The sequence below is a fragment of the Vulpes vulpes genome, chromosome X, assembly GCF_048418805.1.
Source record: "Vulpes vulpes isolate BD-2025 chromosome X, VulVul3, whole genome shotgun sequence".
NCBI classification, from domain to species: Eukaryota; Metazoa; Chordata; class Mammalia; order Carnivora; family Canidae; genus Vulpes; species Vulpes vulpes.
Window position 1 is genome coordinate 98,963,011 of NC_132796.1, and position 72,089 is coordinate 99,035,099.

Here is a 72,089-nt window from a genome sequence, read left to right on the forward strand (position 1 = left end):
ATATAATAAATAATTTCATAGAAAAAGAAGTGTGGAAAAATACTATTCTGTTAATAATTACCTTTGGGGTTAGATGTTGGGAGAGAGTCAGAATGCCAGTTTTTTACTTTATATACATTGGCAAGTTTTTTTTTTTTTTTAGGAAAACATACATCTGGGAGATAAAAAGGATCTTGCCCAGAACTGAATCCCATTATGGCCTAGACAATGAGAAATAGTCAAGTGGGAACATGGTTCTCTATTGTTTCTAGAGAGGCACACTGGCTACAGTGGGAACATGGTTCTCTATTGTTTCTAGAGAGGCACACTCTGGCTGCATTTAGATTCTTCTTCTTCTTCTTCTTCTTCTTCTTCTTCTTCTTCTTCTTCTTCTTCTCTTTTTCTTTTTCTTCTTGAAACTGATGCTGTCATTTTTATTACCTTTTATTTCAGCTGTCAGTTGCTTATAGACTTTCACTCAACATGGCCCCAAGCAAGGAAATTGCATATAGCATCACTATTGTACATTGTCAGATTCTCCTATCTGCATAGAATTGAAAAAGTAAAAGAGAGAGAGAGAGAGAGAGAGAGAGAGAGATTTGATTTCTACCTCAGAAAAGGAAAGGTGACCTTACCTTGGGGAGAGAGAGCTTCTTTTGTTTTGTTTTTGTTTTTGTTTGTTCTGCCAGCCTTACCATTCTTCTGACTCATCGGGCTATGTGCCTGCTGACCCCCTCTGCTTTCTACATTTTGATCGTTGCTCTGTATATAAACCTGTATTTGTACTCATGAATTTTGGATTATTAGGGCTGAACATTCCATTTCAGAGGGGTCGGTCAATGTTCCAGGCTACTGATTGCTATTTTATATCCTGAATCCTCACATTTGATCTGTCAGCTGGACTCTCTAGCTCCCCAGCATCCTCACTCTCAGAGAGAATTCTGGCTTGATCTTCATGTGAGCTGTGGATACAATGACTTGACTGGGGCTGATATAGACACCTGTGACCTGTCACTAAAGACCCTGATCTACATATCAGCAGTCTCCTGCTAGCTCTGGAGCCTCACCTACTGCCTGTATTTCTTCACTTGATCTACCAAGGGCTTATGAAAGTCTAAGTCAAAAGCCTTGTTAAAATCCAGATGCATCCTGTCTACAACATTCTCCTGATCCACAAGCCTTTGTAACCTTATCAGAAGAGTAAATTAAGTTAGTTCTGCCATGACTTGTTTTCCTAAAGGCCCTACTTAGTGTTATTACTAAAAGAGATTTGATTTGAACCCAATTGCGGTTTCAATTTAGACATATTTACTGTATTTCCCTACCTGTTCAGTGTCCCTCCCTGTCCCCCCAAGGCATGCGTGGTTGCTGGAAGTAATTGGATATATAAATTCATGCAAAAGTACTAATGGAAAACAAAGGCTTACATGTACTATTTGCAGTGTATCAGCAAGAAACAATTATTCAAAAGTAGAAACATTGACATGTACATGTAAATTTTAGATTGTGGTACTTGGCATTGCATTGTGATAGATGGAAGGCATATTTTGGGTAGAGGAAGATTTTGATGCTCTTCTTACCAAAACAGGAAGATTCTTTATCACTTGACCTGTGACCTAAGCTTAGTAATGAAGGACTATTTTCGTTTTATATGGCTGCTGTAACAAATTACTACAAACTGTCAGGCTCGACACCGCCTCATTGTGTTCCCTCACAACCTAGAGGCCAGAAGTCTGATATCAGTTTCACTGGGCCAAAATCAAAGTGTGGACAGGGCCATGCTTCCTCCAGAGGCTCTATCTAAGAGAGATTATGTTCTTTGCTTCTTCCAGTTCATGGTGGTTGCTGGCATGCCTTGGCTTGTGGCCGTGCCACATCACCTCACATCTCCGCATCCCTAGTCATATTGCCTTCTCCTCTTCGTCTGTCTATAAACTCCCTCTGACTCACTATTACAAGAACACATGCTTGCATTCAAGATATTCAAGATATCTGCCAGATCATCCAAAATAATCTATATCAAGATCACATCTGCAAAATCCCATTTGAGGTAATATTCACAAGTACTAAGGACCAGAATATGGATATATGTGGTGGGAGAGGATCAATATTCAGCCTACCACAAAGACTAACATCAAATGACTGGTGCTTTCCCCTGACATAACTTTCCCAGTCCCTCAGTTTATTTAAGTATGAAGCAGGTAACAGGAGTAGAAAAAAGTAAAATCTTGCAGAAGATGTCACTAGCCATATTTCTCTTTTTTGACCGCTGGTGGTATGTCTACTTATGGATGTTCATGTACCTGCCCAGGTCCCAACAATGTACACACTGCTGGGAAATGATGCAGTATAATCCACTCCCAAAATTCATCTTTGCCAGTTTTCACTCATTTGGATGGCTTTCGACCTCCACAACATAATTGCTGACGCAGGTTCAAACTTTAACAGGGGAAAAGATTGATTGGCTCACCAATAGCATTTGTCTCTTGGGTTGGCAGTGAGCGCAGAGGAGCCATTTATGCAATCTAATTATTACATCAATTGGGGGATGGAGTAATGTTTCCCAGATGCCATTTGGCACCTGGAGAGCTGCAAATCAGCACTCCCATATAAGAAGCATAAATATAGAACATTGATTTGGATTCATTGATCCCACCCCCTTTGGCATCTTATTTTGGTTTGGAGTAAAATGCAAAAACTTTGCCTCTTCTAGCTGCCATGTTCAGACAGAAGATTGAATCGATTAGATGTCTTTTACAATTAAATGTACTTAAGGAATGATGTGCATTTCTGAATCACTGTTCTTTTTCCTGACCTTGTATCATTCAAAATATTCATGGCCAGTGGGAGTGAGATGTAGGCTCCAAAGGAAGCTGAAATAGGCAGGAGGGAAGAGTAGTGGGCAAAGACACTATGATGATCCCTGCATACTTAACCTGTGGAATATGTACTCAGAGCTTCCCACCAAGCCCTCTATGTTCACTGTTACAAGAGCCCCTTGATGTTAAAGCATTGTAAGCCCCAAAGAGGGCTTTGTTTTTTTAATTATTCTTTTTATCAGCAACTATGGTTTAAGATTAGCTTCAACAAAATGCTGGGCCCCACAGCCTGATGAAAGAGGATGTTAGGATATTAGGGATGCTTATTTATCCCCTTTGCTCCTCATTTTGCTTCCCCAAATACTTCTCCTTTTGTAGGCAGATCCCTGAAATTTCTTTACCACCTGACAAAGCTTTTCATTCAATAATTGGAGAGGAAAATAAAATTTTAGCTTAAAATGTAGCTAAGCCCAGGGATAAGGAACACAGATACTTAATTTATACTAAGGAGTAAATGACTGCTACTATAGACCCCTACATGGTCTCTCAGATTTGAAAAGTACTTCAGGGCCCCTACCCCAAACTTCTTATTTTGAGGATGGAATTGACTTGCTTAAGGCCTTACAGTAATCTTTGTAGTATATTCTTTTCTGAAAAAAAATTTTTTAATAGGGGAGAACCTTAAGGGCATTGAAGATATACATTTCTGATTGGTTTTAACAAGAGCCATTTCTGGAGCATGCCAAAGCCAACTATAACATCAGGTCAGTCACTAAAGGACATAAATAATAGTCTGTAACCAATGTTCAAGACACATTCTTCCCTTGGTCCTGACCTGGTGGTATTCATCAAAAGCCCACATGTCTTATTTTTCTTTGTCCCTTTAGCACCTAGCAGAGGACTTGTCACATAAAAGGCTTTCAGTAAGTGTTTGATAAATGACTGAACATCTACATAAATGGGGTAGGCTTTGCTCTAAACCTTCCATACTGTCTCACTCTGCCTCCTGTATACAAATTGCTTAAGTGGCTGCACAGGTTTGGGCTTTGCCCTTGGATGGCACTAATAATAGTGACAGTGGTCAGGGAGCAAAGAGACAGCTACCCAGACTAGTAAGGGCTTAACCCACAACCTTAGCCTTTCTTAAAGCATACAAGCCACTGGTAAGACTGCAGTCTCAGATGTAAGAAACATAGGTCATAGGATCCATGTGTCCTTGGAGTCTAGAGCTACCAAGACATTATGCAGGCATTGTGGGCATCCTAAATCAGGAAATCCAGGGAGCCAGAACACCTTCACCAACAAACTTCTCTCACTCTCTTGGGAGGAACTCTTCCCTAGCTGTGATCTGGACTATAGAGGAAGAATAGAGAGGGCACCACAGGGTTGTGGACAAGCCATTTGGATACTAATGGCTTATGGGAAGGAAGTAATAAGAATTTTACCTGTCAATATCTGCCCTTAGCTTCAATCCTGCAGTGCCCACTCACACCAGTTCAACCTGTTTGTTCTCTCCCTGTGTTGATTCACCTGCACTCACCTGTAAGGGCTGGGCTGGGCAAGGCTCCTGGCCTCCAGGATGCCTACCTTTGATCAGGCTGCCTCGATTAGGTCCCACTGTTCATGCCTTCTGTGCTTCAGGATAAAAATTTTCAGTGAGGAATGACAGTGGGGAGACAGGGCAGCCCTTAAGGCAGGGCTACCCATCAGCCTCAGAGGAAAACAGGATCCAGAAGCCGAGCCCACTCCTGTTGGCTGATAGCTCAGCATTGGCTGAGAGTCCAGATAGCCTTTAGTTGGCCTGAACCAATGAAAAGGAGCCAAAGATGCAGTCTCTCTGGCCATTAAAGAGATACTGCCATCTATGATTGGCCCCAGGGTACTTCCCTTTAGGGTTCTCCCATTGGCTTGGAACAGCATGCTGGCATCTAGGGCACCCTGTGGTGAGCAGGCACCTACGTAGGCACCCAGTCAGGCACAGCCTGCTGCTGGGTACTCAGGGGAAAGGCAAATAGAGGAGGAGGTATCAAGATACTCCTTCTGCTTAACTGGTGACGTCTTGGGGGCATACCCACTTCATTCTGTGCCTCCCCCTGCAGGCTGGGCCTGCTTGATCTCCTGGTCCCATTCCCCAAAGGACTTCGATCCCCAGGTATGGTGGTGACTGGCAACACAAGGGTAAGAAGTAGTCTTTTCTCAGAGTTATTTGCATTGTCATAGGGGATTCCTGAAATCTGAAAAGCTATGATGGTCCAAAGGAATCATAGACTCAGAGTCTATGTGCCAAAAGGGAACTTTGGAATAATTCCCATTTTACATATGAGGAAGAAAACTGAGTTGAACTTAAAGAGGTAATGCAATTATTTGGTCAAAATCATACAACTACTTAGTGGCAAGTCTCTTGACCACAGGCAAGGGTACTTTCTGATGCATCACAAATGAATTTTGAAGTGTGGTATTGTAGGGTAACTTTCTATTGTTTTTCAAACCATAGGTTTCCTGCCCCTAAGAAACTTCTAGTCCCACTGGGGAGCCCTTTCAGATCACAGATGTAGCTTAATTAACTTTCTCAATGAGTTTTTTAGCTGTGTCTTCAGTGGATGGAGAAGGAGGCTTGTGTCATAAGCATTTTTTTTTTCATTTCTCTCTTCTTGTGATTACCAACCCACAGTAGTGAATCGACTGTTACCAGGGCTCTGGAGTCATGTAATCAGCTTCTACATAGGAAGTTGCCCAACTGGGGACTCTAGCCACTAGCACCATGACATTTGAGCCATCACTGCTCAAGACGCAGCAAAGAAAACAGGTATATTACGAAAACGAAAAAAGTCTGAGCCTAAGCTACTGCCACACTAATATGAGTGCTTCATTTTTTCATGTATTTATCCTCCCAATCCCTTTTAGGTTAGAGACCTGGGTTTATTTGTTCATATGTAAGGTGAGCCCCTGGAGTCTGGAAATCCTGGCCATGGGTAGCTGTGTATCATAATCAACAACAAAGCATAAAGGGATTTTTATTGCTCAGTCCAGCCTCCCCCAATTGCTTCTGTTTCCATGATACTTCTGCTTTCTTCATTCTCCTTTTCTTATCCTTTAGAGGCCAGCTTAAGTCCTGCTTTCTCTGGCAGCCTTCCTTTACTAGTGTTGTCCATATCAATTTCTCCCTCCTTTGGATTCATACTGTCTTTCCAGTCTGTCTCAAGAAATGACATTTAATTATATATCTTTCTTTGCTTTTCACTATTGATTTGATTTATATAAGTCTCATCTTCTCAACCAGATTGTAAGTTCCATAAGGGCACGGCACACATCTTATACTTTTTAGTGTGCCCCACAATGTCCAGTGGGCATGCAAATTAGACTAGAATCATAGTTTTTGTGATGACTTAGAAATGCTCACAATATAGTTAAGTGTATTACTCAAAATACAAAATTTTATGATCACAACTTTACAAATAGATGGAAAATAAAAGCAAGCAAGCAAAAGGAAATACATTCATATGTGTGAGAGGTGTGATGACAGGAGAATGTAAAGTTTCATGCATTTACCTAATTTTCAAAATTTTCAATAAGGATGTTGTATTACCCTCATGAGAAACAATAAACATTTTTTAGAAGAAAATTATAGATTTGTGGGTGCTGAAAAGTATAGCAGGGAGAGATCTTAAAGATCATGTAAGTTCTGTCTCCTTGTTTTAAGGTTGAAGGACTTGAGGCATTTCTATGGGCAGCAGTGAGATAGTCACTCATAGTCTCCACTTTCTAGAAGCAAATAGCCCAGTGCCTTGGAGCTCTGAGGCTGAGCCTTCTTACCTTTCCTCAATCCCTCTTCTCCATTAGGTTTTTCTCTCTAGGCATTGGTCCCAGAAGTGGCTGTGTGGTTTTCTCCTGCTGAATTTTCTCATGATTCCATGGCATCTCCTGGGTAGGGGAGCCTGATGGTTTGACTTTGATTCATACTCTAATCCTTTGCTAGCCTTTTCTAGAACTCCCTGCTTTATTTCTGGAGCACCCCAGCACAACAGGATATAGCAACCCTGCCCCCAGATGACTGGAAATAAAAACACCAAGCTCTACCTTTAAGTAACAATCTAAATTAACTGCACTCTGAGTACTTGCTAGGGAGGGTGACTTCAAACTCACTGCCACCCAATAAGTTTCAATGTGTGGTTGGGAGCCATACTATTTAAGGAGGATCACCTCAAGATACACATAGGCCATTCTTTCCTTTCATATCAGACCCAACAGAATAGCCCTGGGTACTTGCCTTGCCCATTTTTCCTTTCTAGTTAGGCTTACTTTGCCCATAGCCTCAGAGTCCAGAAAAAGGCTTGCTGCTTTATGCATAGGACCATTTGACTCAAGGCAGGCCACTCATGATGTGGTAGCAGGCCTATGTGGTAGATTTTTCTAATAGTGCTCCTCTTGCCAGCAGTGGAATCTAAATTGCCCCAAATTGGGCACTCTTGGTTAAAGCTATGAAGACTATTGTCATATGCACATTTGTCACTTATTTGAGAGGATAAACATATGTAATGTATTGCATCCCTCAACCATGCTTCTATCCATCACCAAATAAACATTGGTTTCCTACTATAGATCATCAATCCTTATTTGTACTTCTAAAATGACATAACTGTGAAAACTAAAAACTTTCTCACAAGTTTAATGCTAAAATTCATTTTAACTTACATTAAGATATTGATAGTCTTTATTTGTCCCACCTAGTATGAATATTCATGTATTTCATGACAGAAATATTAATGTATTTGATCATGGGGAGCTATGCCACAAAATGCTAGAGGTATTATGTAATATAGGCAAAGACACAGGATTACCTTGATAAATGTCCCAAATTCTGAATTCTAAAAGACATCTGGCCCCAACGATTTTGGATAAGGCACTTTAGCCCAGTAAGCTCTGGGGGCAGAATGGGGGTGGATACCCTACCTGAGTCCTCGAAGAGCAGAGGAAGCTGTACAGTGAAGCAAGTAGATATTAAAGTATTTGAAGAAGCAGGGTTTGCTCAAGGTCAAGCCAAGGAAATCCAGTTGGGTCACTCAGTCATTGGCCCAAAGAACATGAACAAGGCTGGAAATAAAAGACAAAATAGAGACTCAGGAGAAAGAATTGAAATGGAACAAGAATAGTTTAAAAATGGGAGGAATGAGAAGGAGCCTAGATAGCAACAGGGATAGTATCTCTGAGTCCAATTGGTTGACAGCTGTTTAGGTTCAAGTTTGGGTCAGGCTAGGTATAAAGATGGAGGGTTGTAGTAGATGGATACAGAGAAGAATGAGCCACAATTTCTATCATCTGTCGACTAAAATATAAGATCCTATTGCTGGAAGCAAGATACTGAAAGGATACATACAACTTGGGATCAGAGTCTGAGATAAAGATTAGTCTTTGGCTTATAAAGAAAAATGCACAAATCCTAAGTGTACAGCTTAGTCAATGAAATGCCCCTGTTACCTATCACCCAGTCAACAAATAGAATATTATCAACATCCCCAATGACTGATTTGTGCCTGCTCCATAACATAATCACAACCCCTATCCTCTCTCCCAAAGGTTACAACTACTCTGACTTTTACATAATCACTCTATGTTTTTATTTATTCTTGTTCTTTTTGGCATGCATCTCTAAGCACTATAGTTTTATGAGATATATATATATATATATATCCTTATGTCTGGTTTCTTTCATTCAATATTATGTTTGTGAGTTTCATCCATGCTGTTACATGAAGCTTATTTTGTTCCTTCTGATTGTTGTATAATATTCCCTTTTGTAAATGTGCCATAACTTATATATCTATTCTACTGTTAATGGGCATATGGACCATTTTCTGTTGGAACTATTGTTACTAATATTACTGGGGATATTTTTTGTTTGACTTTGGTGCACATGTGCATGCATTAGCAGTGGAATTGCTGAGTCATAGCGGCTGTGTATATTCTACTTTGGTAAATGATCCTAAATAGCTTTCCAAAGAGTTATACTGGAGTGCCTGGGTGGCTCGGTTGGTTAAACATCTGCCTTTGACTCAGGTCATGATCTCTGAGTCCTGGGATGGAGCTCTTGTATCCAGTTCCCTGCTCAGAGGGGAGTCTGCTTCTCCCTCTCCTTCTGCCCCTCTCCCTCATGTGCACATGCATGCACACTTTCTCTCTCTCAAAATAAGTCAAATCTTTTTAAAAGATACAAAACAAATTATTATACACCAATTCACATTCTTCTATTGCTCCAAAAGATTACCAACACTTATTATTACTAACCTTTAAAACTGTAATCATTCTGGTGGGTGTGCAATGATATCTCATTGTGGTTTAATTTGCGTTTCTTTGGTGACTAATATGGTTGAGAACTTATCATATGTTCTATTGGCCTTCTGGATATACTCTTTCATACAATTTCTACTGAAGTATGTTGTCTACTTTTCCTCTGCCTTTTCTAGGGGTTCTTTTTGTTTTCCATTTGTTGGGGTCCTTTATACATTCTAGCTGCAAGCTCTTTGTTAAATGAACTACAAATAAATTATCCAACACCATGGATTTCCATTCAATACTTTTCAAGCCTCATTTTTTCCCTCTAATTTCTATCAGGCTCCCTAGGCCCACATGACCTCCATTTTGCTAAGATCTTAAAAAGCTCACCCAGGCCCTGGGGGATACCTCACTAATGCTGCAGAGCTGTTTCTTCATATTCCCTACATTTCTCCCTCTGTCTCCCACTGATCTTCCCTATGTCTTTCTCCCTTCTTTCCCTCTGACTTTGCCCATTCATAGGGGTTTGCTTATTATTTACAAGATGAATAGAAACAACCTTATATCAATCATGGTACCAAGACTGTCAGATTTGCCATGTGGTACTCATAGGCCAGAAAATCTTCACTCTAGAAAACACTTGGAGATCATGTAGTCCTCTCTTTAACGATGAGAAATTGATAGCTCAGAGAAATTTGAAGACTTTCCCAAGGTGAGAAATTAAGGGATTGCCCAAGGTCATACTGCAAATTAGAACTAGAACCCAGGTCTCTTACATCCATGTCCCAGCCTTTTCCACTCCACTATGCTAAGAAAGACCAGGGCACACAGCTGCAAATTGACAAGAATGTTTTTTTTTCTTCTGAAAATAAATGCTGTCTGTGTCTGTGTAACAACGTAATCAGTAGAGACTATGGCTCATGTCTGTCTGGACCCAGGTTGAGAGATCACATCACCTCTGCTACTTTCCCATCTCCTGGCTGTCAAAGCCTGAAGGACAACAAATGGCTTGAGTAATGAGATGAGTTAAGATAGTGTCTCCCACGCTGAATTATGTGCCAGTTCCAGGACTACAGGATTCTGCCACAATCCATTTACACAAGAAATTAAATTGAAGATCGCAATGTAATATTCATATATTAAATCCTGGCGGACAATCAAAGTAATTAAGGCCAAATGCTCTGAATCATCCTGTGGCATCACGAATATTCTATTGCTGGGTTTTTAGAAGGACTTATTTCTACAACCAATTATCTTGGAAATCATTAGGGCTCCTTTGGAATGTGAATAATTTGCAAGCCACCATGGTACCCAGTACTCCTAAACCCCTTTGCTCCATGGGAGAATTCTGCTAGAAAGGGGTGTAGGGTAGGCAAGGAAAGTCTGATTTTAAGAAGCTGGAGTTAGGGGATAGGAAACAGTCTCTGACCAACCCCTACATTGTATTGTTTTTTTTTTTTTTTCCAAAAGAAGTGGATATATTTTATCTTAAATTGAAGCACTTAAACTGATGCAGCTATTGGGATAACCCTAACCACAGACTGATCTTGCTGTGTAGCTCTGTGGCTCTTACAAATACATGCTACTGGGGGATCCCTGGGTAGCTCAGCGGTTTGGCACCTGCCTTCGGCCCAGGGTGTGATCCTGGAGTCTCGGGATCGAGTTCTGGGATCGAGTCCCTGGGCTCCCTGCGTGGGGCCTGCTTCTCCCTCTGCCTGTGTCTCTGCCTCTCTCTCTTTCTCTGTGTGTCTCTCATGAATAAATAAATAAAATCTTAAAAAAAACAAATACATGCTACTGATTTAAAAAAAAAGAGCTTAGGAAACAAAGAGGGCTCCATGTAACCCCATAGTAATAAATAGGGATGACTTTCAGATCTCTCTCCACTCATGGGTCACCTCATCTCTTAAAGCTTCTCCAACTACCATCATCTCTTAATACTTGTTCTTCACAGCTTCCCTTTGTCCACACTTCAACTATACAGCACTTATTATAAAGTCCTCAAGTTATTTGTTAGTTCCCCTCCTCAAATATATGCCCCTAAAGGAAAGGGGCTATGTCTGAATCTCTTCAGTGACCCTACACTTACCCAGTACAAGCTTCAGGCAAGGTGCTTGGTGTGTTGTTGATGTATGGATGAAAGACCAAATAAAGAAATGAATGACCAAAGATACAAACCCAAATGTATTTCTGTTTGGAAATTATAGGGCTAGTGTTATGACATCATCAAAGAGATGTATAAATCTTTTTTTCTAGTAAATACCTCAATTCTCTCAAAAAAAAAAATCAATGCTCTCAACAATCACTGACAAATGAAATCCCATCACCAAGAACGTGTAATTAAAAGATTAACAAAAAGCATTAGGTTAATTTGTACTTTTTGGAGTTGTGCTTAGAAGACAGCCAAGTTATTTTACCTGAATTACAAGACTTCTATGTATCTTGAATACAACACACAAAAAAGGTTTCTGATTCATCAGTTTTGCCAGTGGGAATAATTAAAAGTATGCATATACTCTAATATTCCTACCAAATTATTTCTTCTCATAAATATTTATCTGTAGTTGAAGTTTGCTGATGTCGGGACGCCTGAGTAGCTTAGCGGTTGAGCATCCGCCTTTGGTTCAGGGCGTGATCCTGGAGTCCTGGGATCAAGTTCCGCATGGGGCTCCCTGCATGGAACCTGCTTCTCTCCCTGCCTATGTCTCTGCCTCTCTCTCTCTGTGTCTCTCATGAATAAATAAGTTTGTTGATGTCGAGCAGCATCAATATTTTTCAACTAGAGCTCACATACAGGCATACCTCAGAGATACAGTGGGTTTCAGCAATAAAGCGAATATCACAGTAAAACAAGTCAAATGGGGTTTTGGGTTTCCCAGTGCATATAAAAGTTATATTTACACTATACTGTAGCCTATTAAGTCTGCAAAAGCATCATGCTTAAAAAACAATGTACATATCTTAATTTAAAAATACTTTATTGCTATAAACTGCTAGCCAAAATAATTATAGCAGTAATATCAAAGATCACCGATCACAGACCATAACAAATAAAATAATAATGAAAAATTTGAAATATTGTGAGAATTACCAAAATATGACAAAGAGACATAAAGTGAGGAAATGCTGTTTCAAAAAGCAATGGTTTTGATGAACTAGCTCAACACAGAGTTGACACAAACCTTCACTTTGTAAAAGAATATAATATCTCTGAAGTGCAATTAAAGTGCAGTAAAATGAGGTATGTCTGTATTTGAGAGATATTTGACTATATCTTATTCACTTCTGTATCCCTAGGTGTAGCACAGAGATTAACACAGAGAAAGCACTCACTGTAGAATGAATGAATAGTAAAGCGAGACAGAAACTCTAAGGGATGTTCTCATCACCAAAGTAGAGCTGCACAAAGCAAGCCCCATTCACTTAGGTTCTCTGTGATCAGTTGGCAACAGTATCCCTGAACGCCTTTCTTTAAATAATTTTCTTAAAGTAGTCTATACCCCATGTGGGGCTCGAACCCACAACCCCAAGATTAAGAGTTCCATGCTCCACTAACTGAGCCAGCCTGGCGCTTCCCAATCCCTGAGCTTCTAAGCCAACCTCACCCACCCATCCAAGCATTATGCCCCTTTCAAAGGCAGCTATATGACCCCTCCATGTATCCAGTACAGGCTAGGGGGTGGATGCAGTCTGTGTGTTAGCCCAAGCCAGATGAACACACCAACAACCATCTGTGGCTTTCCTAGGAGGGCATCTTGATCCTGTGTGTCTCACATCATCATGGGTCTACAAGTCAGTGTCAGAAACTGTGCCAAGAAATATTGATACTGCACGAAATCAATAACCTGGGGCCACAGCTAAATATTTATTGGGGCAGACAGTGATGCCATGTTTGCTCGGCAAATTCAATCAAGGTTTGTCCAATTACTGAGGGTTTAGATTTGAACGAATTAGCTCTTAGTCATAGAATCCTAGAATGTCAGAGTTGGAAGGACCCTTAGATCTCATCTGGCCCTGTGTAACTCTGAGGCTTTCAAACTTTTCTTTTGCAAGAAACACCTTTATCCAGTGAAATCTTATGGTGCTCTTCTCATTCAAAGGGGGGTGCAGGTATTAGATCCTCCTGCCTGGCCTCCACCTCTCACCTGGTTCATACTGCAGAGAAGAAAAGGAAAGTCTAATAAAGTTACAAATGATCATGGAATACTTGGCGGGGGTGGAGGGCATCCTAGTCTGGGGAGAGAATTAAGGCAGGCCTCAAGTATGTCCTAGCCATAGGACTTGATAATCTACCATCGAAACTCATGCCTGAAGGGGCTCTTTGGATATGGCCATTTAAAATGGTTAGGGACATCTGTTCCCTGGGAAGGATGACACAGTAACTAACAGACTCCTTAGCAGAAGTGATTTTATTTAAATAAAACACATTGCTACCAACTGTCACAAAGCCCAGAGGGAAATCCTGAGGGCAGAAGACACAGGGAGGTAAATTCCCTTATTAGGTACTTCTGGAAGGCAAAGAGGAGTGAGAGGAAGAGTGGAGTAAAGGTGGGAACCTCCTCCTCCCACCCTGGCTGTTGTCTGCTTCTGCACCTGTCTGGTCCTGCGTCCATCTTTTCCTGTGTCTCTGTGTCATCTTCTGCAGCAGGGTATCTTGTTCCTTATCAATTTCTGCCTATGCCCATCCTCATGTTCAGGTTGGCTCTGCCGATACCTGCCTGTGTTACAAATCTTTTAGCACCTGCATGCCTATTTGCCTCCTCAGAATGTGTCTCTATGTCTGTCTGATTTTGCCTGCTTGCATGCACACATGTGTGCATGCATGTATGCATGTGTTCTTCTATGTGCTAAGCACTCTGTATCTGTGGCTTTTATTTCAGTGGATAATTGTCATGGCGTTTCTGGTTCTGCCTTCAGTGCTTTACCCCTCAAGAATGGTGAACAGCACAAGTGAAGGAAGGGAGCTTTCGAAGTGAGGAGGAAATCCCGGCTCAGTCTCATTTTTGATGTTTCTCTACTTTCTTCACCTATCCCCCCACGCCGCCGTTTGCCTTTTTCTTTCTTTTTTTTTTTTTTTACTTTTTCTTTCACTCTCTTAATCTTACTGTTTCATTTTTCTATTTCTTTAGAGTCCTTTCTGATTTCTCTATTTCATTTCTCTCCTTTCTCTTCTGTTTCTGTTTGTTTTCTCTCTAGTTTTACCCTTCCCCATATATTTAGCTTTAAAAAAAAAAAAACTTTTCCTTTTTTCTCTGTTCATCTTTTGTGCTTTCTTTTTCCCAAGAAAGCCTCAGGAGAGAGAAGTTGTCCTTTTTTGCCCTGGGCTGGGCTGTGGGTGGGTGAGGTTCATTATCTGTCTTCTCACTTATGGGTGAGTGTGGTCATGGCTGCTCCCTGGAATCTAACCCAAACATCATTGTTCCCTGCCCCCCCCCCACCCTGTCTGCAGAGTCACACTGTGACTCCAGCCGCTGCTTGCATTCCCCACACGTCCCATGCAGAGCAATGAGCCCCCAGGTGTGGTGGGAGAATTCATCAGCTGCTCTACAGGGCTAACGATTTACTCCTGAGAAATAATCCATATCCGGATAATGGATCACCCCGATTCCCTGAGACCATTTGTCTTGGCACTTAAATGGCATCAGAATCCAAGGGCAGAGCCAGAACTCTATCCCAGGTTCATTGGTAGATGAATAGATTGGAATAATAATGTTAAGGATTATGACCAGGAACACTTTACATTTGTACGGTGCTTTTAAACCTTATAAATTTGGAGGAGATTAACCTTCCTTGGCTCATCACTTTTGAATCCCACACACTGTGGACCCTGCTTGCAAATTCAGAAGTAGGGGCTTTTAAGTGACTCACCCAGAGTCATCTAACCTGTTACTGGCAGAAATGGGAGGAAAACTATTTCTTTCTGGCTTTCTGCGACTATTTCCTCTGAATGCTAGCTGATCTCTGAGTCTCACTGTTCTTATCTGGAAAGTGGAAGCCAATACTGAGAGACAATCTACTGAAGAGGTTCGTTGTCAGAGAATTTGAATCCTGAGCTTGAATTCTGGTTATGCATTAGCCAGCTTTGTGGCCTTGGGCAGGTTGCTTACTCACTTACAACCTCAATTTCCTCCTCGATAAAATGGGAATCCTAATAAGGCTTTCCCATAGGACTATTATAAAAATGAAGAGAGATTATGCATGTAAACTGCTTAATATAGTGCCTGGCTCATAGTAAAAGCTCCATGAGTGTTAGCTATGATTATTACTACTGCCTGTCTCTTTGTAGGATGCTGAGCATACTCATACAAATGCATGAGAAAATTGGTCTGGGGGAGGGGAAGAGATAATTGATGAGCCAGCTTCCACAGAGGTGTCCCTGAGGCCACTGATGGGGGAAGGGACCTGGAAGGGGGAATTCAAATGGGAGAAGGAGCTAAGGGATCTGCTTGGGCTGGAAGGATTGTGCCGGTTCTGGGGTACTGGGAACAGACCAAAAAAAAAAAAAAAAAAAAAAGGAAGAAGGTTGGGGATCTGTGTTCAGTCCCTAGACCTGTCTCAGCATCATGTAGCTCAGCAGAATCTGTTGCTGGCCTTCAATTCCCCCAACCAGTGTTTCCCTTCTCTGGTCTCAGCTGTCAGTTCCTTGGGGTGATTCCCTTCCTCAAAAGCTGGACAGAGGACTTTTTTCCTTGTCTGGGGAATATTGAAGCCAAAAAGATTTTGCAGAAGGCCAGCACAAACTAAAACTAATGAAATCTTGCACAGAAGCCTTTTGCAGAAATGGAAGTTCTCTGTACGAATAAATGTAAGAATGATTATTAATATTCCCAATAATAACAGTAACAATCAATCTTTAGAGCTCATTCTATGGAGTGTGGCTTCTAGAGGTTGACACATCATCTCAGATGGTGATAAACATCCCCAGGGTCCACCTGCACACAGAATCACAGCCTGCATTCTTCTCCCGCTTTACCGGGACCTCATCCTCCCAGAGTCACACACATAATTCAGCATTCAGTGGAACCACTCTGACGCTAGTGAGGCTCCCTGGAGAATGGATGCCGTGTGGGGGCGGGGAGTGCGGGCTTCTGACTTCAAGCTGCGGGAAGACGAGGAATTGATACATCTCCTAAGCACCAAGGGCTCAATTCCTTGGGAGATGAGAAGGGCTTTGTCAAAGCCTGTTGGTTTATTAATAATTCTCTCAACTGAAGAGAGCCCCGTGCTTATCAATTGACAAGTATTCAGTGAGAACCCTGTGTGGGGGATCCAAAGAGGTTTGGCAGAGCTGACTATGTGGTTGAGGAGATAGACCACAGACATATAAAGATCATTGACAACACAAAGCCATCCCTTTAACAAAGAGATACAAGCATCTGGAGTGAAGTGAAAAAATATAGGATCCAGAGTCAGGAGACTTGACATCACTTAATTCCTTGGAGCCTTAGTTTCCCTATCCTCTTGGAAAGGCAGCCTACTGGCATTGAAAGAACATTAACTTTGGAATCAGACCAATCTGACTTAAAATTTCAATTACTTTACAGACTAACTAGGGCCCCTTGAGCCAGTTACTTTACTCCCATGGGACACAACTCCCTTATGTATAAATTGGGGTATAACAGTAGCTCCTACCACACAGAGTGGTAGTGAGTACTAATTGAAGGCACACATGGAAAGCACTGAGCATAATGCCTGGCACATGGTAATCACAGAACAATCAGTTCCTGTTATTATAATATGCAGGGGGAAAGGCAGGGAATGTTTGGAAACAGAAGGGTTTTATTTTCTTTTTCAGCTCTTTATATGCCTGATATTACGTTTCATAGGAATGCAAACTCAAAAAAACTTATATGTAAACAATAATTATGATATCGCTGTGATACCTTTTATATGCCTCCCCAGTATTGCTCACTAAATTTGATATGATCAAATTTACAGAACAATGAAATAGCAGAGGAGGTAAATTATGCACTCCTTGAGATCTTAGGCATCTCTCTGAGCTTCAGTTTTCCCATCTGTAAAATGTGGCTAAGAACAGCTACTTCACAGGGTTGTCGTGGAAATTAAATGAAAATGTGTAGAAGGCATTTGTACAAAACAGGTAGAAAAATAAGGTTAGCTCCATTCCCCTGCTCTTTTCTATAAAAATGGGAATAATAAAGAATCACCCTCACTGGGCTATTATAAGGAGGAAGCCAGGTAAATATACAGGGAATGTTTGTAAACTCTATGACCCCTAATACCAGCCAGATGTTTCTTTCTTTGAGGACAAGAAAAGCACTTTCTGAATATAGCCTGGTCTTCAGCTTTCAGACATGCACACACAGCCTGCTGAATGTGTCATATTGGCTTTACTGCCATTTGATCTGGCCTCAGCTATGGCCCTTCTTCTCAAGCATAGCTGCTCCCTGGTCTTGGGCAGATACAGTTCTTGTGACTTCTCCTTGCCTTGCCCCTTAGCTTATAGTCTGACAACTGTCTTGGGATTTGGAGAGTGGAACAGCAGGGCAGTTACAAGCTGTGGGTGGTTGAAAGTAGAAGAGGATTCTGGGCCCCAGAAGGCAGGCGAGGGGGGCCTTGGGCTGGTGCCAGATCCAAAGCAGCTTTGCAAATATAGCCAAGCCCTCAGCACCTTCTGTCCTGGGGCCAGCTCTAGTGCTCAGATATGCATCCACAGTGCCCAGGAGGTAGGAATGCAGGGAAGAAAGACAATCACTAGACAGGGTAAACTGGGGCTCTGGGTCTAAAACTGAGTCCCCTTTTAACACTTGAGTTGTTTAGGATTGAGTTATAGTGAGAAAGACTTGTAGGATTGACAAATGGCAATTAACAAAGGAGATGATTAAAAGTGAGAGCAGCTACAGGCTGAGAAATGTCAGACAATTCCTTCTTGCATTTTCCTCTCCCCTTCTCCCTCCTCTTTTTCTCTTTTCCCTTTTGCTCTTCTCCCTTCCTCTCCTCTGCCCTCTTCCTGCTTGCTCCATCCACCCCCACCCACAGCTACTGATGTGATTTCTCATGATCTACAGTCAAGTGCCATTAATCCCGACAGGCTCACGAGGGTCCGCTAAGCTGTCCCATGAACCAATCCTGTAAGCAGACAGACTAGGGGAAGTGGCAGGCAGACCCCCTACCCCGCCCCTTAAGGGGTAATGGAAGCTAAACCAATGAACCAGAGTGGCTGCCCTGCGAATGATCAATAAATCACTTGGGGTCCAAGAAAGATGGGAAACTCCTCAGCCTCGAATATTCGTGGTGCATGAGCCACACAGGCCTGGATTGACTCTGCTTTCAAGGTACCACTCCCGGATTCCATCCGGCCCATCTCAATTTCAGAGGGAGGTCATTCATTCCAATAGGATGTGACAGGTGCCATCTTCAGGCGTCTGGCTCTGCTCCCAGCGACAGGGACTGGCGCTGACTGCAAATCCCCCGAGTGCCATGCTGGTCTGAAGAGAGCAAGCCCTAGGATGAGCAGATGACATTTCAAGAGCCCATGAACCCAAGGTGGGATGACAGAGTGATATAATGGACAGAGCCCTGGACTGGAAGGCTGGACACTTGGTTTCTAGTCCCATTTCAGCTACTAACTTGCTGGGCAATGTTGGGTAAGTCACTCTCCTTCCCTGAATCTCAGTGCCCCCCGCCCCAATCTGAGGAGGTTGGGCCAGATTATTTCTAATGACACTTCCAGCCCTGATAAGCAAACCCTGAAATTTTTTTAAAAAATCTATTTTTGGAAAAATTCCATCTCAAATTTTTGGGGGATTCCTTCTCTAGGGCATCCATTCAGCTGCTTTGCCACGAAATGCATCACCCTAAACTCCCACTCAGCACACATGGCCATTTCCCAGCACCCAAGCTCCATCTAAGACATCAAGACCACTCATGGGTCCTGCCTGTCTCTCTTGCTGAGCTAGTTCTGTGCTTGATGCTGGGCCCTTTTAATGGCATCCTGAGGTGGGACCCTGTAGGAGGGGATGTGCCATTGACACCCAGATTTTAGCATAAGCAGATAGAGTGGCTACCTAGATGGAGAGATTGCCCCCCCCCCCCCCCGTTTACATTTTCAAACTTTTTAACATATAGTAAAATTGAAAGAATGGTACATAAATACTTGTACGTACCCTCATTAACAATTTACCATGTTCTCTCTCCCCCCCTCCCCGCTTCCTCTCCCTCCCCTTGCTCTTGCTCATGCTCTCCCTCTGAAAGTATATTGCAGATACCATAATACTTCTCTCTTTAATACTTCAGCATATATCTCCTAAGAATAAGGACGTTCTTAGACGGGAAGCTTTTTTAGGGGCTCTGTAATTCTCAGCTAGGGGGATGTCTCTAGTCTCTGATGTGCAAAGGGGGACAGAAAGCAAATGAGGTCTAAAGACCAGATTTCAGTATGGATATGGGTAGTGCGAGAAATAGCCAAGCACAAAAGAAGGAGGCACAGACAATGGTTCAAGTACAGTGTCCAAATCTAAAAAGAGAGAGAGAGAGAGAGAGAGAGAGAGAGAGAGAGAGAGAGAGAAAAGAAAGAAAGAAAGAAGAAAGAAAGAAAAGAAAAAGAAAGAAAGAAAGAAAGAAAGAAAGAAAGAAAGAAAGAAAGAAAGAAAGAAAGAAAGAAAAAGAATGACCATGGGTGAGTCACTACCTTTCCTTGAGCTTCGGTTCCTTCATCTATAAAATGGGGATTGTGCTAGTCTCTGTCCTGCCAACCTTCCAAGCTGTATGAGGTTTAGATGTGAAAATAGATTATGAGAGCACACTGGTAGCTGCCACACTTAAACATGTAAAGGCAAGTGATTTGCAGAGATGACCTTCTGAGCAAGTGAAGCTCAGGTTGGAAATCTCTGTTAACATATGGAAGTGGACAGTCCCCCTGTTCAGCCCCCAATCTCTTGTTACTGGAAGCCCCAGAATTTTCATCTCTAATGGCAATCTCAGTGGCTCACATCTCTTGCTGTTTTTCAAAGACATAAACACACATCCAAGTTTTTCTGGTTGTTTTTTCAGACAATTCCATTTTCTCATATTGATTATGGCACAAAAGTGAAAGATCACTTTTATACTTTTTTCTTCTTCCTGGTGTTTCTGTGCTCCCCCTTATTTTCTACTATTCCCCCCAACCTTGTTAAAACCTCTAGAGTTGGAAGATTGTCTCATCCTGCCCACCCCTAGCTCAAAGAGCAAAATGCTTTACAAAATTAAGTGAGCATTTGGGATTTTAAACTTGATTTTATCTTTTCATTCAACCAGAGGGGGTATGTGTGTGGGAGATGCACTTGTCAACTAAAAGCAATTTCTCTGCCTCCCTGGGGACTGAAGCGTAATCGTAGCTCCGTCTTTCTGGTGTCAGGATGAAACTTGCATTTCCCTGAGTGGTGTCAGCACACTGTGACAGACAGCTCCTGGGATCTAGTGAGGGGTACTGGAAAAGAACGGGGTGGTGATAGGAGGGGGGAACAAGATCTGGAAGCTGGTCCTGGCTCATCTCTCATCCTCTCGGTGCTTTGGGCTAGTCACTTACTGTTTTTTTTTTTGTTTTTTTTTTTTTGCCTCAGCTTTTCTAACTAAAAGTGGGAAGAATTATCTCCTATTTCTACCTCATGACGATAGTGCCAGGACCTTGTCAGGCTTTGGTTATATGAAAAGTTTGGAAGCAATCGACTTCTGGCAGGAAAAGATGTGCTATGGAAGCAATGTATCCTAGGAGTGCTAAGTAGCTAGAAAGGAACTTCCAGTTTTCTTTGTATAATCTCATTTGAAAAATGAGGAAGTTCCCCCCCAATCCCTGAGCCAGAATTTCGCTATGTTTACCAAGAACCCAGATAAATCTTTCCCAAACAGAAAAGCAGAGAGGCAAAGTCCTGAGGTCCTAAGGTTAATAGCCCCTTTGCAAGAGCACATATGATCCCTATGTACACCACGTAAACCTTCTAATGGGACTCCTCTAAAGGAGGTGCTGGGAGACAGGGTTGCCAATCTGCTAATTCCATCCACAGGCCTGGAGGCAGAGTCCCTTATCATCTCCCTCCTAAAATTGCGGAGTCTTTCATAACAACCTGTTGAGGGAGGTGAGCAGGGGTTGGGGATCCCCATTAGATAAAGAGGAGCCTGGTGCTCAGGTTGGGTAGCTGACCTACTTGGGCTCATCCAGCCAGTAGGTCAGGATGCCCAGCCTCCCCCTTCCCACAATATTTGAACTTTACATACCACGCTCTTTCCACTGTACTTCAGCTGTCTTTGTGTGACACAAGGAACCCAACAAGTAGGGAGTCCAAATGAGGTAGCCAGACTGAAAAATGCTATATAGGCATACACCAGGGTTCTCAGAAAATCCAAATGGATAACTTTTATGGAGTATGCTCTTTTTGCCACTAGTCCCCACTGAGTTTTGAGGTTTGCTCAATTTCTCCTGCTATATATTTACCCACACACCAAAGGGAAGTAGAGTAGGGTGAAAGGGATCACATTCCCCAGATGGCTGCCCCAGTGCTCCTTGTTGCTGGAGTACAATGAGGAGACACCATGTTCAAGGGTTCTCAGGGAAAGATGTCTTTCCACTGTACCAGAGTTTCTTTAATTTTATTGGATATAAGAGCCCCTGTGGGGAGCTTGTTAAAAATGCAGTTTTCTGATACCCATGCCCAGAAATTCTCATTCATTAAGTCTCGAATGGGGGCAGGGAATCGGCATCCTTACAGCACATCCAAAGTGATTCTGCTACATCTGGTCCAATGGGCCATATTTTGTGAAACTCCAACTTATGACCAGCTTTCATTCTTGAAATCTCATTTAATTAACAACTGTTCTCCTGGGTTACAAGTGCTTTTGAGTTTCAGGGAAAAAAAATAGGAAGGTTTGAAGCCTTCCTTCTCACAGTCAACAAGCCCCCAGCTTGATTTCGTCATCGTTAAAATATCCCAGTTAAAATATATTTTCTTTCTGTGAAAGACCTCATGGTAGACAATGACCTAAGTAGAAGTAAGGAGCATGGTGCTTGGCTTTTAATTGGAATTGCAATGAAAGACCCTGCAGAGGCTCTATGCCTTGCACTGTTAGGGTGAGGGCAGATATACCCAACAGGCCCCTTGTGAGTACACACCTTAGGTGAGAGGTTGCAGGTTCAGGCTAGCAGGCTTCTGACTGCTGGGGGAGGGTGCTAAGGGCCTCTGTATTCTTGGGAAGAAGCAGTAATAACTGGTTATGTGCCTCTGCACAGGAAAGAAGTCCTGCATTTTACTCACAGAGCAACTTTCAGCTTTTTTCTGGGTCTCCAAAGTCAGCCCCAGTGCTCTGCACCAATAGCATGACCCCAGCTTCAAGGCACCAGTCACTCCCCTAGCCTTTCTTCAGCACAGACAAGGTTACAGATTTTTTTTCTATAAGTAGTGTATTTTAAGTCCAGAAATGATATATGTTTATTAAAGAAAGTTTGGAAAATACTAAAATATGGAAATAATAAAACAGTTAAAAATTGCCCATAATTGCATTGCTTAAATACGATCAATATTAAGATTCTGGTGCGTTTCCTATTAGCCTTTTTTCCCCTATGTATAAGCTTATTACTTATTTGTACTGTTTATATAATAATATGCATACATTTTGCATGTTGATTATTTTTCATTTAAAATAATCATAAGTATATTTTCAGGTTATTGTATAGGTTTTCAAATTATACACTTAAAAACAGTTGTGCAATCATTCACTCAGTGAACCAACATTATATACATAGCTCAATATCTTGCATACAAAGAACATTTGATAAATATTTGTCGGAAGAGTGGATGGATTGATAGATGAATGCATTCCCCTTTTATGTGACATTTAGTTAAGGGTAAAGATTTTCAAAGGAAACTGAACACTAAGTAATTAAGTGGCAGAGGAGGTGGGTAAAAAAAAATGGAGAGGAGAAATTGCTAACTCGAATGGTTAAGTACATTTTCTTGAGAATTCTGAACTTCTATTTCTCCCTCTTTTTTCCCCCAAAGAGTTAGCCTTAGTTTGGCTGGAACCTGTTCACAACCATCAATATCCCCATTTGGCAGATGAGGAAAACCAAGCTTCAGAGAGGCTTTCTAAATAATTTTCCTGCAATTACATAGCTAGTACATAGCAGAATTGGGCTTTCAATCTAGGTTTGTAAGGATCCTTAGCTTTGTTCCTTTACCACATCATATCTTCCAGAAAAAGGCAACAAAGGCCAGCTGTCATGAGTTTGTACCTCTAGTAGAGCTATACTGGAAGCAGAGAAACTTTAATTATTGAGGCCCATTGGATTGGACTGAGCAGGCAGCCGCCCCAGGAGGGAGCCAAACAAACAAACAAACAAACAAAACAACAACAACAACAACAACAAAAACCTACCTCATTCATCTGGAAAAAAAAAAGAAACCCATTGATGCCATGACAAAAGCTGGTGGTGATAAGCTCATGGGAAGAGGTAAGGCTGAGATTTCAATATCCAAGGCCTGAAACTGGACATTTCTAGATGTCAGACTTGTTTGGCTTGGATGACTGGGTATTTGTACAGCAGAAATTGGTAAAAGAGCAGGTCTGGTGAATGTTTGTTGTCTTTGATTGCTTTTAGAAAACAGAGAAAATTGGAAATGATCTTAAAATTGGTGCAAAGGCAGGGAGGTACCATGTTTCCCAGAAAGGAAGGAAAATGAGTGGAAGGAAACCCTTTAAACTCTGACTAGACCTCAACTTTGCTAAGAATTGCATGACAAAGTACAGGTGATTCTTCCATTTTATGCACCCCTTCTGCTGCATTAATGCTAATATCAGTGGTTAACAAAGCAAATGTAATAACTGCTCTCCCCAAAGGACTTGTGATTGCAGTTTCCTCTCCTTAGGCCTGCAATCGAGCTATTGGAAGAGGATTTTTCATATTTCTTGCTACTTCCTCACTAGAATTTTGATCTACAGAGCCCCTTCTCCCAGCGGAGAAAAACAAGGCACAGAGTCACGTCTCCACGACTGCCAATGGAGGATTGGGGGAGAAATTATTTTGGGCCTCCGGACTTAAGCAGCTCAGGGCTGGTTTACTACTACCAGATGCCCCTAAACACTGAACCCATTATGGTACGTGCCCCCATATGTATTTAAAATTTAAAAATACAAAGTCATAGAAGAAGTATAATAAAATCCAACATAGTACCACCACCCCCATTGAAATATCAAATATCAAATTCTTTCTAAAAATAAATGTTGGTGCCCCTCCTATGCCAGGGCCCTGAGCAAAAAGTATAGGCGGCAGAATCTGTAAGTCAGTGGCACCTGGGGGGCACTCCATACTTACATATACTTGACACTGCGTTCTTTCATCTCACTTGGAGTTTAATCCCCTAAAAACGAAGGTTCTCAGGAAGCATAGCATCTCCCTCTTCTCTGAGGGAGCCGCAAAGGCAAGGGCAGTAAAATTAGTCTCAGCTTTGGGGCTCCTTGGGTGGGTGAGGGGGCAAAGCTCTTTTCTCCTACTCACATTCTTGGTTCTGTAGAATGGAACAGTGATTTAAAATCAGATTTGGAGCTACTCAGGACTGAGGTGATGCCTCTCCTAGGACAGAAGGTTCTCAAGGGCTGAGGCGGTTCCTTTCCTTCTGATTCAGGGCTCCTGGGGCAGACACCGCTTCCCCACTAGACTGGGTCTCCCCAGGGCTGAGATGATGTGTCCTCGCCATCGCGGGTATTTGTAGGGCTGGATACAGCCTCCCTCTCAGATCTGAGGCTCCCTGGGACAGGTGCACCAACTCGCCTACAAATTCCAGCTCCTGGGGACAGGCCCGCTTTTACGCACCTGATCAAAAGCTCCTGGAGGCAGAGACCTCCCCTCCCACTCAGATTCGGGGCTCACCCGGGCTGGGGTGGCGTCTCCCCTCAGACTCGGGGCTCCCCGGGGTAGGGGCAGGGTCTCGCCTTCAGAGGGAGCTCCCCGGGACAGGAGCTGCATCTTGGTCTCCCTCCGGGTGGGGGAAGGGGCTACGGGACCAGCGGCCTCTCCTCCGGAGGGAGGGGGCGCTCCCCTGAGGCCCTGCCCCCTTCGTGACAAGCCCGAGGTGTCCGGTGACCAAGACACTCCGAGCTGGGTGCAGGGTGCGGCTCAGGGCGTGGTCACCGGGGGCTACTTAGGGCGGCCCTGTGCGGGGACGGCGCGGAAGCCAGCTGCCAGGCGGCCGGCACTCGGCGCGGGTCATGGCGTGGATCCTGGACTGCCTTTTCGCCTCGGCCTTTGAGCCCCGCCCCCGCCGTGGTGAGTTGGGCCCACCGAGTCTGGGGGCTGGGGCGCTCGGGCCCGGGGCAGCCCGCGGCCACAGCCCCGGCTGGGCGCCCTGGGGCTTGGCTCGCCGCCCCCTCGCCTCCCTTCCCGCTGGCTTTTAGCTAATTGTTCCTGGCTCCAGGGACTGCCCCGTCGAGGCCCCGCATAAATCACCAGCTTTGCCGGGAACCGCGAGCAATCGCGCTAATGGCCCGGCGGGACGCGGGGTGAGCGCGGGGGCGGAGCCGCTGGCTCACCGGGCGGGGAGACGGCGGAGGCCTGGGGCCCGACGCGCCACCCCGCAACCCAAGGGCCCTAAAGCCCCGAGGGGGAATGTTCCAGGCTGCGCGGCCAGGGCCCAGGGACGATGAAGATGAGGGGGGAGGGAGGTCCTTTTGCCCGAATCTTGTCCCTAGCATCCCAATCTTAACTACGGAGTATCACCGTGGGCCTCTTGGAGTCGTCGAATTCAACCCCTTCATTTAAGACATGGCGACATTGAAGCCCAGAGATGGCAAAAGGCCTGCTCAAGGTCATACAAGGAGTCGGCAGCAAATCTGGTTCTGTTGAAGCCCTGCCAACTGCCCACTGCCCCAAACTGCCCAGGGGCGGAGGCTTGGGGTCTTTAGCCTGGGTCTTTACTTGGGTGCTTGAAATCAATTCTAGGTTCCCCTTTCCCTGTGGAGTTGAGGCCATAGATGTGCAAAGATCACAGCACGGATCAAAATATGTGGGTGGCATTTCACCCCTTTCCTGGAACTGCTTCTATAATGCACATTTTTGAAAACCGATTTTTTTTCCTCCTTAAAGTTTCAGAGGACTGTTTGTTTCTTTTTGAGATTTCCTGGGACCCCTACCCACACTGTCCTTCACTCCCCCTTGGGAGGCCCCACCCCTTCCAGGCTGCCACCTGCCCCCACTGCCACCTGTTTTTCCATAGTCTCCACCTCCAAAATCTATATTGGTGAGAGTGCGTCATTGGTCACCAGCCATAGACAAAACCTGGGGCTGTCTCCTCTTTCCTCTGCCCCCTCACAGGCGGGGGAGGAGAGGCAGGGAGAGGGTGGGCCTCAACAACTTATTTCAGCAAAAACTTGTTTTCAGTTCTTGTCAGCCTCAGCACCCTGCTGAGAACCATCCCAGGAGTCTGACTACTGCTGAGGGATTGCAGCGTGGTTAGCAAATTCAAGTATAGTCTCTGGCAAGCCACAAGATCTCTGAGAAGGAAAGATATCTGCATACACACAGAGTTTAATTTTTTGTTCTTTATATTTGTTCAAGTTTATGTGATCCTAGTAAATTGGAAAAAAAAAAGGGGAGGGAGTTTTATGAATGCCTTTTAAGGCCTTAATGGCCCAGGCACCCTGTTGGAGAAAAGGAGGGAGGGGAACTATTCCACCCCCTCCTGGCCTACAAGGTTGTCATGTGACTCCAATGAGATCACAAATAGGAAGTTTCCTTTAGGAATAACCCCATTGGGACTGGGTTAATATCACACAAGAAAGCCCATCCCTATCTAAAGACATCCATGTCTATTTAAATTTGAAGACTTTTCCCTAAATGGAACCCAAATCTATGTCCTTCTGGCCCTGGCACTGACCTTCATGATCCTTTCACAATGGAAGAGTGCCAGCCCTCCCCATTCCCCCACCCCCACTCACCCCTATTCTTATGCAGGCCAAACCTCCTCAGTTTCTTCATCTGTTGGACATGTGACATGGCTGCAAGTCTCCTACCCGCATCTAGCTGCTCTTCTTTGAACATGTTCCAAGTTGTGAATGCCTAATGACCTGGCCAAAAGAGGATTTCCAGCTGTGCCCCTGTAAATATAGTCCTGGATGGCTGACTTCCCCTCTTTTGGAGGCCTACATGACACTCATGGTACACAGATACTTAGTCATAAATATGCACATACGTACACATTCCCACACCCACACATGCCCACATTCAAATCACGGATGTACAAACACACATGCTTCACTCTCATCGTGTGCTTTTCACACACAGTACAATATACCCATATCACAAGTGCACATCCTACACACAAATCTCATGTACATACCACACAGTTCACACAAATGGTTTATTCACATTGGAAGTACAATTTCACAATTGTACACACAATTTCAATTGAAGCTACCTTTTTTTTTTTACAGTCAAGCCAAGTTCTTTTCAGTGTCTGCATTCTGTATTTAGTTGGTGTTTGAACCCAAGTGTGAGATCTTAGATTTGCTACTGAATGTCTATTCTAGTGAGACCTGTCCCCCCACATATGCCGGTAGCACGTCACTGCCCACACCAGCTCCATTACTCATAATAGCAGGCAATATATGTGAAGCCCTTCCCAGGTGCTGGGCCCAAGGCTCACTCCTTTACATGTATGATCTCATTTAAGTCACAGGACAGCACTCTGCAATAATTAGTCTTTGGGTACAGTTTTTTTTTTTTTGACCAGGTAAGAACCCATTCATTACTCTCTTCCCTGACCAATGCTGTGCAATATGAATAATAACTATTCATGTGATTGTACAACATAACTATTGATATTCTGTAGGGCTATAATTTGCCATGGGTGCCTCCCTTCAGATATCTTCATGAAATCCTCTGGAGTCAGAGGTGGAGGGAAGTAGCTGGCCACTGGCTGGATAGAGTAGGGGGAAGTATTTTAAATGTCTCTCACCCACCCACCTCCAACTTTCTCAGAAGACAGTTGGTATATCAGAGTAATCTTTTGACAGTGGTAGTGGACAATGGACAACCATATGAAGACATCTGGACGAGGCATCATGGAGATTTGGGAAGAATAGTGGCCCAGAAAGGTCTTTTTACCCAGGGAAAAGGGACAGCACGATTGACCCACTTGAAATTCTCTCTTCCAGTTTGCTCTTGGCATTGGATTTAGCCTCAGACAGTTGAACTTCTGTAAAGCAGCCAAAACTCTAAAGCTGAAGGGACCCCGGGGCCCACTTTACATACAAATTTGATCTTTTCTTGGAGATGGGACCCAATCAATTTGCTAAGACCAGGCCCAATTCAGCTGTAACAGGATTATTTTTTCAGAGCTGGGGCAAGTTTGCCAGTGCAACATCTCACTCCCTTTGTCATGTTATCAGATGAGCACCCCCATTCACCAATGGTAGGACTTCCCAAATTCCTTTGTAAATCATTTGTTTGCACCTCAAAAGACATTTTCCCATAGGAAAAAAATGTGACAGCTCTCAGATTAGCCACTTTACCCACCATGAGGTTTAAAGACAGAATCTGTGCGATGAAAACTGGCAGAAAATAATACTCTTGCAGAATGTACCTCAGGCTCCTCCCTGAGGGTGATTATGGCAATGGTGCAAGCAACATCATTCCTTTATTCATGCTCATCTACTAAGACAACCTAAACGTACAAAACTAGTGGAATGGTTAAATAGACTCTACGATGTACCACTTGTTAGACTAGTCTACAGCCATAAATATGGTGTTCATGAAGAATATGTGGCAATGTGGGAAATGGTATGGTTATAATTGTGTCAAGTATGCATTTTTGAAAGACTGGAAGAAAATTCAGCAACAAGGTAAATTAAGAGATCCTATTAAGTGGGTGCCATAATTGTTATTTCTGTTTCTTAAAACCTTTATCAAGTTTGTTTTTATATTACTCTTATAATTTAAAAATGTTTTAAAAAGGATAATACAGGGCCTGTGATATGCAAATAAATCAGATGATTATCTAGAATCCCACTATACAGTGTTTAAGGGCTTTTTTCCCCCTTCAAATTGTGGTTTAAATGTAATGACTAGATCAGGTCAGCCTCTCAATGACCATCAAATGCCCTCTAAAACTGGGTGGGAAGAGGCAGAACTGGCTTGAGATCTAGGCCTGTTTTTGCCCTGTGTTGCGGGGAGCAAGTTATTTAACCTCTCTTCAAATGATATAATAATGCCTACATTTCCAGGTTATAGATAAGAATAATCATATTCATATGGTATATCAATTACATTAAATACTCTCTATGGCTCAGGTATCAAAAGATGTGTTTTTTTCCTTCTCCAAAGATGTACTATGGACCAGTCACTTTACATAAATGATCTCATTTAACATTCATGACAACTGTCTCCGAGGTAAGTATTCTTATCTTTATTTTAAAGACAAAAGCTCAAAAACAAAAACAAAAAGACAAAAGCTCAGAGAAGTTAAGTAACTTGTCCACTGCCACACAGTGGCTGAGCAAGGATTCTGACCTGGCTTGGTGTGATTTCAAAGCTTGAATGATATTAAAAGAGATCACATTTGCAAAGCTCCTAGCCCTATGCTGATATACAACAGACAGTTGCTAGGTAGTCAATATGATGTTGGTGCTGTTCCCTTGCCCAGAGTCCAAAATCTGATCTTTGATCTATTTGATTACTTATAGATTCCTTTCTGAGAAAAAGTGCACATTTCAACTGGAAGATGCAGTGCAAATACCACCTGTGTCCTCATTGCTGGCCGTCTGAGTCACTAGGAAATGCTTTCTGTTTCTTTCTGGCAGTATCATTTGTTCTCACATGTATCAGCAGAAGTAGGTAGATAGCATGTTTGATGAGCCTTGGCAGCTACTGTTATATCTCAGATACACCTCTTGAGAAACCACACAGCTTCCTCAGGATGGGCACCCAATACCCAGCCACCAGTAGGTCCCTGCACTCAGGGAAGCTTATTAAATGGCCAGAGCCTATTCTAAACCCCTGCTTCACCTGACCCTTCATTGCTACCCCTCCTTCTTCCCTCCTCAAAGCGGAGGCTATGGGCCTCCTCAGAAGCAGAGATGGGTAGGCGCTGGAGAAGTTTTTCTAAATTCCAAAATCCTCAGAAGGACTCCCGAAGAGATAATGTTGCATGCTGGAGTCTGGGGTCAGTGAGGGGTAGCATGCAAGATTAATAAGAGGGGTGAGGGAAAAGGAGAAGGTGAAAGCATCTTCCAAAGACTTGGAACACCTGGATACCAGCCTCTCAGAGCTTTTTCCGCCCTCAAATCTCAATTTAGGGGATTCTATGGAACTCCTATGCTCAACTTTTTAACCTACCACTTCCTTCTTAAATGCAGCTTTTGTTTGTAGTGACTTACTTTTGTCTCTAGAGGGAGGCAACAGCATCAGGGAGGGAAGGGCATAGATAGGGGTCTTCTCTCACTTGACCATTTTAGGCTAAGGGTAAATTTTACTTTCCTTTAACTGCAAACAGATAAACAACTAACTGGAGCTGTATTTTAAGTGCTGTAAAATAGATATCAGAAAAATATCCATCATCTCTCTCGTCACCCTGTCTGCCTCCCAACCTTGGTGGCTGCTAGAAAAAGGGTGGCCTTTGAAACCCTTTTTAATTTTTAGGTGGCAGTGAATAAAGAACACCAAGCAGGAGTAGGGGGGAGCAGTTTCACCAGGAAATAGTCATGCTGTCATTCCCTTGAGTACCATGGCACAGCATGTATATATAGGAGACAGGGTCCGGAATGGGCCTGCAGTGAGGGTTGGGGAGTTCAGTTCATAACTGGGCGGGGGAGTCTAGATACTGGGCAGGTAGTTTGAAACTTTCCTGCATGGAGTATTACCACTGAAACCTTGGTCTCATTAACACTGCCAGGAGAAACTGCAGAGTGAGAATTGGACTAAGGGTCCAGTTCTTCCTGGGCTGCATTAGGCTGATCAAAACATTGTCCTAAAAGAAGAGGGGTTATTTGAAGAGTGTCAGACACATCAGTAATGAGGAAAATTGGCAGCTCAGTCAGTCGGCTTCAGTCGCTGAACAAAGTGGTTGAGACACTGGAGTATACGGTAAAGGTGGAGGGGAGTACAGTGAGGGAGGGAATTAACCTTTTCTTGAATGTTTTCTATTCACGTTAGGCATTTGGCTGGTGCTTTCCATATTCTACCCCTTTCAGTCCTCTGAGCATTTCTAAGGCAGGTGTTAATATCTCCAATTTACATAAGAAAAAAGTGAGATTCAGAGAGATGAAGTAACCTTCCCAAGATCACACAGCAAGGAAGCCATGGAGCCGGGGATATAACTCAAAGCTTTCTCACTCCAATGCTCCTCTGCCCCTATGGAAAAGTCAAAGATTCTCATCTTTAAAGGGCTTTACTCTCATGGCGAAGCCAAGATCTCTCTCCTCAATAAAAAAATTCACATCTGTACCTTGCCCCTAACAGGTTGTTTTTAGTATGAAAACAAGCAAATTTCTGTTTACAGTTGAGAGTAATGGGAGTTATTAAAGCATTTTTCCACTTTTACAATTCTCCATATAATTTATAATCCTCATGTTATAAACTCCAAAGAGAAAAAGGCATAGTGCAGATTTTAAGCTCCAAGTAGTGTGTGTGTGTGTGTGTGTGTGTGTGTGTGTGTGTTGGGATGGGATGGGAGGCAGGAAGAGAAATTTAGAAGAGGGAGAGGGCTCACAAGAGTGACTTTGAGGAAGTGGAAGAGAAGCTGGTATATTCAGAAGAGGTGTCAGACTGACCCACAGCTGCAGGAAAGCCAAATGCCTGAGACTAGATGCTGGGAGAAATGAAAGTCTGATGAACTCCTTGTATGGACTTACCGAGGGCTTCAGCTAGTCTGTACCCTGAGTGACTGAGACTGGCCTCTCTATTACCCCGCACCATTTTTTTTTTCAAAAGGAGACTTTCTGGCTACATATTAGTTTAGGCAATGCTTTTCCTGCCCACCCAGGATGAGGTGCTGACCCAGGCCCAGCTTCAGGGAAGTTTTATGGATGATCCAGCTGCTTTTCGGCCACACACCAGGCTTATTTGTGCCAGTTGAGAGGGCACAATAACTGTAACAATTTAAATCGTGCTTCTCGCTTTCCCCCCTGAAAAGTGGTGAAGTGACTCACCACAGTTGAATTGTCCCTCTCTCTCCACCCCCTGACCTCTTTGCAGCAGTCTAAGCTGGTTCCCTAGGGGCTGAGCTGGAAGCTGTGACTGGCCTGACACCCCGCCATAAATGTGCTCCCCCCATGTATTGTTTTAATTTGGATTTCTCATATGAGGCTGCTTGGAAGGCATTAGAGCAGCATGAGCCCCATTAGGCAAGCACAGTGCTCCCCCTGCCCCCACCAAACATGAATAATACAAAATAGAGCCATTCAGGAATTTTTTCGGGGGGGGAGGAGGAGATCTGCTTGTTTTTCAGTGTGCAGCTTGATATGGAGATGACTGTCCTGCTTGAAATTTACTGCATACCAACTTCTGGTGGTAATGCTGTAAAAACAGGCCTGGGGGAACTGTGAAATCATTCCCTCACTCCATTCTGACCCCTTGCCTCCATCATTCTCCATACCCAATTCCCCTGACCCTATGGCTAGACAGTGCTCATTCTCTGATCTTTCAGCACCAGCCTAAGGAGAGCTCCCAGAACAGGAGCTGGTGAGGTGCTTATGAGCCTAGAGTAATTAAAGATTTTGAGGTGTCAACAAAGCAGGTAATTAGGTGGAGAAGGTATCAGCTATCTGAGAGACAAAGAAAGTAATTATGCTGAGCACTCTTGGTGCTGTCAGTAAACTCAAAAGAAAGATTTGTTGAGAAATGATACTGTTTGATAGAGACTTCAATGCCTAGCAGGAATCAGGAGACTCTGCGTGAGGCTGCCTGGTATAGAAGAAAGGTTTAGGGAACAAAGCAAACCTGTATTTAAATACTAGCTCCACCTCCCTCTGGCTGTGTGATCTTGGAGTAGTTACTTTACTACTCTGAGCTTGATGTGTGATGTATAAAATAACGATAATCATAGCTCCACCTATCTCATAGGGTCATTGTGAGGACTCGAAGAGGTAATGATTGTAAGAGCACTTAGCCCGATGCCTGGTGCACAGCAAGTACTTAATAAATGGTAACGTTATTATGATGATCACTACCATTACTCTTACTATATACCAGACGTTCTCTACAGGAGCTCAGAGTTTAAAAGGAGAGACCAATAATTGTAGTTATGTATCCAGTTATGTATGATCATGTCATGAGAAGTATGAAGAGTGTAATTATGGTGGCTCAAAGGAGGGAGCCTTCAACTGGGAAGGAGAAAAGCAGAGAAAGTTTTGTGACTCTTAAGTTAGGTCTTAGAAAAATAAGTAGGAGTTTGTCACGAGGCCCAGGGGAAAAGGGATTCCAGGCAACTGGATCTGCCCACACAAAGCCAAGGAGATGTGAAACAGCAAGGCCCTGAGCAAATAGTTGGGCTCAGCTAGGCAAGGACTGGGATCTCCTGGGGGGGAGGGGTGTTGGGCGAGTGACCAAGAATCTCTCCAGCTTACTCCCACCAGCCCCTGCACCGCGCCCCTAGGTGCCCTACCTGGCCAATCACGTGCAGCGCCCTCCTCTTCTTTCCTCTAAGCAGCCAGGTAAGCTCACACCCTGCCCCAGCAGGCCTTGCGATGACTCACCAGCCAAGGGCAGGAGGACCCAGACACAGCAGGTCAAGCCAGCGGCGACCCTGCCAGAGTCTCCGGTCCCTACCTCCTTTTTCGTCCCAGTCCTTGGGCAACGCCCCTCCCCCAATTAAAAAAAAAACACCCACCAAGCTCAGTCACTTGGATTCTCTCAACAACCCAGTTCTCTCACACACCATACCAGTCCACTCAGGCAGCGACCCCACTCCAAAATACACATGGTCTCCAGCCCTCCATCTGAGCCCATACACTGGCCACATGCATCCCCACACACACATGAACACATCACACCCAAATACACACACACACACACACACACTCCATACCTTCATGCACATGAACCTTTTAACACACACAGCTTAAGTAGGCTCACATAAAGACATTTTGCTCATGAACTCACTCACACACTATACACCCCAACAAACACCACCCATAAACTCACACAGGCATAGCACATCCAAGGGTAAACACACATCAAACACACCTATGCACACAAGGTTCAATGAGCATAACACATATGCACACTGCACACATACACACTCACCACAGCACGACCACGAACCCGGCAGAAACCATACATGGAACACACCCACATCCAGATCGCACCCACATAGTCACACTATAATCGGGCAGAAATGTACAACTTACAAGCACGCACACACAAACACTGCACAAAACACACGCTCCACGTCCAGCGCAAACCAAATATACTCCACACCCCACACCCAGCCACACACCGAACGCACACACAGACGAACCGCACCCGCGCGCGCGCACACACGCGTACATGCATACATACATACACACACACACAGCCCGCCCCCTCCTTCCCTCTGGGCGGAAGAGAAGGGGGCGAGGAGGGGAGGAGGGGAAAGAAGGAGGGGGGATGGGCCGGCGAGGCGGTGACGGCACAGACGCTATCTTCCCTTTGACCTGAGGTGTTGCCCCCTTAACGCCTGTTCTCCAGTCCCAAGTAAAGGGATTGAATTCGGTCCAGGCGGGGGGGCCAGTTGCAACCTAGGAAAGCTGGAAGGTTGGGGGAATCCGCCGGCGGGTGGCAAGCGCTAGGGCTCCGCAGGGACCCTGCTTCCCCGTATAATCGACCCCCCCCCGGGAGGCTCCTCCTACTACCCTCCCCCAGACTCTTCAGCGCCTTGACCTTTGCCCCCCAGGGGGTGTTTTTCCTCCTATCTTTGGGAGAGTGGACAACTCTTAAGGGTGCAGGGCATTATTGGTTTCAAGAAGTAAGGAGTTTAAATCTGCAGAGAAGCTTTTTGCGAAACCTGTCCTAACCTAGCTTGAAGACTTCTCTTCATGGAGAACTCACTATTTTGCAAAGCAACTAATTTTCTGCATAAAAATCACTGACCCCGCGCTGGACACATAGTAGGGCATCATATATGTTCCTCCCTCCCGCTTATGTCACCAAATCTGGTAGAGCTATCTGCAGCCCACACCAGCCTGTGACAGCTCTTGGGCAACCGGTGAGTTTTTTTGTTTTTGCTTTTTTGTTGTTGTTTTTTTTTTTGTTTTGTTTTGTTTTTTTTGTTTTTTGTTTTCTTAGCACACAAGCTCTCTCGAGAACTGTGGCCAAGGCTGTGGAGCCACTGGTGGCAGGGGGCGGTAGAGTTGCCAAAGGTGCTTTGCAGCACGAGGTAGCCCCCACAGGAAACTCTGAGATACCGGCTACCTGCTACAGGGGTTACTCCAGAAGGCTCTGCAGCCAGATGACCATCTGGCTCCGGTCGCCTGCTTTCCTCCTTTCTGTTGAGATGGACAGCGGGGGTAGGAGAGGTGGAGGAAGAGGACATCTGCCTCCTGCGGCGCATTGTGTAAAGCGCCGTGCTGAAGGCTTTAGAGTCGTTCTACTTCGAATCCCTGTTCTGTGGCTTTGTAGGTGACTAGCTTAGCAAGTCACTGAGGTATGTTGGCGGGGTGGTTGTGAAGTTGGAAGGAGGAAACACATGTAAAGTGCTTATCCCAGTTAAGATCTGGAAGAACTCCGTTCCTTTCCAGCCCTTCCTCCTCTCTCCAACCCTAATCAGATATAAAGATTTGAAAATTTGGGGGAATTGGAGAATCAGAGGGAGGGATAAATGGCCACCAGACGATGCCCCTAAGCAAGGACAGACAGGGGTTCAGTTAGCATTCAATTCCTTAAGCGATGTTCTGTGTTTAAGGGAAATGCTTGCACCAATGATTTTAGTGATGCCACTTGATAGTTACAAGACATTCCAGGTTACAGCCCCAGTCCTTGGGACTCCAGTGAGGCCCATCTGTCCATCACCTCCATTACTCACAGGTACTTACTAATTTATTTCTTCCTGTGTTCTCCTCCTTTCCAAATTGCCAAGTTAATTTTTTTAAATTTGTAATGAACACTCATTGGGGGCCAGGGACATCTCCTCTTACTTTATATCTTGTGGGTGTCCAGCACAGTGCCACACACTGTGTCCAACACTGTGGCTGGATTATATGCAGCCAAGAAATGTCCTGAGTGAAATCTTTTGGAAATGCTGAGACTTGAGGGCACTTAAGGAGTTATCGTAAGAAATCTAGAGAGAGGATTCCAGTAGTGCCGCCCCAGTTGCTGTGGGGAAGACAGGTGGTAGCTTTGGGGTAGGGAGCTATTCCTTTCCTCCTCAAAGCCCTCCATCCTGAATCCTGCCTGGAAGGGCGTTGTTCCACTGCGGCTGAGGCTTCTGCAGTCAATTAAGAAGAAAGCCTCTTTCCTGGAGGGCAGAGGCCCTGGCCAGCTAGAGGGTGAGTCACTGTCTCAGAGTTGAGCAGCAGAGGTGGCACTAAAGTGGCAGTGAATCATTCCAAGATGGCATGGGGAGATTACCCGAGTGATGATGAGCAGGGGGATGAAGCATAAGCCTGAGCCCTTGGGCTGGGGCTAAGTGGTAGAGTCTCTGTATACAACTTCAGAGAATCAGCTCTTAACCCACCCACCCCCTTCCACTCCAGCCAGGTCCCCAAGGATAGCGCTGGCAGCCTTCTTAGAGTAGGAAGTGAGGTGGAAAGCACCCTTCTTGGGGGGGGGTGTTTGGGGTACCTAGATTCCAATCCTGATTCTGCTGCTTGCTATGTGACCTTGGGAAAGCTCTTTTCCTTCCTGTGCCCAACACCAGAAGGTAGTCCAGGGGTCAAGGGCCTCTGTGCCAGGCCATATGTACCATATTGATGCTATTTCACATGTTCTTCCCCATGGTGCTATGGGGTGAGCATTTATTCCCCTATTTTGCAGTTGAGAAAACTGAGGCTGAGTGATATTCAGTGATCTACCTTTTCACTATTATACTGTGCAGTATTTATGTTACCAAGGCGATCACTATAACTCAAGCCGACAACCTGCCATTCTTCTGCCTAAATTGACTCTCTGTGCACTGGGGTTCAAATCATGTCTCCCAACTGCCCCTAACACCAACTTGTGTTACTTTCCTGACAAGGCAGTTGGCTACCTGAATGGGTTTCTCGTTTCATCTTCTTGACACCCACCCACTCCCAACTAAAATCCTTCCCTGGTATATCAGTCTAAGATCCTACATTATAAAGCGAACATCACCAGAAGGATGCTCCCCAATATCAGTCCCATTATCACAAAGGTGGGGAAATTGGTTGCAGGATGCTGCAGTGAGGAAGGGGAGCAGAGCTGCCAGGGCCAGAAGGAGGGGCTACAGAAAAAATCCAACGAGAGAGAGAGAGAGAGAGAGAGAGAGAGAGAGAGAGAGAGATGCCAGGGACAATTTGGACCAGCCTCAAAATGCTGCTCCCTCCCTTTCTCCCCCTCTCCTGATCTGGTGCTCTAGAATGTATAAAGGGGCAGCACCCAGCCCATTTGCAGCAGGAGGAGAGGGAAAGATCCTCTTCTTCAATGGAAAGGAAAACTGCCCTGAGCATTCAAATTACATTCCTGTGTTGGGTAAGATTTATTGAATTACTGTGGGGGGAGGGGTGGGAGGAAGGAGGAGGAAAAGAGGGCATCTTCCTGGTCCTGATGGTGGTGAGGTGGTACTTCAAGTGCAAAGAGCGCCACCCATGTGGCTGCTGGAGCCAGAAACTCTCCTTTTGCTAGGGTGGTTAAAAGGGACTTGCCACGGGGTTCCTGGATCTCATTTTCCAATCCAGGAGATCTGAGAGCCACTTCCCTGAGCATTTGGGAGGCAGTCCATGTCTCCCTGGGCTGCCCCAGTATCTGTGTACACCTGAAGTCAGCAGCAGCCCACGTTCCTCTCCCCTCCCTTTCATTGCTTCTCTACTTTGCCCAGGCTCTGCCTCCTACTCCTTCCCTCTTGCCAGGATCACCCATAGTCTCTGTGACATTCTTGACTCTCTTCTTTCTTTTCCATTCCTGTCCCTCTGTGTCAACAATACCCTCCTCCCTTTGTCCATTTACTTTGTCCAGGAGAGGAGAAAAATCCAGTTGGGAGGGGGTGTAATTGCATATTTGAAATCTCCCCACTTGAGAGCTTGCATTTATAACCCCGTGTTACCCTCATCGCATCAGATGAGAATATTTAGTACTTGTGAATAATATATTTTTGCTTGACTGAGGAGTGATTTGTACATACCAGTGCTGAGCTGCAGATTGGAAGGGCAGCAGTTTGGGGAAGAGGTATAAGAAGGTAAGATGGTTTGGGCAGGTGTGGATGCCTTCTGATTTCACAAGGTGCCAAGAAGCTACAAAAAGAATGATGAAGACTATAGTTGTGTGTGTGTGTGTGTGTGTGTGTGTGTGTGTGTGTTGCAGGAGGAAGGTTACTGAGATCATCCTCATCCAGGTGGGTAGAGGACTTTGCGAAGTCAGCTTCTGTTTGCTCTTGCACGGGACTTTGAACAAAATGACCTTTTTGTCTCTGAGTTTGCAAGAGCAGAGGCCCTGGACAAAACAGGAAACAAGGAGCAGAAAGAGTGAGGCAAGGTGGGGAGGAGGTTATAGCTGGTGCAGTCCCTGTGTGCAAAGGGCCAACAAGAGATGTTCCCTGCCCTCCAATGCCATAGCAATCAGGGCAGAAGGGAAGCAATGAAGGGTAGCAAAATGCGCTGAGCTTCAATCCAGGAGTTTTGGGTCTCCCTCTTGACTCTGCCACTAATTAGCTCTGTGCCCTTTGGTAAGTTTCTTAGCCATCTAAACCTCCACTTCTGCCTTTCCTTTGCTTGTAATGTGAGATTGTGTGGCATGACCAGGGAGGGAAATTTGGAGCACTCAGAGGAAGGGACTCCTGAGCTGAATCTCCAAGGAGAGATCAGCTTTGAATAAAGGGAGAGAAGATTGTGGGGTACAGCGAAAAACAGTAGGAGTAGCCCAGGGAATTTAGCAAACAGGTATGCGTAAGGCACTGAGCTGGCTGCTGCGTGGAAAATTGCTATGAATCAGCCCCTGCCCCACCGCGGAAAGCTTTATACAGAGTGGGGGAATCTGAGCAGCAGAGCTAAGCGCTCGCCGAGCCTGCAGCTCGTCCCAGGACGGCCGTGGCCAAACCGCACGACTGACCAGCGGGTCACGCAGCCACTGATTCCCTGGCCGGACCAGGAGAGTCGCCAAGAGGTAGTGCAGGGGCAGGGCTCCTGGGGCCTGAGTGCAGCCCACTGAGGGGCTAGAGTGGGAGGTGAGGGTCCCTCCAAGTGGAGGACCCGACGTGAGGGAGGGAGAGGAAGCCGGCAAGTGCTACACAAGTTCCAGATTTCCGCGTTCAATGCTCTAAACCCTAGTTCTCGCAAGCAAATTTTCATTTTTTGAGTTCCCGGCAGGGTGTGGGAGCTGAGAGGGGTCTTTGCGCGCCGCGGGGCTTTGTTGAACTTTGCAGCTTCTGCGCTCTCTCGAGCCACACAGGGGCGGGACGTCTGTGGCGCACCCCAGCCCAAAGGCCGTGCTCACAGCTTGGTGGCAGCCGGAGGCCCAGGACCAGCCTCCCAGGCAGAGGGCGCAATGTCCGCGCCACGAGGGTTCTCATCCCTGCCGCCTCTTCCGCTGTCACCTAGCTGTGGTCAAGGGCAGCCAGCCTGAGCTGGGGCTCCAGGAGCAAGAGACAGGGAGATGTGCTTAGACCCTTGGCTCTCTGGCACCCTTAGGCCCGCGGAGGGATGAGGGGCGCCTTTCTGTCCCAAATGCGGACATAGGCAGTGTGACCCCATGTCATGGAGTTGACAAAGTCCTGTGGAAGTATCAAAGACTCTGCAGACTTGAGAGCTGTGTTTCTGCCCTGCTCTTAGATAAACAAGCTGATAATAAAACACCCCAGTTGTGTTTTGGCTTGGAGATGCTCACCGACTTCCCCAAGGCTACTCAGCTGCTTAGTAACTTGGCTCCTGATTCTTGGTCTAGGTTTCTTTTGTTTTTGTTTTTGGTGGGTTTTTCCCCCTGCATCATAGCCAAGGCAGTGGTCTAATTTTGATGAGGGTATAGATAGGTAGTTAGGCAGATATTGATATTTTTTTAAATGTCGTTATTTTAATGTAGTTCTAAAATACCATTCTTAGCATGACATCGACTGGGAAAACATCTCCCACAGCCCCAATTCTCTATGACAGCCACTCAGACAGGATTTTGAAAAAGAAAACTGGCAGCAAATTGGATGCCTGTTGGGGGAAAGAGACAATCAAAGGAGAAGAAAAGCAGGTGGGGGTGGGGAAACAAAGAAGGGAAAAGAGGAAGCTCTCACCACAGTTTCTGAGAACAACTTTATTCTAAAGGTTTCCTTCCTAGGGGTCTGTCCAAATAGTTTGGGGGAGTGTCTCCATTGGTCTTTTCTGTCTCATGCCCTCTCTGTAGAAGCCCCAGCTGTGGTCTGCAGGTACAAATGCTTGATGGCAGAGTCTCATTTCCCTCCTTCTCTGTTGTAGCGAATACATTTTCTCTCTCTCTCTCTCTCTCTCTCTCTCTCTGTGTGTGTGTGTGTCTAAAAATACATATGTGAGAGAGCTTGAGAATGTGTGTGTGTGCATGGATGTCTGTGAGAGCCAATGCATGTGTCTGAAAGGGAGTGTGTCTAAAAGAGGGGTGCTTGAGGTGACAGGGCTGTTGAGAAGATAGGAAAAATGAATCAGAGCTTACTGAAAACCTACAGCTGAGTAAGGGTCTTCCTAGTGCTAGCAGACCTGAGAAAATAAATTCTTAGTATTCCTTAAAGGAAAAAAGCAGAGGAGATGTATTTAAATTAGTGCAGAGAAGAATGATATTAGACCCACGAGCCTTTCTTGACAGGCATTCTGGCTTGTGACATTTGTGTGGCCTCCAACTAGGCTGCAAGAGCCCAAAGGCAGAAACTGGGGCTTTCCACTCCATATGTCTCCCTACTTTCTTCCCCCATCTCTAACATGGTTGGCTTGCACACTGCTGTGGAAGCCAAAGGGAGAGACTAAGTCCCTTTTGTGAGCCAGTTCCCTTTTGTCTACATTTCACAGCCTAGGTTAAAAGCCCATTCCTGCCCCCCTCCCCACAGTTACCTTGCATCTCTGATCATTGAAAGACCCAGTGAAGAAACAGTTTAATGCATCTCCTCTGAAAAGTATGCTTCCTGCTGACTGGGGGTGAGTACCCATTTTTGCTTTCAAAGAATGGTGCAAGGGCCCTCTCCAGAGAGGGACACTATCTGCCTCATTCCAGATAGTAACACTTCTGCTCACTCTTTCTCTCAGATTTCACTTTCTGATATTTTGGTACAGCACTGTGCCCTTTGGAGGATTATTTCATTCTGCCCTGCCTTGTATTTAATCTTTACCACTGTCACACCTAACAGGTATCATGATTCTTATTTTGTAAGGTGATGGAACTTGAGGCTCAGAAGTGTGAGATAATTTGCTACAGGTCACTTGGTTGGTGAGTGTGTGAGCTTAAATGTGGCGGGGCTGAGATTTGAACCCAAGTTCCAGTCCGTATGTCAGGACTTTTTCAGGATGGCACAATGTCAGCTTGGGGCAGGCCAGGGTGAGGGATGTGGTGGGAGGAACACACAGGCCTTTTGATGCCTTTTTCCTCTATCTCCTCCTGTCTTCTATCTTTCATAATAGTCTTTTTTTTTTTCTGAGCCAGCTCTCTCTCTCTCATTATCATCTTATTTACCTATCATATCTATCAACTGATCAATCTATCTAATCTACCTCTATTCCCATTTCTCAAGAATAGTGTGTATAAATAAGACTTCAGAAATCCAGCTGCCTTCTTAGGAAAGAAGATAGTCACAATTCAGACTGTTCCAGTTCCGGACAGCAGGTGAACAACCAAGACATACCATGATTTGGTGGGAAAGGCAAAGGCCTGGCCCGAGGATAGATAGGGACAGCTGGTTCCCAGATCAGATTCCTCTATGGCCCTTTTTGTGCAACTACAGGTAAGTCACAACCTCTCCATAGCCCTAGTTTGTTGTTATCTGTAAAATGGGGAAACATAATACCCAAACTCCCTCCTTCCCAGGCGTTGTTGTGAGAATAAAATAGCATGATTCATTTATCCATGAATCATGAATAGCTGTTTCTGTTTTAATTACAAGACATTTATGTTCTCTCAAAACCCTCAAAGTTTATAATCCTCTGATTCACTTAAGGAACACTTATTGCACACCTACTGTGTGCTAGGACCCAGACATAATGGGCATATTGAAAGCTTTTGAGAAAAATGAGATGTATGAGACAAAGTAGATATTTAAAAACACGTTCCCTCCTATTGATGGAACATCTTAGTTTTTACTTTTTCTCCCATGGCATAATAAAAGCAACAAGCTAAGGGGGAAAACAGATAAACTGTTACACAGCTTGCTGATGCCAACACTACTGTGCACTCTGACACATCCTGCAGATAATAGTGAGAATATCTATAGCTCGCTGTATTAGGTGTCATATCACCTCGTTTGCACTATCCTTTGGGATGTTTGTAGCATAAAGATTGCCTTTCACCATCCTGGGCTCCAGTTGTTTCTTTAGTCAATAACATTTAAAAGGGGCATCCTACATTGTATAGGATGAGGATTGTTCTTATTTTACAAAGAGATTGTAATTCATGGTGGTTGTCTACCTTCAGATATGACCTCTTTTGGCTTATGGAATCAAACTTTGATTATGCGTCCATTCTTTTGATCAGTAGTTAGCTATGTGTTATTTGGCAGCTATTAAGTGTAAAGGTGTATGGGGTAGTGGAAAGAGCCCTAGGACTGAGAAGAACTGGGTTCTTTTCTAGATTCTGCTGTTAAGTTGCTGTGTGCCTTTCGGCAAACTTCTGTCCTTCTCTGAGCCTCAATTTTCTGAACTGTGGAACAGGGAAGCTTTGGACTAGGTAATGGCTAAGGTCTCTTCTCTCTCTGATCCTTTCTAATATATACTAGGCAGTTCCTGAAACATTCTTTTTTCCTGAACCCTGAACTTTTCTCAATATATTTTAACAATACTACCTCCAGTTTGTGAGTTTTGGCTATGGTGTGATAGGCTGACTCTACATATTGAAGAACACTGTCCCCAAATTCAATTATTTTGGGGCACAATTACTGCATAGGATAAAATGAGCCATTTTGTTCAACATGACTGCAGCCTTTGCCTAAATGCAGGTTACAGGATAACAACTTAGAGGCTAACTCAGTAATGTTCAGGGATAGGTGAGGTATTGTGCCAGCAGACCAAACTAGTGTCAAAATGTTTTCATCTAGAGACCTGTGTCTTTTTCCCATGTAGTGATATATTTTTGGGGATGTCTTTATCCATTGTCACTGCCTGTAGACATTTGAATAACGTAGACACAATGCTTGCTGGCCACTCACCCTCATTCACTATCAATTTCTCAGACTCCGAGGAGCTATCAGAGGCTTGGAGCAAAATTCTGATGGTGCCATAAAGTGCCTAGTTTATAAGGATTCAAATGATGGAATCAGTGCAGCCCCCACTTTTATTCTCATACTTGTTCACTAGTAAGCACTCTGATATCCCAAACTATTTGATGGGGGCAATGTAGTCCTCCAAATTGTGAGGACTGTGAATTTATGCCCAGATGAAAGCATTTCTGTCCTCACAATGTTGAAGTGGGTGACCTTTCTGACGTTAATTTGTTTCTCATCTGTGCCATGCATTTCGGGAGGAGGTGAGGAACAAGCTTGACGCCACTTATGTGTATTTCCCCTTTTTGTATTGCTGGAGACTTGGTTTGGGTGTCCCTCTGTTCGTTGTTCAAGCTCTTTCTTTTGGCATCTGCTAATATCCTAGCCCCTTGACTGATCTAGATACAACTATGCTTTCTTTTGCCAGTGACAATGTAAAATTGGATGGTTCAAAAGAAAAACAAATTTTGAGACATATAGGCATTTTACTAACATGAATACTAGCATTTGAAAAATTGAGATATATAGTTAGTTTTCCTAAATTTTGTAAGATTTTTTTAAAGACTTGACCTGATGCCATTGGATATTGAAGAAGAAAGATCTATTCCCAACAGTTTCCCAAGATCTCTTTACCTGTTTTATTTATTTATTTATTTATTTATTTTAAAGATTTTATTTATTTATTCATGAGAGACACACACACACAGAGATGCAGAGACACAGGCAGAGGGAGAAGTAGGCTCCATGCAGGAAGCCCGAGGTGGGACTCAATCCCGGGTCTCCAGGACCACACCCTGGGCCGAAGGCAGGTGCTAAACTGATGAGCCACCGGGACTGCCCTCTTTACCTGTTTTAATTTAATTCAAATTTAGCAGAGCTTGAACAGAGTAAGATGTTGTATGCATTGATACAAATTCTAATTGTATATAATTACTTTTGAAACATGATATTTTCTGGTAAACTCTGGCCCTTTGCAAAGAACCTTCAAGATCAACGTGTTTATTAAAAACCAATGCTAAATATCACACATACATTATTCATTTAATTCTCACACAACTGCTGAAGTGGGTATTGCATCATTTCCCCATTTTATAGAGGAAGTCCCTGAGGCTCAGGGAATTCAATTGATTTTCCTGAGGTCACACAGGTAACAAATGGTAAAGCTTGGCTTTGCACTTGGTTCTACCTAGCTGTAACTCCAGAGATATTTGTCTTAGGATATTATTTTTGCAAATGTCTTCAATTCTAGGCTGAAACTGATAGGTCCTGCTTGATAGGTCCTGCTTTTCCCCTTTCTGCTTGTGTATTTTTTGGTGTTGTGGTCACTTCAGGCCAGCCCCATGCTGAAGGGGGAAAGGGAAGACACTTTGGAGCCAGAGGTCTCTTGGCACCTTGTTCCCTATGAGGAGCTTGGAAAACCAGGCCTAAAGACAAGTATTCAGATCTTACAAACCTGCTACCTGCCTCTCTGTCTCGTGGTGGCATAGAAGTTGGCTTACTTGCCCCCCTCCACACCTTTTCCATCTGCTTCCTGTTTGGGCACACTGGCCTCCCTAACTCTGCTCTCTCCTGTATTCTCCTGGTGCCTTGGGAGACTTGAAGGCAAGCAAGACAGTGTCAGTTTTACTGATACAACTGCAGCATATGATTGCTCTTAAGTTTAGCCCTCTATCTTTGAGCAGGAGGCAATGACAAACGGTTTATTCTAAGGCCTTTGATTCCCTTCGTAATTGTAAGCATCGAGGCTGACTCATCTCTCAAAGGCTTCTCTCTTTCTCTCTCTCTCTTTTGGCTGGTGTTGTTTTGAGGTTTTCTTGTTTGTTCTTACCTTATTTTGGGGGAAGAGAGGGATCAATTTTCATCTTGATTTTGGGTAAAAGAACCAGCCTACTCTTTGGATGACCAGATCTGGGAAGCCTTGGAAGAAGAAGTAGCTGCAACTCCAAAACAGGTACATAAATGTCTGGATCGGGGCAAGGGGAAAAGGGAGAAAAGGGGGAAAGGGAGAGTAATGTCAGAAAAATTCAGCCAGAACTAGGTTGTGTGTGTCAGGATGAGACCCTGGACTAATAGGTTATGGACCTGCTATTGTGAATGGGGGCTTGCTAGAGACTTAGTCTAGGACTGAGGTGGGTTCTGTGCATAATCTTTGGTTAAAATGATCAGTTTTGTGGATGCAGTTTAGTAGTTGGGCTTAGGCATTCACTTTGGGTCCAGGGGATGGTGCTTTGCAGTCAAAGTAGCTTTAAAAAAATCTACTTTAAAAAAATCCATGTTAAGGATTTTCCTGCTAGCTCGGTTCTGAAGCCATAGAAAGACTCCTGGTCTTTTTCTCATACTGCACCTTAGTTATCTGGCAAGAATTTATTACTGATATGCATGACTTTGGCCATCAAGGAAAGTGGGCAAAGAAAATTTTGGAAACAAAAGAAGGGTGGGATTTTTGTGGGTCTGTGGGTTTGCTTGTGTTTGTTTTGGACAGAGCTCATGTATTAGATTATTGAATGATAAACTCATACTTACTTTTCCTTTGTCAAAGCCATATATGTACCTGATCTTTGGGATTTAAGCCCTCTCCCCCCACTCAACTATAATATATAGAATGTTACCATAAAACTCCATGGCAAAGGGGAGCTCAGAAAAAAAAATGACATGTGACCTTTTCCCTTCTTATCAAAAGGTTTAGTTCCCCAAATTATCTTCTCTGTCAAGAACCAGCATCCACTCACTCACCCCAAACCATAACCTTTGGAGCTGTCCCAAATTCTTTCCTTTTTTATCACAATTCCTCTAAGTTCCATCAGTTCAATCAGTTCTACCCATAAAATCCATTCCCTGCCCCAGCCCCAGTGACAATGGCTAGTATGGCTAGTATCAGCATCTCTTTGCCTCTTGGCTCATCTACCTGCTTCAGACTCTACCCAAACCCTGGTTTTCACTGCTTCCTGTGCTTTTTCCAACTGCAGCTCTGACTCTGTCACTCTCTATTGAAAACCCTGCAGTAGTTGTCTACTGCCTTCAGGAGAAGGTCCAGCTCCATAACATGGCTTACAGGGCCATTCCTGAGCTCATCCCTGCCTATGCAGATTTATCTCCTTCCATCCCCTTTGGACAGTTTTAAGAATATAACAACCGCTCTCCCATCTCTCTGCCTTTGCACAAGCTGTTCTCTCTCTGGACATCCATTTCTCCACACACACCCCCAGGGCTGACTTAGATGTTCTGCTCTCACAGTACTTTGTTTATATCTTGGCCATTGACTTATCACAAGGTTTTGTAAATTGTTTTCGCCTTGCGTATTTCCTTCACTTCGCTGTTAGATCCTTTATGAAAAGAGTAGCATTATCTTGCTCATATTTGAATCTTTAGTATCTGGCACAAAGTAGGCAGTTCATATCGATTTTTTAAAAAAATGAATGAAAGAGCAAGTGAGTAACAGAGGCCAGGATGTGCAGGAAAGAATACTGCATGGGGTCCAGAGAGATGTCCACTGGGGGATCCTATGAAGTCCTAGAGGAGCCTGAGATGGGTACCATGGAGAAGGGACATATAGAACAGGTTTGCCAATACACTAAGACTTCACTCTGATCACCAATCCTGTGTAGGGAGTCTCATTAGAAATGGCCTGGACATGATGTTTGTTTGTTTTGGTACAAACTGATGTTTTGTTCATGAAAAAAAAATATAATCAAGTTGCACAATTTTGGGTAAATAGAGAAAAGGCATAAGGCAAATAAAATCCTACCACTTAATACAGATGCTGTTTGTATTGGGGTGCATTTCTTTTATTTTTGTGCATATTTTCCTTCACATGGTTGTAATCATGATTAATACAATTCTATATTTTGTATTTGCTATTTAAAAGCTCTTTGTAAACATCAGTTTAATGATTACATAATTTTCCAGACTGTGATCATTCCATAATTTATATAACTAGTCTTGTTTCTGGGCTAGCTTTTTTCCCTTAAATGTCTTCCTGTTATGGCTCATGTACATATAGTTTTTCCTGTCTGAAGGAAGATTTCATTAGGATAGATTCCTAGAAGGGAATTACTGGGTCAAAGGGCTTGGGGATGATATTTGGCTCCATACTTATGTGTCCAGTTTGCTTTCTGGAAGAGTTGTACAAATTTTCAGTGCTCCTAACCTAGATGGATGTGCCCATTTCGTCCAACCTGGACAGCATAGAGTAGTATCATTAAAAAATAAAAATGAGCTCCATCAATGTCCTAGTTAATTGATGGACAATATTACCTTATTCTCGTCTCAGTGTACATTTTAAAATTATGAGTAAGGTTGGTTGGTTTTCTTTTAATCTTTTTTCCTTCTTTTTTCTTTTTCTTTTTTTATTCCCCTTTTTTCCTTTTGCCTAATTGGGCTTTCTGTTTTCTGGACTGTCGGTTCAGGGCTGATTTTTTTTTACGTTGTTTTCTTTTTTTTTTTTTTTTTTTAAATAAGCAACCAGAGGCAGCTCTGCTTGAGGGTGAAGCCGCCTCCCAGTTTTCCCTCCCCCTTTGCCACCCTCCCCCCCATAGCTCCTTCCACCAGGTCCAGTGACAATTGGATGATGCAGCCTTGATAATCATCCGATTCCAGAATGGGTGGCTGCATTCCTTTTCTGAAGGCAGCAAGGACACTGTGCCCCAGAATCATGCCCCCTTTGCTGTTATTGTCCGCCTTTATTTTTTTAGTAAACGTCCTGGGAGGAGCCCCAGGACACAATCCGGACCGCAGGACGAAGATGATATCAATACACAGTCTGTCGGAGCTGGAGCGTCTGAAGCTGCAGGAGACTGCTTACCACGAACTCGTGGCCAGACATTTCCTCTCTGAATTCAAACCTGACAGAGGTGAGCTGGCCCGGAACGTGGCGTCTCCTCCTTCGGGCGAGCGGACCCCCGGGCGGGACGGGCCGAGTGGGGGGTCCAGGAGGGTAGGAGAGGCTCCCGCTCAGGTCCCTTGGTGCCGGGACAACTGAGGAAACGGGAGTTGAAGGGTATTTGCTGAATTGTGGGGGAGGTCAAGATTAGTTGAGTTGGGTCAAAACCTGGGGGCTGGAGGGGTGGTCAGACAGGCGAATGGCAGGGACAGACAGGTGGACAGAGGGCAGGTGAAGAGACAGACGCACCAGGTGCGGTGCGCGAACAAGTCAGAGCGAGAGGGACACTCCGAGAAAGGACCGGGACGCGCAGAGACGGCGTGCTCAAGAGATGGCGAATCCAGGGAGATAGCGAGACAGTTGGGAGAGACACGCGCCAATCCCTTCACAGAGCGGGAGGGCGGTGCGGGCTCTGGAGCGGGAGCGGGAGCGTCGGCGGGAGGTGCGCTGCGAGCGCTGCCCACCTCAGCCAGCTGCGGGTGAGCGAGCTGCACGGAACCCTGGATGGGGTCGGAGCGCGGGGGCCGGGAGTGCGAGCGGACTCGGCCGCCCAGGGGGAGGCGGGAGGGAGGGGGCGCGCGGGTCGAGGGGTGCCCCTGCGGCAGTGAGAAGTGCGGGGGCGGCGGGCTCGCCAGGCGCGTTCAGAGGGCGTGGCCTGAGGTGGAGACGCGGGGGTCGCGGAGACCTGGCTGCCGGGGGGTCTGCGCGCCCGGACCGCACGAGTCGCCGCTTCTCGGACTGCGGCGCTGGGAGCCGACGGCACCCCAGGCGCGAGCGCACCGGTAGGAACTTGGCGACCCCTACTTGCCGCCGCAGGCGGAGCCCCTCCCCTAGCCTGTTGCACTGTCCGGGCGCCTTGGAGCCAGCAATTGATGCTTGAAGCCTTCAGCGGAGTTACTGCCCTACTTGACACGGTGTGCGCTGCTCACGCCGCGCCTCCGATCATCTGATCTGGTTAAATTCTTCGAGTCTCAGGTGTGGTAGATAGGCTTGGTCCCGTTGTCAAACGGGGAAACTGAGGCTGGGAGCAAACACAACACGTTCAGCATCCTGGACTGAGCTGTTTGCTATCCCCCTCCTTGTGGATCAATATGTTGAGATGTTTTCGACATTGATTAAATCCAATTTGTGTCAGTGTGCGTGTCATTTCTTTTTCTCTTCCCATAGCTCTACCTATTGACCGTCCAAACACCTTTGAGAAGTGGTTCCTGATTCTGAGAGGACAGCAGAGGGGTGAGGGGCTCTCTTACTTTTCGTAGGAACTAAATGGGACGCTGCCCCCCCCCCCCCATTGTGTCCCTGGTTACTGGAGGCTGGGCGATGCCCACTGCTTCTGGAGTCACTCCCCCTCCCAACCCCGTAGGGGATGATTTCAGGAAATGGCCCACTGGCTACAGGCACAGGGCGGTCCCAACTGATCTGCCTAAGCCTTCCCCGTGCATCCACCTCAGACGGATCTCCCAGAAGAAACTGCCCTCACTGCTTCGAGGCTGTCATCCCCTGGCAGGACTTAAGGCAGGGACCCTGAGCTCCGTCGGGGTAGTTGAGTGGAGCGGAGTCTTTTCTCCAAACCACTGCAGGGTCTTTTTTGGCTCACAACCCGGGAAGGGGCGCTGCGAGTCTGGAGGGGTGGGGTTGGCTGCCGGCGGCTGCTGAGAGAAGTGCCACAGCCCCTGCAGTTCCTCCTGATTTAGCGCTGTGGAGCCTTGACGTTTCTCATTCTTTCTCTCCCTGGCTCCCCAGCTGTATCACTTAAGACATTTGGCATTCGTCTGGAAGAGGTGCTGGTGAATGAGCTTACCCGCCGCAAGCATCTTGAACTAATAGCCGCGATGGAGATTGAAGAATCCACCGGTCAGGCTGCTGGCCGTCGTCGGGGAAACGTGGTGCAAAGGATGTTTGGCCGCATCAGGCGCTTTTTCAGTCGTAGACGGGATGAGCCCTCCTTGCCCCGGGAGTTTACTCGCCGTGGACGTCGAGTGAGTTAAACACTCCAGGGTTCAGGCAGTGGCCCTTCCTGAGGCATCCAGGGATGTGCGTGAGTGGGATGGGAGGGTCAAGGCCTGTGTCCTCAGACGGAGGGGAAGCTGAGCGGGACATGTTGGAGGGGTGTAACTGGCTTGCCACAGAGACAATGTCTCCTATTATGAATGTGATCAAATCCCCAGGAAGGTCCAAAGGGACACTCCTGCCCCTGCCCCCATTTTTAAGACAGTCTGGGTTTCTCTACAGGGTGCAGTATCTGTGGACAGCCTGGCTGAACTGGAGGATGGGGCCCTGCTGCTGCAGACCCTGCAACTTTCCAAGATTTCCTTTCCAATTGGCCAGCGACTTCTGGGATCCAAAAGGAAAATGAGCCTCAATCCGATTGCTAAACAAATACCCCAGGTTGTTGAGGCTTGCTGCAGCTTCATTGAAAAACATGGTAAGGGGACCGAAAAAAAAAAATGATGGTTAAATCAAGGTAGGAGGTAATTAAACGGGAAGAATGGTGTTCTAGAAATGGGGAGAGAAATGGGTTCCAGGATGGGAACCTTCCCCTGCCACCAGTTGGGGTTGGGATTCAGCTGGGGAGAAGGGAAATGCCAGGGAGAGGGGGACCAGAGATACTTAGCATCCCCTGTTTTTTTCTTTCAGGCTTAAGCACAGTGGGGATTTTCACTCTGGAATACTCGGAGGAGAGAGTGCGGGAGGTAAATTGGTTATGTTTATACTTCTGTTCCTTGAGTGAGGAAAAACAGGTGTGTGTGTGTGGGGGGGGTTCATGTCTGGTGGGGGCCCGAGGTGGACAGGGCAGAGGGTCCATGTATTCTCTCTCTTCTTTCCAGCTCCGTGAAGAATTTGATCAAGGTCTGGATGTAGTGCTAGATGACACTCAGAATGTGCATGATGTGGCTGCACTCCTCAAGGAGTTTTTCCGTGACATGAAGGACTCGCTGCTGCCAGATGATCTGTACATGTCCTTCCTTCTGACAGCAAGTGAGTGTTCTGCTCTCCCTTCTTAGGCAAGGAAAGGAAGTAGTAGGGGGGATATAGGGGTATCAGGACAGAGCTCTGGCTGCAGGACCCCAAGGAACTAAAACAGAAGAAACATCAGAAGATGAAAACACATATCCAGGTTACTTTCTCTGTATCTCTTAATATTCCATTATAAATCTATTGTTTGGAAATTTCTCTAGAGTTTCTTGAAGCTGCACGTGTCCTCTTAGGGCAAAGAAGAACCTAGGTTCTATAGAAGGGGTCTGATTTTGATGGGAGCACTTTCTTACTTTTAGAGTTCCTGAGTTCAAATGCTTTGGGAATGGGCAAAGACAAGATGCCTGGGTACTTTCTCCATAGATTTCCTCAGTTTTCAAGCATAATCACATATCTCCTGGTATCTGGCTGCTGCCAAGGATAGCCCCCTGAGCTAGCCCCTATTTTCCTTCTTCAAGCTCTAAAGCCGCAGGATCAGCTTTCTGCTCTGCAACTGCTGGTTTACCTGATGCCACCCTGCCATAGTGACACCCTGGAGCGTCTGCTGAAGGCCCTGCATAAAATTACTGAGAACTGCGAGGACTCCATTGGCATTGATGGACAGTTGGTAACAACAACAACAACAACAACAACAAAAATCCCAACTCTGGAAAAGGGCAATGAGAGAGTAGTAGGGGACATTGTGGGAGTATATGAGAGAGAGAGAGGGAGACAGAGACAGAGACACACAGTGGGAGAGGGAAACAAGAACAAAATGAGACATTTATATTGGTGTTATTTCCATCAGCACCTCAGAGGCAATCACTTTCTGCTTTCCTTTTCATAGGTTTCAGGCAACCGTATGACTTCCACCAATTTGGCTCTGGTGTTTGGATCTGCTCTCCTGAAGAAGGGGAGATTTGCCAAGAGGGAGTCCAGGAAGACAAGATTGGGGATTGACCATTATGTTGCTTCTGTCAATGTGGTCCGTGCCATGATTGATAACTGGGATATCCTCTTCCAGGTAAATGAAACTTTTGGACAAACTTATTTCACAGCTATCTCTCTCCTACTCTCAAGGCAAGGGAGAGTTGTACATATATCCCTGAGGGTAGCCAAAGAAGGTAGCTACCAAATCTCCCAGAAATTCCTCCTACATTAGCTGGTCTTGGTGCCTTCAGTCCTGATAAGGATGAGTGTAAATTTAAAAATGCCATGTAAAAAAAATTAAAAATAAATAAAAATGTCATGTAATAAAGGCTAACATTGCTCATTTTACTCTCAGGTGCCTCCCCATATTCAGAAGCAGGTTGCTAAGCGTGTGTGGAAATCCAGTCCTGAAGCCCTGGACTTTATCAGACGCAGGAATTTGAGGAAGATCCAGTGAGTGTTTTCTTGGTTTGTTTAAGCTTAGCCTGGTGCAGAATTTCCTATGGGGGCTTCTAATCCCAGACCACCATCATGTTAGACAAACTAAGGATAAAAACTGACTCGCTTTTTCAAATTCATTCCCATCCAGGAGTGCACGCATAAAGATGGAAGAGGATGCTTTACTTTCTGATCCAGTGGAAAATTCTGCTGAAGCCCGGGCTGCTGTCCTTGGTCAGAGCAAGCCCTTTGATGAAGGTCAGTTCCCTGCTGGAGGTCAGGCCCTTGCTGAAGGTCAATCCCTTGGTGAAGGCCAGGTCCTTGCTGAAGATGAGTCCCTTGAGGAAGTTGAGTCCTCTGAGGAAGATGTGTCAGTCCACGAAGAGCTAGTATTTGAGTATCTCAATCAAGGAGTAGTCTTTGGGGAAGTTCAAGGTCTTGAGATCCAAAATGACCTTGAGATTCAAGGCCCACATCTCAAAGGCATCCCAGAGCTTGATGAAGAAGATGATGATGATGACGACGACAATGATGATACCCTGATTTTTGATGATCTTCCTCCCCTTGAAGGTATTCTAGACCCTGATGATGAAGTTCCTGAACTCATTGAAATCCCAGACTTTGAAGAAATACCATATTTTGATATGGTCCCAAACCCTGAGGGAGCCCCTGATGTGCAAGAAATCCCAAATCCTGGAGAAAACCCAAATCCCGACCCTGAAGAAGGACCAGATTGTGAAGACAACCAAAATCTTGACCTTGCAGAAATTTCCTATCTCCATGTAATCCCGACCAATGAAGAAGCCCCAGACACCCATGAAATCCCAGACCATGTAGATGCTTCAGGTAATGATGAAAACCCAGGTTCTGAAGAAGATCCTAATCTCGAAGAGGTCCCAGCTCTTGATGAAATCCCAGATGATGATGAATCCTCAAATGCTGATGCAATTCCAGATCAGGAAGAAACTCCAGAAATCAATGGAATTGCTGGCTCTGAAGAAGACTCCATCCCTGAGGAGGTCCCAGCTCTCCATGTGGTAACAAGCCCTGAAGATGTGACTGAGTTTGATGAAATTCAAGACCAGGAAGAATCCTCAGCTATGAGTGGAGTCCCAAACAGTGAAGAAGCCTCAGATGCTGAAGAAATCCCAGGGCACAAAGAAGCTTCTGATGTCAGTGGAATCCAAGACTCTAAAGAAAACCCCAATCTTGAAAACAACTCGGTTCTTAATGTGGTTCCAGAGCCTGGAGATGCTAAAGTCCACAATGAAATTCCCAGTTCTCAAAAAGACCAAGCCAACACTTCTGAAGAGGATGAAGTTACCAATTTGGCGACAGAGCCTGAAGAGGTCTCCATTCTCAACACAATTCCAGACCCTCAGCCATACCTGGCTGTCAGTCTTGAAGAAATCATGAATATGGAAGTTGTCCCAATGCCTAAGGATCTTGACTCTAAAGAAGCTTGGTGTCCCAAGGCAATCCAGTTCCATACAGAAGATGCAGATGTTAAATTTCCTGTAGATACCACCCTCCTTAAAAACAAATCTCGGCCTGGCCAAGTCATGGACCACAAGTCCTCCCCAGAGTCATTGATGACCGACACCTGCTTTCTCCCCTCCATGAAGTGCTGTAAGCTTCCAGCTCCAGCTTTGTTACTCATTTGCTTAGTGAAATTAGTCAGGCTGGTTGTAGGGTGGTGGTGGTTGTTAGGAGGCCTCCCTCTTCCCCACCTTCCTGGTGGTATTGTCCTTTTGCTCTGAGCAGGGGGTATCTGTCTCACTCTTTCTGTTCTCTAACTCAGCCCTACCCCACCACCTTCCACAGTGGGCTTAGATTTAGAGATCTATGTTCTACTGTCAGGTCGCAGTCTTCTTAACATGTCAAATGGGGGGATCCCTGGGTGGCGCAGCGGTTTAGCGCCTGCCTTTGGCCCAGGGCGCGATCCCGGAGACCCGGGATCGAATCCCACGTTGGGCTCCCTGCATGGAGCCTGCTTCTCCCTCTGCCTGTGTCTCTGCCTCTCTCTCTCTCTCTCTCTCTCTCTCTCTCTGTATGACTATCATAAATAAATAAATTGAAAAAAAAATTAAAAAAAAAAAACATGTCAAGTGGGGATAGTCATTCCTATCCTAACTTCTTGCCTCATATTGCATTTGAAGGGTAAAATTAGGTCTTAGTACCTTGGGTGCTATGCAAAGTATGAAGTCTAGAAATATAAGGAGTTAACATTGTTACTATTTTCCAGGTTCCTCTGAGGAGCCAGCTGTGCCTCCCGGCACTGCCCGTTCCCATGACGATGAGGAAGGAGCGGGTAACCCCCCCATTCTGGAGCAAGACCGCCCATTGCTCCGTGTGCCCCGGGAGAAGGAGGCCAAAACTGGCATCGGCTATTTCTTTCCTTAGATGTTTTTCCTTCTATAAGGTGCCGGACAGGGGAAAAGGGTGGGGGTAGACCTGGGATGTCACAGGAAACATTGAGGAGACTGTTGAAGGTAAAGATCTGAGGGTAAGAAGGATTTCCACCTGATGCTCGGGTCAGGCTGAGAATTCCAAACACACAGCCAGCCCCTTCACTGGGGATGTTTGGTCCCTTTAGCTAGTAAAAGCAGAGATGTTTCTGTGTCATGCCCAGGCTCCCTGGTGCTACCTTGCCTTTCTCTTTTACCCCTGATCTTGGCTTTCCCACACTGCAGCCCTTCAATTAATTGATGTGACATTTGTGGTAACACCTTGTCCCAGAGAAGCTCACAAATCTCGAGGTGCTTTCCCTCACCCCAAAAGGGAATTGCATGTTTTTCCTGACTTTCCTTCCTTCCTCCCAAGAGCTCAATTGGAAAGGCCCTCAAGAGGCATGCTAGGACGTTAGGTCAGCCTACTGACAGCTGACAATTAATGCTAAACCATGTCACACCAACTCATAGCCGTGTCCCCGCAGCAACTCCACCACCTCAGGATTTTCTCCCCTCCAAATTATTTAGACCAATGGCTCATCCAACAGCCACTCCCAAAATTCTGTGCAGTTTGCTCAGGTCATGCTAACAGGGAAACCTCAAATATAAGCCTAACTAGCCTTCTGGGATCAAAAGTTAGAGGAAAAATTTGATTTTATTACCTAGATGTGTTTTACAGACAGCTGGATTTCACACCCTGTTGTCAGCAAAACAGCTAGTTAGGTAGAAACACATAGTTCCAAGTAGTTAAAGTCACCTGATTAAAATGTTCTTACCTATCGTCTCTGTAGTTCCTCTATGCAGGACGGTACAAATTTGCGGGACATGCTCTGGTAACACACAGATATGGGTTATGTATGACATCCAAAATTATAGCTGATATTGATGGGTAACAACTGCTAAGGTCCATAGAATGAAGAATGTATTGTATTGAGGGATAGAAATTGATCACACAATGGGTAACAACCACAGAGCTCGAAGATTTGTGATTGTTAAAACTTCTCTGGCATTTAATCATTAATAAACATCTGTATTGTGACAGCAGCATATTCATGGCTTACCGTGTGTGTGTGTGTGTGTGTGTGTGTGTGTGTGTGTGTTTATTTTGAAAATTGTGCTGATGAGTTGGGAAACTGGAGCTGAAAGGGAAAGAGAGATAGGGAAGAGGAATAAAGGAGCGAGGGTGACATGGATTAAAGGGATGGAAAGGAATGGAATAAAGCAGAGGGGGGAAAAGCAGAGGGGGACATGTGGAATAAAGAGGAGGGTTATGGGGAATAATGGGGAGACATGACATGAATAAAAGGGAGGGGATAATGAATAAAGGAGAAGAATGATGTGGAATAAAGGAGTGGAGGTAATAGGGACAAAAGGGAAGGAATGATGGGGAATAGAGAGGAAGAGGTGATGGGGTATGAAGTGGAAGGGTGATATGGGATAAAGGGATGGATATGATGAGGACAAAAGGGAAGTTATGGGGGATAAAAAACAGGGGTGATGAATAAGTGGGAGGGGTGGGTGACATGGAATAAAGAGGAAGAGGGTGATGAGGAGTAAAAATAAAATGGAAGATGGGAAGACCTGCAGTTGAATAAAGATAATGGAAGAGTTAAAGTAGAATAAATGGCATAAAGAGAGGGGTGGTGGGAAATAAAGGGGAGGAGGTGATGAGGTATGAAGGGGAAGGGTAATGTGTGATAAAGGGGTGGAAGTGATGGGAAAAAGGGTTTATGGGGAATAAAAAGCAGGGGTGGTGGGGAATAAGGCAGTGATGGGGAATAAAGGGGAGGGTGGTTGACATTCAATAAAGAAGGGGCATGAGATAAAGAGGAAGAGGGTGTGAGTTAAAAGGAGTAAAATGGAAGACAAGGGAAGAGGCTTGATTAAATACAGAGAAAGGAAGAGTTAGAATAAATGGGATAAAAGGGAGAGATAATGGGAAATAAGGGGGCAGAGCTGATGGAGTATGGAGGGGTAGGGTGTTGTGGGATAAAGGGGAGGAGGTGATGTGGGATAATGGGGTGATGTTATGGGGACAAGAGGGGGTATGGGGAATAAAAATGGGTGATGGGGAATAAAGAGGTGGTGATGGGGAATAAACAGAGATGTGGGGGACATGGAATAAATGGGGGACATGGGATAAAAGGGAGGATTGGTGGGGAATAAGGAGGAGAAAGTGATGGAATATGAAGGAGAAAGTGTTGTGAGATGAAAGGATGGAGGTGATGGGGACAAAAGGCGGTTTATGGGGGATAAAAAGCAAGACTGATGGGGAATAAAGAGGCAGAGGTGATGGGCTGGGGACATGGAATAAAGAGGAGGGGGGATATAGGATAAAGAGGAAGAGGGAGTAAAAAGGAGTAAAATGGAAGATGCAAAGGCTGTGATTGAATAAAGAGAATGGAACAGTTAAAGTAGAATAAATGGTTGAGGAGGGACAAAGGAGAAGTAGGAGAACGAATGAAGCTTAAGAAGAGGGCCTCCAATGGGGAAAGGAGGGGAATAAAGGGAGAGATCGCTAGATGGTCTCAATTCCCCACTTGGACTGGTGAAAAATGAAAACCTGAAAGCATCTGAAAAATCTATGATTTTTCATAGGGTAAGAGAAGGGGTAAGAGAAGAACATGTAGCTGTTTGATTGATGACACTTCCAACCTTAAGACTTCATGACATGCTTGGAAATTTCCCGTATCGGGGACAGGGCCTCAGAAGGTGAAATGTTGTGTATTATTTATTTTTGCACACTTTGATTTAGGATATTTCCTCACATAGAGTTTTACAGAGAGCAGAAATGTAATATCGGGTCCCTCCCATAATAATTATAATCATTATTTTTTATTTTTTTTAAATTATAATCATTATTATAATGATAGTTGACACATATTGAGTTTTTCCAAAGTGTCTGCCACTGGATTTGAAGCTTTACATGCATTTTTTTTTAAAATATTCGCAACTCTATGAGATACATGTTACTGTAATCCTCATTTTTTTCCTTTAAAAACATGAAATACAGAGAGGTCAAATAATCTGCCCAAATGACATATCTGGTTAGTGGAAAACAGCCAGTCTCCAAAGCTAGAGGTTTAACCACTAGATCGTGCTAGGCCATCCATTTTAGAATTCTTCCTCTAGACAAGAAGATGCATGGTGATATCTTTGGGAAGTTTTTTGGATGGGATTTGCACTTTCAACAAGCAAGTTTCATGTTCTTTCCTCATAGGTCCTTTCTGTGTAGATAGGACAATGTGTTAGACACCTGCTATCTCAGGTGGACCCTAGCGGTTGCATCTAGGGCCCATAGAGATTAAAGCCAGTGGGAAATGTAGAGGTCATCCATTCCAACTCTTACCTTATATAAATGGTCACACAAGGGCTTCTATTGGGAAACAACATGTTTGAGGTCAGAGATCCAGATTAATACTCAGACAAACCTTCTGACTGCCATTCCCAAAACTTTACAGGACCAAAATAATAAAATGTGTCCCCAGAAGAGTTTGCCTGGCTCTCCCTGCTCAGTTTAAAAACCACACACAAGCCAGATAATAAGCAGGAAAGTAGATTGTTTCAAAACAATCCTTTTACTTCCTGGCCTTCCCTGAAACCAGGTTCCCCCCCCCCAACTTATTGTTTTCCTTACGTTCCTCCCCAGTTCTGACTGCTAACCAGGGAGTTTGAGCTGAGGGTGGTGAGTAGATGTGGGCATTAGCCTCACTCTTGCCCATTCTCTAAGCCTCACTCTTCCCCAATACTCCAAATGCTTTCCTCACCCTAGGTGGACCTCAGCAATATCTGCATGGAAGACCCATCCCACACACCCTGACTTCACCACCCTGTCCTTTCAATACTTAGCACTTCAAGCCACTTGGCACCACTGGGAATGACTGGACTTCTGAAGACTCAACTCCACTGTGACTGGAATCTCCTAACAGTGGCTAGGACATACATGATTTACTATTTAGCTTCATTGAGATATCCAGTAGCTCAAGCCCTTCCTTTCCTCTTTACTTCTGTCCAGGAATATTGATTTTGAACTGACCACATCTTCAACCTATTTCCCTCCAAATACCACATCTGTGCTAGTTATTCTCAGGTTTGAGATCCTCTGTAAATCTGATCTCTGCAATCAAATAATGGCTCATGTGAGAGAAAGGAGTAGCACTCCACACATTGATGTATCTTAATAGGTAGAATTTCCAACCTGAGATGGTTCCTCAGGCCACTCAGCAATCCTTTCACATGCCCCAGGTCATCTCCTTCCCTAATTCTCCTCTCATTTATATTCCATTTCTACCTCATTCCCATCAAATAACAGCCCTTTGAGTCTAACTCACCTCAAATACATCCTCTCTTCTGCTTTATTCTGGTTTTATTTTCTCTTCTTCTCTTGTGTCTTTAGGTAGGAACTTACATTACTGTCTTCTCTTTTCTAATGTAAGCCTCAGTACTTTTACAGGGTACCACAAGTTTTGATATGTTGTATTTTCATTCCGCTTAATATATTTTTTTATTTCCCTTGAGACTTTCTCTTTGACCCATGGATTATTTAGAAGGTTAGTTTCATTTCCAAGTTTTGAAAGTTTTCTGTTATCTTTCTGCTGTTGATTTGTACTGCTGTCTGGCTCACCTGTTGTAGGTGGGACTTGAGCACCTAGATCTAGAGGAACAATGAGCCTACCTGGACCACCTTGTGTTGCTAAAATGAAGCTGGAATTCAGGAAATGGCAGGCCTGGGTCACTTTTTTCTGTTGGGTGAGAGGTCATAGGATGTCTTGATATTGTGCTGTTTCTCCAGTCCTGGGATTTCAAGCCAGTGCATCTTCCTCTTTCATCTTTCAGAATTCTCTTTCGGTTTGCTCTGCAGTTATTTCCAGGGTTTATAGTTGTATTTAGTAGGGAGGAGCTTGGGCAAAAAAGATCTATGTGATCTTATCCTGAGTACAAGTCTCCTGGATATTTAAAAAATTTATTTAGATATAATTTCCATATTATAGAATTTATAATTTAGAGTTTACAATTCGATATTTTTAATTGTATTCACAGAGTTGTGCAACCATTGCCATAGCTTAATTTAATCCTATATTCACCACTCCAAAAAGCAACCATATACCAATTAACAGTCACTCTCTATCCTTCCTTTCCCCAAGCTTAGGCAACCACTAAACTACTTTCTATCTCTGCAGGTTTTTCTATTCTAGACATTGCATGGAAATGGAGTCATAGAATGTGTGATATATTGTGAGTGGCTTCTTTCATGTAGCATATCATTTTCAAGTTTCATCTATATGATAACACGCATCAGTACTTCATTCCTTTTTAATAACAAATAACATTTTATATATGGATGTACCATATTTAACTTGCATGTACCTACTCAATAATTATACTGAGCATTTTTCATACTTTACCTCAGCCTTTGGTTATGTATCTGTCCAAATCTTCTGCCTCGTTTTAACTCAGATTTTTGAGACAACTGAAAGTTCTTTATACATTCTGGATTATTATTTTTTCCAGTCTGTGACTTGTCTTTCATTCTCTTAACAGAATCTTTCAAAGAGCAGAAGTTTTTTTTTTTATTTTAACAAAGTTCTGATGATAATGTTAAAAAATCTTAGGATCTTACTTTTAGTTTCCTTTGTAAGAATTTTTGCCTGTCCCCAAATCACTAAGCATTTCTCCCAAAGTCTACATTACAGTGAGAAGATGAGGAGCCTTGGGCACAAAACTTAAGGAGGATCTCACTTGCAAAGTTGTGCAGGTCCCTGAGAGCAAAGAGGTCCTTCAGTTTTGCATCCCAGGCCCCCTACTGTTTTCTGGTATGTTTATTCCAGAAGTTTTCTAGTTTTATTCATCCAATAATCAGTTGAAAGCCACGTGAGTTGTTTCCCCTTTTTCTTATCATAAATAATGCTGCTATAAAACTTGTGTACAAGTTTTTGTGTGAAGATACAGTTTTATTTCTTAGGTACTGTACCTAGGAATGGAGTTTCTGGGTCATATGGCAACTCTACTTTTAACATTTTTGAGAAAGTGTCAGTTATTTTTTTTAAAGTGAGCGTACTATTTTACATTCTTACCAGTGATGCATGAAAGTTCCCATTTCTTTACATGCTTGCCAGCCATTTTTATTACATCTTTTTGATTACGGCTTTGCTAGTGGTATGAATTGTTTCTCATTCTGGTTTTGATTTGCATTTCTCCAAAGTCTAGTGATGCTAATCAATGTGATACATATTAAGAAAATAAAAATAAAAATTATATTTTTAGTTTTTCTTTTTCTGTCTACAATGTATTTTGAGTTGATTTTGTATATAGTGTGAAGTATGAATTGAAGTTCATTTTTTTCTTCCACATGTATCCACATTTTCTAGCAACATTTATTGAAAAGACTGTTTGCTGTTTAATTGCCTATACGACTTTGTCCAAAATCAATTGATCATTCATTTTGTGTATATTTCTGCATTTTTTACTCTGTCTGATGCTCTATTTGTTTACTTTTATGTCAGTACCATCTCTCTCTCCCTTTCTCTCTCTTTAGATTTATTTATTTAATCATGAGGGACAGAGAGAGGGGCGGGGGGCAGAGAGATTAGCAGGCTCCATGCAGGGAGCTGGATGAGGGACTCCATCTGATCCGGGGATTCCAGGATCGCCCTGAGCCGAAGGCAGATGCTTAACCGCTGAGCCACCCAGGTGTCCCAGTACTATCTTGATTGCTGTAATTTTCCCTCCAGCTTTATTGAGATATAATTGACATATAACATTGTGTAAATTTAAGGTTTACAATGTGATAATTTGGTACATATATAGTGCAAAGTGTTTACTGCAATAAGGTTAGTTCACATATCCTGTATGTCACATACTTACCATTTTATTGTTATGTGGTGGTGGTGATGAGAACATTAAAGCTCTACTCTCATAGCAACTTTCTAGTACATAATACAGTATTATAAACTGTCATCATCATGCTGTGCATTAGATCCCTGGAAATTGCTCATTTTATACTTGAGAGTCTGTATCCTTTGACCAATACCTCTCTATTTCCCACTCCTCAGCTCTGGCAACCACAATTCTACTCTCTGTTTCTATGAGTTTGATGTTTTTAGATTCCATGTCTAAGTGAGATCATACAGTATTTGTCTTTCTCTGTCTGAGTTATTTCACTTAGCTTAATGCCTTCAAGGTGCAATCATGTTGTTGCAAATGGCAGGATTTCCTTCCTTTTTATGGCTGAATTATGTATATTATATATACATATATATAATATATTTTATAGTTTTATGTGCATTATATATATTTTTAGTTTTTTACGTATTATAGATATATTTTTAGTTTTCAGTAGTCTTGCCTTTCTGTCAGAGTTATCTGTAAGCACTTCACATTTGCAACATTTATCTCCCTGCTAAAAGAAAACTTATACACATTTGCAGTCACTCCCCATTCTCTTTAGCCTTTAGCTCTTGGCAATTAATTACTAACTTAAGCTCTGTCTCTATAAAGTTACATATTGCAAGCATTTTCTATAAAGGGAACCACATAGTATGTGTCGTTTGGTGACTGTATTCTGGTTGACCCATATTGGATTATATGTAAGTACTAGATTCATTTTTTATTGGCAGTAAGTATTCTATATCATGGACATACCACACTTTATTTATCCCTTCAATAGCTAACAGGTATTTGGGTTGTTTCCACTTTTGACTGCTATGAATAATGATACTATGAACATTTAAGTACAAATTTTTGTGTGCACATATGTTTTTATTTCTCTGGGATAAATACATAGGAGAGGAATTTGGGATTCAAATAGAAACTCTATGTTTAATACTTTGAGGAAATGTCACACTGTTTTCCAAAGTAGCTGCATCATTTTCCCATTCCACCTGCAATGTATGAGGTTTCCAATTTCTTCATATTTTTGCCAATATTGTTAGTTTTTCATCTTTTTAAATTACAACCATCGTGGTAGGTACAAAATGACATTTGATTGTGCTTTTGACTTATGTTTCCTTAATGACTCACAATACTGAGCATCTTTTCATGTGTTTATTTGCCATTTATGTATATTCTTTAAAGAAATGTCTATTTAAAGTCTGCCTATTTATATATAAATATATTTTTTATTTCAAGTTTTTATTTAAATTCTAACCAGTCAACATACAGTGCAATATTAGTTTCAAGAGTAGAATTTATGGATTCATCACATTCAATACCCAGTGCTCATCACAAGTGCCTCTTTAATTCCCATCACCCATTTAGTCCACCTTCCCATCCAACTTCCTCTCTATCTCCTTGGCAACCCTGAGTTTGTTCTCTATAGCTAAGAGTCTATTTTACGGTTTGCCTTTCTTCTTTCCCCTTTTCCCTATGTTCATCTGTTCTGTTTCTTAAATTCCACAAATGAGTGAAATCATATGATATTTGTCTTTCTTTGATTGACTTATTTCATTTAGCATAATACACACTCTAGCTCCATCCACATTGTTGCAAATAGCAAGGTTTCTTTCAAATGGTGTTGGAAAACTGGACAGTCACATGTAGAAGAATGAAGCTGGACCACCTTCCACCATACACAAAAATGAATACAAAGTGGATGAAAAACCTAAATACGAGACAGGAAAATGTCAAAATCCTAGAGAACACAGGCAGCAACCTCTTTGATGGGGCCATAGCAACTTCTTACTAAACAAATTGCCAGAGGCAAAGGAAACAAAAATGAACAATTGAGACCTCGTTATAGTAAAAAGCTTTTGCACAGAAAAAGAAACAATCAACAAAACTAAAAAGCAACCTTCAGAATGGGAGAAGATATTTGCAAATGACATGCTTGATAAAGGGTTAAAATCTATAAAAAAAGACTTACCAAACACTCAAAAAAATCAATTGTTCAGTTATCAAGCAATGACATGCTTGATAAAGGGTTAAAATCTATAAAAAAAGACTTACCAAACACTCAAAAAAATCAATTGTTCAGTTAAGAAATAGGCAGAAGACATGAATAGACATTAATCAATCCAAAGAAGACATCCATGTGGCTAACAGACCATGAAAAGATGCTCAACATCACTATCATCAGGGAAATACAAATCAAAACTACAGTAAGTTACCTCACACCTGTCAGAATGGCTAAATTTAACAACACAAGAAACAACAGATGTTGGCTAAGATGCAGAGAAAGGGGAACCCTCTTGCACTATTAGTGGGAATGCAAGCTGATGCAGCCGCTGTGGAAAACAGTATGAAGGTTCCTCATAAAGTTAAAACTAGAACTACACTACAATCCAGCAATTGCACTGCTAGATATTTACCCAAAGGATACAAAAATAGAGATTCAAAAGGATACATGCTCCCCTATGTTTATAATGGTATTATCTACAATAACTAAATTATGGAAAGAGCCCAAATGTTTATTGACTCATAAATGGATAAAGAAGATGTTGTGTATATACAATGGAATATTTTAATATTATTTTATTTCTCTTTTTATTATTGACATATAACTATTCTTTATAAAAACTAGATGTAGGTAATTTATCAAAATTATAATTTTCATAAGTGGGAAACTTCAGGAAGGGAGACCGAACATGGAAGACTCCTAACTCTGGGAAACGAACTAGGGGTGGTGGAAGGGGAGGTGGGCGGGGGGTGGGGGTGACTGGGTGGCGGGCACTGAGGTGGCCACTTGACGGGATGAGCACTGGGTGCTATTCTGTATGTTGGCAAATTGAATGAACACCAATAAAAATAAATTTATTAAAAAATATAATTTTCATATGCTTTTCCCAGCTTGTGAATTATCTTCTCACTTCTATAATAATGTACTTCACACTACAAAAGGTTTTAGTTTTTGATGAAGTCTGTTTTATCTTCTGTCACTAGCACTTTATTTTTGTATTAAAGAAACCACTTGTTGATGGGAATTAAGAGTACATTTATCATGATGAGCACTGAGTAATGTATAGAATTGTTGAACCACTCTATTGTACACCTGAAACTAATATAATAACACTGTATGTTAACTGTACTGGAATGAAAATTTAAAAAAATAATAAAATAAGAGAGCAGGAAAAAAACCATTTGTCAACACCAAAACCATAAAAATTAAATCCTAAATTTTCTTCTAATAATTTCATAGTTTTAACTTATGTTTATGTATGTGATCTATTTGAGTTAATTTTTGTCTATGGTGTAAGGTAGTGGTTTAAGAGAGAGAGAGAGAGAGAGAGGCAGAGACCCAGTCAGAGGGAGAAGCAGGCTCCACTCAGGGATCCTGATGTGGGACTCAATCCCGGGACTCCAGGATCACGCCCTGGGCTGAAGGCAGGCACTAAACCGCTGAGCCACCCAGGGATCCCCTAATTTCATTCTTTTACACATGGATATTTGGTTGTTTCAGTAGCATTTGTGGAAGAGACTATCTAGGTCTGTTACTTTGTCTTGGAATCCTCATCAAAATCAATTGACCATATGTGTAGAGTTTATTTTTGGACTTTTGATTTTCCCATTGATCTATATGTCTATCTTTATATAAGAACCATACTCTTTTAATTAGTGTAATTTTGTAGTATGCTTTGAAAGTGGGAATTGTGGGTTGTCCGACTTTATTCTGTCAAAATTGTTTTGGCTGTATTGGATTCCTTGCATTTCTATTTAAATTTTATGATGAGATTGTAAAATTGTAAAAAGTAGCCAGTTGAATTTTGATGGGCATTGTGTTGAATTTGTACATTGATAACAATTATGTATTCTTATCTGTGAACATGGAACATCTTTCCATTTATTTAGATTTCTTTTAATTTTTTCAGCAATGTTTTCTAGTTTAAAAAGCTTATGTCTTGCATGTATTTTGTTAAAATTTATTCCTATATATTTTCTTACTTTTGGCACTATTGTAGATGGAACTTATTTCTTAATTTAATTATTAGATTTTTCATTATTTGTGTGCAATACAATTGAAAATTGTAATTGAAATATAATTGAGATAGATTTTTTTATCTTTTGCTTGTGATCTGACAACTAATTTATTCATTTCAAGAGTTTTTTTGTGTATTTTGTAGGACTTCATATGTATAATATTATCTCATCTACAAGTATATATAGCTTTACTTCTTACTTTCTAATCCGGATGAATTTGATTTCATTTCCTTATCTAATTGTCCTAGATTGTATCTCAGTACAATGTTGTATAGATGTGTAAGAATGAACATTCTGTGTTGTTCTTGATCTTAGGATGAAACTTAGAGTCTTTTACCATTAAGTGAGGTGTTAGTTGGTGTTTTTCGTTGATATCCTTTATCAGGCTGAGGAAGTTCCTTTCTGTTCCTAGTTTTTTCTTAATGCTGTTAGCATTGAACGAATGTGGAATTTTGTCGAATGCTTTTTGTTCATCTATTGAGGTGACTGTGTGGTTTTTGTCTTTTATTCTGTAAATATGGTATATTGCATTGATTCAATTTTGGAATCTGAACTAAGCTTGCATTTCTAGGATAAATCCAACTTATACCGAATGTTGCGTATTTTTTATATGTTTCTGGATTCAGTTTGCTAGCACTTTGTTGAAGAATTTTTACCCACATTCATAGAGGATATTGGTCTGTGGTTTCTTTTCTTATGCTGTGTTTTTATCGTTTTGGTATGATAATACTACTGGCCTTAATATTAGTTGTAAAGAAATGCTTCTCCATTTTTTGGAAGAGTTTGAAAAGGACTGCTGTTGGCTCTTTAAATATATATATATATATATATATATATATATATATATTTTAACTTTAAAGTAGTTTTATGGCATTCACCAGTGCTACCATTTGGTCTTGGGCTTTTATTTATAAGAAGTTATTCATCACTAATTCAATCTCTTTACTCTTATGTGTCTATATATATTTTCTATTTCTTATTGTGTCATTTTCAATAGTTTGTATTTTTCTAGATATTTGTTCATCTTATTTATCTAGTTTCTTAGCATACCACTGTTCATGGTATTCTCTTATAAACCCTTTTATTTCTGTAAGGTAGGTAGTAAATCCCATCTCTTATTCTTTAGTAATTTGAGCCTTCTATCTTTTTATCTTGGTCATTCTACTTAAATGTGTGTTAGTTTTGTTGATCTTTACAAAAAATATAACACTTTGGTTTTGTTTTTCTATTAATAATTACTTTCTGCCCCAATCTTTATTTATCTTTTCCTTTTATTTGCCTCTTTTTTCAGTGTCTGAAGGTGGAAGCTTAGGTTGTTCATTTGATATTTTTCTTCTTTTCATTGTACATTTTATACCTCTCAATTTTCCCTCTAAGAACTACTTTCAGCGCATTTTAAATGTTTTTAATTGATAGTCTTTATGACTTCTTTTTAGCAGTTTAAGTTTACAAGAAAAAATAGGAAAAAATAGACATTCCATTTACCTCACAAACCACTCCCCATTTCCTCTATATTTGTTTTTTTAAGATTTATTTATTTGTGAAAGAGAGATAGAGATAGAGATAGAGAGAAAGAGAGAGAGAGAGAGAGAGAGAGAGAGAGATTGAAAGCACAGGATGAGGTGGGGGGCAGAGGGAGAGGGAGAGAGAAACCTCAGCAAATTCCATGCTGAGTTTGGAGTCTGACTCAGGGCTTGAACTCACCACCTCGAGATCATGACCCCAGCTGAAACCAAGAATGGGAGGCCCAAATGACTGGGCCACTCAGGCACCACTCCCCTATATTTAATATTTTGCATTACTGTGATACATTTGTTACAATTGATGATCCAATATTGATACACTATTATTAAATAAAGTCCATAATTCATGATAGTTTATTCTTTGTTATAAATTATATGCATTTTGACAAATATATAATGACATGTATTCATCATTATAATATCATACATAATAATAGTTTTATTGCCCTAAAAATCCCATTATAATGCTTCTCTTATTCATCCCTTCCTACCTCCTACAGAACTCCTGTCACTATTGGTCTTTTCACTGTCTCCATAAATTTGCCTTTCAGAATGTCACATATTTGGAATCATACAGTATATAGCTTTTTCAGATTGGCTTCTTTCACTTAGTTATGTGCATTTAAGTTTCCTCCATGTCTTTTTGTGGCTTGACAGCTCATTTCTTTTTTAACACTGTTTAACATTATTCCATAGTAAGGATATACTACAGTGTGTTTATTCATTTGCCTCATGAAGGGCATTTTGGTTGCTTCCAAGTTTTGACAATTATGAACAAAGCTGCTATAAACATTTGTGTGCAGGCTTTCCCTATATGAGAGCAGAGGATCTGAGCACAGATGGAACTGTGAAGATATTTTTTATGTGCATTACAACGTGCTGCCCACTTTAAAAACTATGGAGAATTTCTTTTTGTTTCAGAGCTTGGAGAACATCTCAGTTCTTTGATACGTTTTCTTAGCTCTCCAGTCCTGCCTCTAGTTCTTTGTGCTTCAAAAGATGTTACATCACATTAATGCTCTGCCCCCAGTCTTTAGAGGACTACTTTAGCTGCTATCTTGTACTAACTAGCTCAAGATTTGGAGTGTTGTGAAGAGTTGTCTTTCAACTATTATTAGCCTTCATCAGCCTCTGACTTGTACTCATAGAAGACCTGCAGTTCTCGTAACAGTTTTGCTCAGTTCTCCTGCACAACACAACTTGGGGTGGGATATCTGTCAGCTTTAACCCTGTTATCAGATTTTGCTCTGTTACCTCCATGCACTTAGGAAGACTTTGGGAAGTAGTTGGTGAATGGGTACAAATTAACTTATTGAATGAAACTCCTTGGGAATCTAAAATGTCACATCAATCAATATAAGATATTTAATGTTTCCTTAAGAAGTTCAGCAGATTTCATCTTACTTCTATCCATGACATTCTTCTAGGGATGAAATGGCCATGGGTCTCTCAGGAATGGCTTATCTTTTTCTGGAAAATAGTTCATTTTTGTTATTTTGCAGCCTCAACATTCTGATGGTATTGGGAAAACACCATACTTTTTAATGTCATGTAGCTTGGTCTCATTCATAGGGTGGGAGCAATGGTCTTTTGTGATTTTTTACATTGTAATCCTAAATGTAGGATCTACTGACCTTTATGTTGGATTTTGCCAAGTGCTTTTCTGCATCAATTGAAATAATATATTTTCTTCCTTTATTCTATTAATGTAGTGTATTACATTGGCTGTTTTTCATATGTTAAACCACCCTTGCATTACAGATAAATCCCACTTTGTCATGGTGTTAATCTTTGTAATATGTGGCTGATTCAATTTACCAGTGTTTTGTTGAGGGAGTTTTACATCTATATTCATCAGGAGTATTGGTGTGTGGTTTTATTTTATTGTGATGTCTTTGTCTGCATTTGGTAGCAGGCTAAAATAAGTTAGGGGTGTGTCTTATTATTCTATATTTTGGAATAGTTTGAGAAAAATTGGTAATGATTCTCCTTTATTTTTTTCAAATGAATTATTTTCTAATTGAATTGTACTTGATGTACAATGTTATATTAGTTTCAGGTGTGTGACACAGTGATTTGACAATTTTATACATTATGCTGTGCTCATCACGGTAAGTGTTATTACCATCTATCATCATACAATGTTATTACAATATCATTGACCATATTCTCTATGCTGTAGTTTTAATCCCTGTGACTTATTTATCTTATAACTGGACATTGGTACCTCTTAATCCTCTTCACCTGTTTTGATCATTCCCCAGTCCCTTCCCCTCTGGCAACCACCAGTTTGTTCTCTGTATTTATGATTCTGTCTCTATTAGTTTATTTGTTTGTTCACTTGGTTTGTTTTTTAGATTCCACATATAAGTGAAATCATATAGTGTTTGTCTTTGCCTGATTTATTTTCTTAGCATAATGCCCTCTAGATCCATCTATGTTGTTGCAAATGGCAAGATCTCGTTTTTATAACATAAATAAATATAATATAAATAAAAATAATATAACTTTGTAATATCCCATTTGTGTGTATATATCATATTTTTTAATCCATTCATCTATCAGTGAACACTTACGTTCCTTCTGTATCTTGGCTATTATAAATAATGCTGCAATAAACATAAGGGTTCATATGTCTTTTGAATTGGTGTTTTGTTTCCTTTGGGTAAATATTCAGTAGTGGAATTACTGGATGATATTTTTATTTTTATTTTTATTTTTATTTTTATTTTTATTTTTATTTGCAGAACCCCCATACTGTTCTTCAGTAAAGCCATCTGGTCCTGGGTTTTCTTTTTTTAGAGAAATATTTGATTATTGACTCAATATCTTTACTTGTTGTAGGTGCGTTCAGATTTCCTTTTTCAAAAAGATTTTATTTATTTGTGAGAGAGAAAGTGAGAGAGGGAGAGAGAGAATGAGAGAGAGAAAGCGCATGAGTGGGGAGAAAGGCAGAGGGAGAAACAGACTCCCCACTGAGCAGGGTGCACGATGAGGGAGTCTGATCCCAGGACCCTGGGATCATGGCTTGAACAGAAGGCAGACATTTAATCAATTGGGCCACCCAGGTGCCCCACTTTTTTCTTTTTAAAGTTTTATTTAAATTCTAGTTAGTTAAGATACAAAGCAATATTGGTTTCTGGGGTAGAATTCAGTGATTCATCACTTATATACAGCACCCAGTGCTCATCACAACAAGTGCCCTCCTTTATACCCATCATTCATCTAGCCCATCACCTACCCACCTCCCTCTATCAACCCTCAGTTTGTTCTCTATCTTTAAGAGTCTTTTATGGTTTGTTTTCCTCTCTCTTTTCCCTCTTCCCCTTCCTTCTGTTCATCTGTTTTGTTTGTTAAATACCACTTATGACTGAAATCACTTGGCAATTGTCTTTCTCTATCTGACTTGCTCAACATAATACACCCTAGCTCCACCCATATCATTGGAAATGGCAAGATTTCATTCTTTTGATGGCCAAATAATATTCCATTAACATCAATAACATATATAACATCCTTATCTATTCATCAGTCAATGGACATTTGGGCTCTCTTCATATTTTGGCTATTGTTGATAATTCTGCTGTAGACATCAGGGTTCATGCAGACCTTTGAATCTGTATTTTTGTATCCTTTGGATAAATACCAGTAGTGCAATTGCTGTATTGTAGGGTAGTTCTATTTTTAACTTTTCTAGGAAACTTCATACTGCTTTCCATTGGCTGCATGAGTTTGCATTCTCACCAATACTGCCAGAATGTTCCTCTTTCTCTACATCCTCACCAATACCTATTGTTTCTTGTGTTGTTAAATTTAGCCATTCTGAAAGATGTGAGGTGATACCTCACACGTTTGATTTGATATTTGATTTGTATTTCCCTGATGATGAGTAATGCCGAGCATCCTTTCATGGTCTGTTAGCCCTCTGGATATCTTTGGAAAATGTCTATGTCTTCTGCCCATTTCTTAACTGGATTATTTGTTTTTTTGGGTGTTGAGTTTGATAAGTTCTTTATAGATTTTGGATACTTTATCAGGCATGTCATTTGCAAATATCTTCTTCCCATTCTGAAGGTTGCCTTTTAGTTTTGTTGATTGTTTCCTTTGGTCAGATTTTCTATATCTTCTTGAGTCACTCTTGGTAGTTTGTGTGTTTTTAGAAATTTTCTCATTTTATCTAGGTTATTTAATTTGTTAGTTTACTGTTGTTCATAATATTTTCTTATAATCTTTTATTTCTGTAATATTATTAGTAATGTCCCACTTTCATTTCTGATTGCATCTGTATCTTTTTTTCTCAGTAAGCTAAAGTTTTGTTAATTTTGTTGATGTTTTCAAAATACCAGGTGTTGGTTGAGTTACATATTGCTTTTTATATTCTCTATTTAACTTATCTCTTCTTTAATGTTTATTATCTCCTTCTACCAACTTTTGTTTAATTTTCACTTATT

At 42.9% G+C, this 72,089-nt stretch overlaps 1 protein-coding gene across 10 annotated transcripts; it reads left to right on the forward strand.

The window, feature by feature from the left end:
* Positions 1–4,775: 4,775 nt before the first annotated feature.
* Positions 4,776–56,253, forward strand: ARHGAP36 (Rho GTPase activating protein 36). 10 transcript variants are annotated; one of them, XM_025983176.2, is made up of 13 exons: positions 20,599–25,323; positions 48,244–48,402; positions 49,599–49,664; positions 50,175–50,410; positions 50,664–50,856; positions 51,069–51,124; positions 51,260–51,410; positions 51,866–52,014; positions 52,234–52,410; positions 52,672–52,769; positions 52,906–53,012; positions 53,325–54,383; positions 55,000–56,253. In XM_025983176.2, exons 1-13 carry the CDS (start codon positions 25,266–25,268, stop codon positions 55,155–55,157), a joined length of 2,667 nt encoding a protein of 888 aa, XP_025838961.1. In that variant the 5' UTR covers positions 20,599–25,265; the 3' UTR covers positions 55,158–56,253. The 10 variants fall into 10 exon arrangements, with proteins under 10 accessions (XP_072600938.1, XP_025838961.1, XP_025838964.1 ...); XM_072744833.1 differs by lacking the exon at positions 20,599–25,323 and adding an exon at positions 29,343–29,442; XM_025983177.2 differs by lacking the exon at positions 20,599–25,323 and adding an exon at positions 39,174–39,300.
* Positions 56,254–72,089: the final 15,836 nt, after the last annotated feature.

Bases quoted from the DNA above. Each gene is read 5' to 3' on its own strand.
- ARHGAP36 (XM_025983175.2), top strand. From the start codon at position 48,150: ATGGGTGGCTGCATTCCTTTTCTGAAGGCAGCAAGGACACTGTGCCCC. The intron at 50,857-51,068 runs GTAAGGGGACCG...TTTTTCTTTCAG, and splicing joins CAGCTTCATTGAAAAACATG to GCTTAAGCACAGTGGGGATT. The intron at 54,384-54,999 runs GTAAGCTTCCAG...ACTATTTTCCAG, and splicing joins TCTCCCCTCCATGAAGTGCT to GTTCCTCTGAGGAGCCAGCT.